This window comes from Carcharhinus amblyrhynchos, chromosome 10 (assembly GCF_965287045.1).
Source record: "Carcharhinus amblyrhynchos chromosome 10, sCarAmb.v2.hapA, whole genome shotgun sequence".
Lineage (NCBI taxonomy): Eukaryota > Metazoa > Chordata > Chondrichthyes > Carcharhiniformes > Carcharhinidae > Carcharhinus > Carcharhinus amblyrhynchos.
The window spans coordinates 106,607,773-106,678,445 of NC_137333.1; the positions used below are offsets into that span (position 1 = coordinate 106,607,773).

The 70,673-nt window shown below is 49.7% G+C and overlaps 2 protein-coding genes across 2 annotated transcripts in view; one reads left to right on the top strand and one right to left on the bottom strand.

The window, feature by feature from the left end:
* LOC145349322 (interferon-inducible GTPase 5-like) overlaps positions 1-11,720 on the top strand; it is a 59,000-nt gene extending 47,280 nt beyond the window's left edge. Inside the window, exon 3 of the mRNA XM_080197821.1 lies at positions 9,128-11,720. Within this exon, the coding sequence (XP_080053947.1) occupies positions 9,128-10,316 (1,189 nt within the window). The 3' untranslated portion in view covers positions 10,317-11,720. The remainder of the gene's footprint in view (positions 1-9,127) is intronic.
* Positions 11,721-19,456: 7,736 nt separating this feature from the next.
* On the bottom strand, positions 19,457-60,430 carry trpc2b (transient receptor potential cation channel subfamily C member 2b). The gene is made up of 13 exons (XM_080197823.1): positions 60,416-60,430; positions 54,507-55,208; positions 47,308-47,508; positions 41,342-41,506; positions 38,968-39,142; positions 37,868-38,068; positions 35,637-35,799; positions 33,228-33,320; positions 29,540-29,732; positions 27,218-27,345; positions 23,269-23,341; positions 21,084-21,216; positions 19,457-19,875 (listed from the first exon to the last, which is right to left on the bottom strand). Exons 1-13 carry the CDS (start codon positions 60,428-60,430, stop codon positions 19,457-19,459), a joined length of 2,661 nt encoding a protein of 886 aa, XP_080053949.1.
* Positions 60,431-70,673: the final 10,243 nt, after the last annotated feature.

Consider the following 70,673-nt stretch of genomic DNA (forward strand, 5'->3'; position numbering starts at 1 on the left):
AAATCCTGAGGGGATTGGACGGAGTTGAGGGGGAAAAACTGTTCCTGCTCATAAAAGAGTCGAGAACGAGAGGGCCCAGATTTAATATCATTTACACAAGAGGCAGATATGATGTGAGGGAAGATTCTTACACAATGAGTGGTTGGGGTCTGGAGTGCGCTGCCTGGAAGTGTGGTGGAGGCAGCTTCAATCAAGGCATTAGATGATTATTTGAACAGAAACGACGTGCAGAGGTATGGGGAAACGGCGGAGGAATGGCAATGGAGCCAGTGCAGACACGATGGGCCGACTGGCCTTCTTCTGCACCGTAATGATTCTGTATTGTTAACTTTCAGTGAATTATAAGCATGGACAATGCAGACTCCACAATTCTATAAACCACCTCCCCCTTGTATTTCCCCAATTGCCTTTGGAAAGTTATTATTGAATCTGCTTCCGCCGCCCTATCAGGCAGCGCCTGAGATCACAGCAACTCGCTGAGTGAAAAAAACATTCTCCTCTTCGCTCCCCCCGCTCCCCACTACTGATCCCTGAATCCCTCCACTCAGATCCCTGTCACAGTGCGGGAAGGGCTCTTATCAAACTCCCAGCTGACATCCTGTGTGAGGGTGACAGGGAGAACCTTTCCCTCCTCGTCCTTCTCCAGCCGTCTGCAACCCTTGACCTGGTGAACCCCCCCCATCCTCCTCGATCACCCTCCATCCGCCCCGCTCCTCCCCCCCCCCCCCCCACTTCTCCATCGCCCAGCTGGGTGGCTCGGCCCGCCCCTGCTTCCATTCTTCTCCATCCAATCAGAGCCAGGGACTCACTGCTCCTCTTCCTAACCCCGCCCTTTCCCTCTGGTGACCCCCCCCACCGCCCCCCCCTCCCCCAGGAGAGTAAGAAGTCTCACACCAGGTTAGAGTCCAACAGATTTATTTGGTAGCAAAAGCCACTAGCTTTTGGAGCGCTGCACCTTCATCAGGTGAGTGGGATTTCAGTTCACAAACAGGGTATATAAAGACACTAACTCAATTTACAAAATAATGGTTGGAATGCGAGTCTTTCCAGATAATCAAGTCTTAAAGGTACAGACAATGTGAGTGGAGAGAGAGTTGAGCACAGTTTAAAGAGATGAGTATTGTCTCCAGGCAGGACAGTTAGTGAGATTTTGCAAGCCCAGGCAAGTCATGGGGGGTTACAGATAGTGTGACATGAACCCAAGATCCCAGTTGAGGCTGTCCTAGTGTATGGAGCTTGGCTATCAGTTTCTGCTCAGCGACTCTGCGCTGTCATGTGTTGTGAAGGCCGCCTTGGAGAATGTTTACCTGAAGATCAGAGGCCAAATGCCCGTGAACGCTGAAGTGTTCGCCCACAGGAAGAGAACAGTCTTGCCTGGTGATTGTTGAGCAATGTTCATTCATCCTTTGTCGTAGTGTCTGTATGGTCTCCCCCAATGTACCGTGCCTCAGGACATCCTTTCCTGCAACGTATCAGGTAGACAACGTTGGCCGAGTTGCAAGTGTATGTACCGTGTACCTGGTGGATGGTATTCTCATGTGAGTCGTAGAGTCACAGAGGTTTACAGCATGGAAACAGGCCCTTTGGCCCAACTTGTCCACACCGCCCTTTTTTTTAAACCCCTAAGCTAATCCCAATTGCCCCCATTTGGCCCATATCCCTCTATACTCATCTATACTCATCATTGTTTGCTGGAGCAGACGAGTGAAGGAGCAGGGAGACAGATAAGAAACTACCTATTAAAAACCTGTTTAAATAAGTTTAAAGCACTTTGTAGTAAGAACTAACCTTGTAGAACTGTTTAAATCATTTAAAAGCATTTTTGTGGGCTTTTTGTATTTACCGCTTTAAGGATTCTGAGGGAGTGGATAGCAGGGAGTTGTGGGTCAGCAGGCTTTAAATCAGCGCCAGGTTTAAAAGGAGGCCTGGTGTAGACAGCAGGCAGCGTCGGAGCGGGCAGTGGAGTGAGAGGGAAGCAGAGTGAGCTATTAGGGCTTAAGATCCAAAGGGCTGGAGAGAAAAAGGGCCAGGTAAGTTCGTGTGGAAATTTTCAATAGTACTACAGTGAATAATGGAGGGGCATGTGATGTGTGGTTTCTGTATGATGTGGGAACTGGTGGACCCCAGGGTCCTCCCCGGTGACCATGTCTGCAGTAAGTGCAGGTTGCTGGAGGAGCTCCAGCTCAAGGTAGATGAGCTGGCCTCTGAGCTACAGACACTGAGGCTCATCAGGGGGAGAGAAGGTGCCATTGTCAATGGGGTGCAAGTGAGGAAGGGGGGGAGAGAGAAGGAAGGGGGGTGGGGAGCGGAGGCCTCAGCATCTCAATTTGCATAACAGGTTTGAGGTTCTTGCTTCCAGTCTGGACGAGAACGAGGGAGGTGAGGTTGGTGAGCAAACTGGACACGGTACAGTGATGCAGCAGGACATAGGCAAAGAGAAGGGGAAAAGGAACGTAGTAGTGATTGGGGATAGTGGGATTAAGGGTATTGACACTGTCCTTTGTCACAATGACAAAGTGCACAGAAGGGTGTGTTGTCTGCCTGGTGCTCGGGTACGGGATGTCGCAGCTGGGCTGCAGAGGAACCTGGAGTGGGAGGGTGAGAATCCGGTTGTTGTGGTACATGTGGGTGCCGGCGACGTAGGCAAAGTGCGGACTGAGGATCTGGGGAGGGAGTATGAAAAGCTGGGAATGGAATTAAAAAGTAGAACCGACAAGGTGGTTATCTCTGGGCTACTGCCTGAACCGAGTGCAGACAAGCGTAGGGTTGACTGGATTAAGGAAGTGAATGGGTGGCTCAGGGATTGGTGTGGGAGGAATGGGTTTGAATTTATGGGGCATTGGCACCAGTATTGGGGTAGGTGGGACCTGTTCGGGCGGGAAGGGGTTGGTCTGAACCGTGCTGGGACCAGAGTCCTGGCGAATCGAGTAAAGAGGACTGTAGACAGGGCTTTAAACTAATTGGGGGGGGGAGGGTGCGAGGGTAGGTGACATTACGAGGTCTAAAGTTAAGGATAGGGTACAGGTAAGGGTGGAGGCCGAGGATGTCCCAATAATAAAGGGAGTAGGGGGCGTGAGTATGAATAGGGTCCAGGGGAAGGCTGGGATGAAGGCACTTTATCTGAATGCACGAAGCATTCGGAATAAAGTGAATGAGCTGGTGGCGCAGATCGACACAAATGGATATGATCTGGTGGCCATTACAGAGACGTGGCTGCAAGGTGACAGGGACTGGGAGCTGAATGTACAGGGCTATCAAGTGTTTAGGAAGGATAGGCGGGAGGGAAAAGGGGGGGGCATAGCTCTGCTGATTAAGGATAGCATCAGGGTGGTAGCAAGGGATGATATTGGAGCCAAAGAACAGAACGTGGAATCGTTGTGGGTGGAGATTAGGAACAGCAAAGGGAGGAAGACACTGGTGGGTGTCGTCTATAGGCCCCCGAATAATGATCTGGAGGTGGGGCGGGCTGTTAACGCGCAAATAAGTGCGGCGTGCAGGAATGGGACGGCTGTAGTTATGGGGGATTTCAATCTGCATATTGATTGGTCGACCCATGTTGGACGCAGTGGGCTCAAGGAGGAGTTCTTGGAATGCTGCCGGGATAGTTTCCTTGAACAGTGTGTGCTGGAGCCGACGAGGGAGCGAGCTATCTTGGATCTGGTGCTATGTAATGAGGCGGGTAGAATCAGGGACCTTGTGGTGAAGGATCCTCTTGGGGAGAGTGATCATTGTATGGTGGAGTTTCTGGTGCAGATGGAGGAGGAGAAAGTGGGTTCCCGGACACGCGTCCTTTGTTTGAATAGAGGGGAGTATGGTAGGATGAGAGAAGAATTGGCGAATGTTGACTGGGGGAGCGCGTTGGAGGGAGGGTCTGCTGAGGAGCAGTGGAGGATTTTTAAGGAGATCTTTCTTGGTGCTCAGCAGAAATTTATTCCAATGGTCAAAAAGGACCATAGGAGGAGAGGTAATAAGCTGTGGATAACGAAGGAGGTGAAGGAAAGTGTTAAATTAAAAGTGGAGGCGTTTAGAGTAGCTAAGAGTAGTGGGCGAGAAGAGGATTGGGAGAGGTTTAAATGTCAACAAAGATTGACAAAGAAATTGATAAAGAAGGGTAGGAGAAACTATGAAGCTGGGCTAGCGCTTAATATAAAAAAGGATAGCAAGAGTTTTTATAAGTATATAAAAAGGAAGAGGCTGGCTAGGGTGAACGTTGGTCCTTTAGAGGATGAGAAAGGGGACCTAGTGGTAGGGGATGGGGATATGGCGAAGGTCTTGAATAACTTTTTTGTTTCGGTCTTCACGGAGGAGGACGTGAATAATTTGCCGGGTGTTAGCGATGGAAAGGTGGTAGGACTGGAGGGTCTCGATGACATTACTGTTACTAGAGAGGCGGTGCTCGACAGACTGGAGGGGCTGATTGTGGACAAGTCCCCAGGACCGGATGGAATGCATCCGAGGGTTCTGAAAGAAATGGCGGAGGTTATAGTGGATGCCTTGGTGGTTATTTTCCAGATGTCACTGGATTCCGGGGAAGTGCCGGAAGATTGGAAAGCGGCTAATGTTACGCCGTTGTTTAAGAAGGGTGCCAGGCAAAAGGCGGGGAATTATAGGCTGGTTAGTTTAACGTCTGTTGTAGGTAAAATGTTAGAATCCGTCATCAAGGAGGAAATAGCGAGGCATCCTGAGGGGAATTGCTTGATAGAGCAGACGCAGCATGGTTCCGTTAAAGGGAAGTCGTGTCTGACAAATTTACTGGAGTTCTATGAGGATGTGTCTAGGGTGGTGGATAGAGGAGAGCCGGTGGATGTGGTCTTTCTTGATTTTCAGAAGGCGTTTGACAAGGTACCTCCCAAGAGGTTGTTGCAGAAGGTCAGGGGACATGGAGTTGGGGGTAGGGTGTTAGCGTGGATAGAGGACTGGTTGTCAAATAGGAGGCAGAGAGTGGGGGTCAATGGGTGCTATTCGGATTGGTGGTTGGTGACTAGTGGAGTGCCCCAGGGGTCGGTGCTGGGGCCTCAGCTATTTACCATTTATATAGATGATCTGGAGGAGGGAACCGAGTGTAGGGTGTCGAAATTTGCCTTTGACACCAAAATTGGTGGAACGGCAAATTGCGCGGAGGGTGTGGAGAGTCTGCAGAAGGATCTAGATAGGCTGGGCGAATGGGCCAGGAACTGGCAAATGGAATTTAATGTTGGCAAGTGCGAGGTGGTCCACTTTGGCAGGAATAATGGTAGGAAGGATTATTACTTATGTGGCGAAAAACTGCAGCAGGCGACGGTGCAGAGGGACCTCGGGGTCCTTGTGCATGAGTCGCAAAAACCCAGCTTGCAGGTGCAGCAGGTGGTCAGGAAGGGAAATGGGATGCTGGCCTTCATAGCGAGGGGGATTGAATATAAAAGTAGGGAGGTCTTGCTGCAGCTGTATAGGGCATTGGTGAGGCCGCAGCTGGAGTACTGTGTGCAGTTTTGGGCGCCGTACTTACGCAAGGATATTTTGGCCTTGGAGGGAGTGCAGAGGAGGTTTACTAGGCTGATACCGGAGTTGAGGGGATTGAGCTATGAGGAGAGGCTGAATGAACTCGGCTTGTACTCGTTAGAGTTTAGAAGAATGAGGGGAGATCTCATTGAGACGTATAAGATGATGAATGGGATGGATAGGATAGAGGTGGAGAGACTCTTCCCACTCAGAAAGGACAATAGGACTAGGGGGCACAGCCTCAAGATAAAGTGGGGGTGGTTTAGAACGGAGTTGAGGAGGAACTTCTTCACTCAAAGGGTGGTGAATCTCTGGAATTCTCTGCCCGTTGAAGTGGTGGAGGCTACCTCGCTAAATATTTTTAAGAAGCGGGTTGATGGGTTTTTGATAAGAGAGGGGATTAAGGGTTATGGGGAGAAAGCGGGAATGTGGAACTGAGCCACGACAGATCAGCCATGATCTTATTGAATGGCGGGGCAGGCTCGAAGGGCTAGATGGCCTACTCCTGCTCCTATTTCTTATGTTCTTATGTTCTTATACCCATGTAACTGTCTAAATGCCTTTTCAAAGATAAAATTGTACCCGCTTCTACTACTACCTCTGGCAGCTTGTTCCAGACACTCACCACCCTCTGTGTGGAACAACTGACCCTCCAGACACTTTTGTATCTCTCCCGTCTCACCTTAAACCTCTGCCCTCTAGTTTTAGACTCTCTTACCTTTAGAACTATAGAACATTACAGCTCAGAAACAGCTTTTGGCCCTGCTTGTCTGTGCCGAACCATTTTTCTGCCTAGTCCCAGTGACCTGCACTTGGACTGTATCCCTCCACACCCCTCTCATCCATGCACCTGTCCAAGTTTTTCTTAAACGTTAAAATTGGGAAAAGATATTGACTATCTAGCTGATCTGTGCCCTTCATTATTTTATAGATCTCTATAAGATCACCCCTCAGCCTCCTACGCTCCAGAGGAAAAAAGTCCCAGTCTATCCAGCCTCTCCTTATAACTCAAACCATCAAGTCCCAGTAGCATCCTAGTAAATCTTTTCTGAGCTCTTTCTGGTTTAATAATATCCTTTCTATAATTGGGTGACTAGAACTGTACACAGTATTCCAAGTGTAGTGTTGTGAGATGATGTCATCCATGTTGATGATCAGGCATGTCTTGCAGAGGTTGCTGTGGCAGGGTTGTGTGGTGTTGTGGTCACTGTTCTCCTGAAGGCTGGGTAGTTTGCTGTGAACAATTGTCTGTTTGAGGTTATGTGGTTGTTTGAAGGCAAGAAGTGAGGGTGTGGGGAGGGCATTGACGAGATGTTCGTTTTCATTGGTGACATGAGAAGGTGTCGTAGCTTCTCCGCTCCGGGGAAGTACTGGATGACGAAGGGTACTCTGTCCACCGTGTCCCGTGTTTGTCTTCTGAGGAGGTCAGTGCGGTTTATCGCTGTGGCGCATCGGAACTGTCAATCTGTGAGTCGAGCGCCATATCCTGTTCTTATGAGGGCATCTTTCAGCGTCTGGAGGTGTCTGTCACGATCCTCCTCATCTGAGCAGATCCTGTGTGTATGGAGGGCTTGTCCGTAGGGGATGGCTTCTTTAACGTGTTTAGGGTGGAAGCTGGAGAAGTGGAGCATCGTGAGGTAATCCATGGGCTTGCAGTACAGTGAAGTGTTGAGGTGACCGTCCTTGATGGAGATGTGTCTGTCCAAGAATGCAGCTGATTCTGGAGAGTAATCCATGGTGAATCTGATGGTGGGATGGAACTTGTTGATGTCATCATGTAGTTGTTTCAGTGATTGCTCACCATGAGTCCAAAGAAAGAAAATATCATTGATGTATCTAGTGTATAGCATCGGTTGAAGGTCCTGTGCGGTGAAGAAGTCTTGTTCGAACCTGTACATAAAGGTGTTGGCATACTGAGGTGTGAATTTGGTCCCCATGGCTGTTCCATGTGTCTGGATGAAAAACTGGTTGTTGAAGGTGAAGACATTGTGGTCCAGGATGACATTTTCTTCCTCAACCGGGATCTTGGGTTCATGTCACACTATCTGTAACCCCCCATGACTTGCCTGGACTTGCAAAATCTCACTAACTGTCCTGTCTGGAGACAATACACATCTCTTTAACCTGTGCTTAACCCTCTCTCCATTCACATTGTCTGTACCTTTAAGACTTGATTACCTGTAAAGACTCGCATTCCAACCATTATTTTGTAAATTGAGTTTGTGTCTTTATATGCTCTGTTTGTGAACAGAACTCCCGGTCACCTGACAAAGGAGCAACGCTCCGAAAGCTCGTGGCTTTTACTACCAAATAAACCTGTTGGACTCTAACCTGGTGTTGTGAGACTTCCTGTGTTTACCCCAGTCCAACGCCGGCATCTCTACATCATGGCTCTCAAGGATCCATCCTTGGCCCCTCCTATTCCTCACCCACTCACTGCCCCTCCCCCCACCCCCGCCAACCCTCAGTGACAACATCTGGACACCGTGCCTCCAGCACCATTTTAGAAACATAGAAACTAGAATGACCTCCTTCTGCTCTGAAGGGATTCAATGATGAAAGAGAAAATGGGGAGAAACCGCGAGCCTGTCAGCATCAACAGGAGAATCATTGCAATCTCAAACATTAACTTTGTTTCTCTCCTTGGATGCTGCCAGACTGGCTGAGTTTATCCAGCATTTTCTGTTTTAATTTCTTTAAATGGAGATAGATTGGGAAATATTCACTGTCTGTGCAGAGCCTGCACATTTCCCCCGTGTCTGTGTGAGTTTCCTCCGGGTGCTCTGGTTTCCTCCCGCAGTCCAGAAATGTGTGGGTTAGGGTGCATTGGCCATGATAAATGTCTTCACTTAAGATTGCCGCACTGTCAGAGGGTCAGTGCTGAGGGAGTGCCGCACTGTCAGAGGGTCAGTGCTGAGGGAGTGTCGCACTGTCAGAGGGTCAGTGCTGAGGGAGTGCCGCACTGTCAGAGGGTCAGTGCTGAGGGAGTGCCGCACTGTCAGAGGGTCAGTGCTGAGGGAGTGCCGCACTGTCAGAGGGTCAGTGCTGAGGGAGTGCCGCACTGTCAGAGGGTCAGTGCTGAGGGAGTGCCGCACTGTCAGAGGGTCAGTGCTGAGGGAGTGCCGCACTGTCAGAGGGTCAGTGCTGAGGGAGTGCCGCACTGTCAGAGGGTCAGTGCTGAGGGAGTGCCGCACTGTCAGAGGGTCAGTGCTGAGGGAGTGCCGCACTGTCAGAGGGTCAGTGCTGAGGGAGTGCCGCACTGTCAGAGGGTCAGTGCTGAGGGAGTGCCGCACTGTCAGAGGGTCAGTGCTGAGGGAGTGCCGCACTGTCAGAGGGTCAGTGCTGAGGGAGTGCCGCACTGTCAGAGGGTCAGTGCTGAGGGAGCACCGCACTGTCAGAGGGTCAGTGCTGAGGGAGTGCCGCACTGTCAGAGGGTCAGTGCTGAGGGAGTGCCGCACTGTCAGAGGGTCAGTGCTGAGGGAGCACCGCACTGTCAGAGGGTCAGTGCTGAGGGAGTGCCGCACTGTCAGAGGGTTGATTAAGTGTATGATTTTGTTGTGACTTTTTACTGTTTTGTGTATTTGGATTTTATTTACAGATTGTTCGGTAACTTCTTGCTGATGGTCACTGTGTGTTGTTACGTTTTCAGATCTGAATTAATTCATCGAGTTAGCAAAGAGGAACAGGAAGAAATGAACGTCGCTTTTCAATCGGGTGGACTCCCTGAACTTGTCTCAAAAGTTGTGGGAAGTCTGCACTCGCTGGAGAATTTTCCTGTGAACATTGGTGTTACTGGCGAGTCCGGAGCAGGGAAATCCTCCCTGGTCAATGCCATTCGAGGTGTAGCTGATAACCAAGAGGGAGCTGCTGGTACTGGGGTCACAGAAACCACCATGAGACCAGCCAGTTACCCACACCCCTCCCTGGGTCAGCTGCTAATCTGGGACCTTCCCGGACTGGGAACGCCGGATTTCCAGTTGGAGAACTACAGGGAAAAGGTGGGCTTCAGCAGGTATGACATCTTCATCATTGTAGCTTCAGAACGCTTCAAAGAAAATCACGCTAAACTGGCAAAATGGATCAGCGAGCGTGACAAGACTTTCTACTTTGTCCGTACGAAGATTGACAGCGACGTCCAGGCCTCGCTGAGTCGGCGGGGGATTCCCCAAGAACAGACGCTGGACACGATCAGAGGGGATTCACTGAAGTATTTACAGGAACAGGGTGTGAAGTCACCACAGGTCTTCCTGGTGTCGGCCTTGGATTTCAACAGTTACGACTCAGAACAGCTCCTGGGAACTTTGAGCAGAGAGATTCCCAGGTACAGAAAGCGAGCGTTCCTGAGATCCATCCAGATTCCCACTTCCCAGATGATTGAGAGGAAGAGGAGTTCCCTCAGCTCAGAGGTTTGGAAGTTAGCTCTCTTATCTTCTGTTGCAGCGGCGATTCCCATCCCAGGGCTGGGGATTGCGTGTGACGTCGGGATATTACAGCAGAACGTGCTCTCCTACTACAAGAGCTTTGGTCTTGATGAGGAATCTCTCAACAGGATGTCAGCTGAGTTTGGGAAGCCAGTGGAGGAATTGAAAGCTCAATTCACTTCACCCCAGCCAACAGATATCAATAGATGGCTTATTTACAAACTCCTGACCAACAGTTCTGGCATGGGGTTAATGGTGACTGAATATCTGGTACGTGGCACCCCCATTGTTGGTTCAGTTGTGGCAGGAGGAGTTGCATTCCAAATAGTACAGCGGATGTTGAATGGATTTCTGCGGGGTCTGGAGTCAGATACAGGAAAGGTTCTGCACTGTCTCATCCACTCACAGCTAGAGTAGTGAACAGACTTGGCAGAGAGGATTGGTACCGGGGGGGTGGGGGCACGCTTGTTCGGGATGAACTTTCAATGCAGCAGCTGGACACCTGTCCTGTCAAACAGGTCACACTTACTCTGAGTAACAACCTTCTCCTGAGTCAGGATCTGCCCGTTTCTCAATTCATTTTCGGGACCTGGGTGTCGCTGGCTGAACCAGCATTTATTGCCCATCCCTAATTGCCCCTTGAGGAGGTGGTGGTGAGCTGCCTTTTTGAATCACTGCACCCCCATGTGGTGTAGGTAAACCCACAGTGCTGTTAGGGAGGGAGTTCCAGGATTTTGGCCCAGCGACAGTGAAAGAATGATGTCTGCTACGACTCTCCCCAACTTTACAGATGCACCATGGAAAGCATTCTTTCTGGGTGTATCACAGCTTGGTCTGGGCTCCTGCTCTGCCCAAGACCGCAAGCAGCTACAAAGGGTCGTGAATGTAGCCCAATCCATCACAAACCAGCCTCCCATCCATTGACTCTGTCTACACTTCCCACATAATTAAGGACCCCATTGCCCCCGGACATTCTCTCTTCTAACTTCTGCCAGGAGAAAGATACAAAAGTCTGAGGTCCCGTACCGACCGACTCAAGAACAGCTTCTTCCCTGCTGCTGTCAGACTTTTGAATGGACCTACCTCGCATTAAGTTGATCTTTCTCTACATCCTAGCTATGACCGTAACATTACATTCTGCACTCTTTGTTTCCTTCTCTATGAACGGTATGCTTTGTATAGCGCCCAAGAAACAATACCTTTCATTGTATGTTAATACATGTGACAATAATAAATCAAATCAAATATATTTGTAAGTCAGAATGGTGAATGAATTGGAGGGGAAGCTCCAGGTGTGGTATACCTGGGAATACCATCTCGATGGCAATGGTCGTGGGTTTGGAAGATGTTTGAAGGATTGGGGTGGAGTGATTATGGGATAACAAGCTCAGCTCAGGGTCAATTCTCTTGTGTTGTAATGACCCTGAGGCTGGAATTCTCCCACCCTGCCCACCACTAATCAGGTGAGTTGCGGATGATGTCAAGGCCCATTGACATTCCGGCAGGATTTTCCGGCTTTTAGACCAGCGCGGTCGGAGAATCCCACCCAATGATTCTGTAACTCTCAGAGTGGCTCAGGATCCCGAGTGGCGAACACAGGCTTCAGACTCACAGGGTCGCACTGAGGGATCCAGTGTCCAGACCAGAGTAACCGGGGTCCAGTCTGGGCCCACAGCTTAGGGATATCGATCGTGGAGGGGGATTGACTGGCCATCAAAGGGTTAAATTACGTGGGCAGGTTGTATAGGCCAGACTTCCTGGAGTCTTAAGGGATGATCCGATCAGTGTTTAAAGTGATGAAAGGATTTGACCGGGTCGAGTGAGAGAAACTGTTTCCTCTGACGGGGAGTCCAGAACGAAGGGTTGGGGGGGGTGGGGGGCCCATTCAGGGGTGGGGGGGATATCAGGAAGTCACACAGAGGGGAGTGGGAATCTGGAACATTCTCTCATAGAGAGGTGGATACAGATTGTCAATTGGGAATTTCCAGGCTGAGATTGATCGATATTTGTTCAGGAAGGGCTGACATGAGGATGTGAGCTGGAACTAAGGCAGTTAATTGGAGTAAGATAGAGATCAGATCTGATGGAATAGGGAATCTGGTTCTGTTGACTGGCTGATTAGAATCAAAGAATCCTTTCAGTGCAGAAGAGGCCATTTGGTCCATCGAGCCTGCACTAACTCTCTGACAGAGTATCTTTCCAAGGCCTTCTCCCCCTGCCCTATCTCTGTAAGCTTACACATTTACCGTGGCCAATTCACCTAACCTGCATGTCTTTCGGACTGTGGGGGGAAACCGGAGCACCCGGAGGAAAGCCACGGAGACACGGGGAGAACGTACAGACTCTACACAGGCAGTGACTCAAGCTGGGAATCGAACCCCGGTCCCTGGTGCTGTGAGGCAGTAGTGCTAACCACTGTGCCACTGTGCTGCCCCAAATTAGGGACCAAAAAGGAAATTTAAGAACATAAGAACATAAGAAATAGGAGCAGGAGTAGGCCATCTAGCCCTTCGAGCCTGCCCCGCTATTCAATAAGATCATGGCTGATCTGTCGTGGCTCAGTTCCACATTCCCGCCCTCTCCCCATAACCCTTAATCCCCTCGCTTATCAAAAACCCATCAACCCGTGTCTTAAATATATTTAGCGAGGCAGCCTCCACCACTTCAACGGGCAGAGAATTCCAGAGATTCACCACCCTTTGAGTGAAGAAGTTCCTCCTCAACTCCGTTCTAAACCGCCTCCCCTTTATCTTGAGGCTGTGCCCCCTAGTCCTACTGTCTTTTTTGAGCGGGAAGAGTCTCTCCACCTCTATCCTATCCATCCCATTCATCATCTTATATGTCTCAATGAGATCTCCCCTCATTCTTCTAAACTCTAACGAGTACAAGCCTAGTTTATTCAGCCTCTCCTCATAGCTCAACCCCCTCAACTCTGGTATCAGCCTAGTAAACCTCCTCTGCACTCCCTCCAAGGCCAAAATATCTTTGCGCAGGTGCGGTGCCCAAAACTGCACACAGTACTCCAGCTGCGGCCTCACCAATGCCCTATACAGCTGCAGCAAGACCTCCCTACTTTTATATTCAATCCCCTTTGCTATGTGGAGGCTGTGGGTGTTGCGGGGTTAATGAATACTTTGCCCCTCTCTTTACCAAAGAGTAAGATGCTACCCAGTGATAACAGAGGAGATACTTCAGACACTAGAAATGTTAGAATTGATATGCAGTGGTATTCATTGGCTCTCTGTTGAGGGAGCTCGGTCTCTTCTCCCTGGAGAGACGAAGGTTGAGAGGTGACCTGATAGAGGTTTATAAGATGTTGAGAGGAATAGATAGGGTGGATTCTCGGAGGCTATTTCCCAGGGCTGAAATGGTTGCTACGAGAGGACACAGGTTTAAGGTGCTGGAAAGCAAGTACAGAGGAGATGTTAGGGGTAAGTTTTTCATTCAGAGGGTGGTGAGTGAGTGGAATCGGCTGCCGTCGGTGGTGGAGGTGAACTCGCTGAGGTCTTTTAAAAGACTTCTGGATGAGTATATGGGATTTAATGGGATTGGGAGTTACAGATAGTTCTATGGCTTGGTGGGTATTGATGTGATCGGCGCAACTTGTGGGCCGAAGGGCCTGTTTGTGCTGTAGTGTTCTATGTTTTATCCCTAACTCTTTGCTTCTTGTCCATTGTACGGTTTGCTTTGTCTGTATAGCGCACAAGAAACAATACTTTTTACTGTACGTTAATACACGTGGCAATAATAAATCAGATCATTAACCAATCTTTATCCACACTAATATATTACCCTCTAATCCATTAACCCCTATCTAGCCTGTAAATCTTTTGTGTGGCACTTTATTGAATGCTGTTTGGAATTCCAGATGGATTACATCTACCTTTATCGACCCCACTGGCTCCATTCTCAAAAACCTGAGTAATTTTGTCAAAAAACATTTTCAAAGTTCATCGTTAATACTCCCTGAGTGACACATTCCTGGTGACTGACGTTAGGCTGACTGGCCTGTAGTTCCCTGTCTTCCTTCTCTCTCCGGAGTTTCAATTTTCTAACTTCCAATCCGCTGGGACCATTCCAGAATCTCGGGATTTTAGGAACATCAGAGCCAAGGCATCCATTGGCTGTGATTCTCTGGAATTAAAACTAAGTGCTGCCTCCAGCAGGAAATCCGGAATGTTTCCCGCTGTCACCGGCAATGCTCGCTGGGTGGGATCCATCCACTGATTGTTGAGAAACAAATTCCAAAAGGGAAATCCGCCAGCCTTCCCAGCATCACAGAGATCGGAGCACGGGTTTTAAAGGGCGGCCCAATCTCAGAGTGCAGTGCCAGGGTGACAGTGCCTGGGTGCAGTGCCAGGGTGACAGTGCCAAGGTGCAGTGCCTGGGTGCAGTGCCAGGGTGTCACTGTGATGCTGTCAGTGCCGGGGCATTGGTGCCAGCTTCTCCTATAGTTGGAAAGCTTCCTCGAGTGCAGGCATGCCATTCCAGTGTAAATGGTTGCAGAAGACCCACCCTGGGAAAACAAGTCAGCCACGGTCTTCAGAATCAAGAACAAGCCTGTTTAAAAAAAGCTACGGTTAGAAGTTGGAAGAAAGTTGGCTTCCGAGAACAAAGAGAAAGCCCCTTTTTCAAAAACAAACTGCAGTTAGAAAAGAAATTTTAAATTTAATCAACTGTGAAGGGAAACAAAAGCAATCAAAGCTACTGCCTTCTGTGAAATATCCTGGCCCTGTCAATCAGGGGGTTAGTTAAAGACACTGGCGTGTGAATTTTAATGTAAACAAAGCATTTCAAAGCATTTAGGCTTCTCAACAAGGTCAGAGACTCAAGAAGGAACTGGGTCCAGACTGAACAGCTGTGGTGAAAAGAGGAAGATTGAGGTTAACTGGAGTGTGACTTGGTTAAATCAACAATGAACTGTTTTATCGGCTCTGTAGCTGTCAATCAAACCATTTCAAAGTGGTCAGGTAGCAGCTGCAGCTCATTCAGGTTACAAAGGGCAACCTCCCTGCTGGAACTGGCATCTCCTGCCTACTTCAAAGGGATCTGGTCACATCTCAAATCATTGAAGAATCATCAAATTTCCACAGTGCAGAACAGGCCATTCAGCCCATCAAACCTGCACCAAGTCTCTGACAGTGTTTCTCAGCTAGATCCTCTTCCTGGCCCTATCTCTGTAATCCCACACATTCACCATGGCCAATCTGCCTATCTTTGGATTGTAGGAGGAAACCAGAGCACCCGAGGAAACCCATGCAGACACGGGGAGAATGTGCAAACTCCACATAGACGGAAGGCTGGAACTGAACCTGGGTCCTGGGAGCTGTGAGGCAGCAATGCTCACTACTGTAACACCTGGGGCTTCTGACCTCAACTAAGGGCAATCCTAACATCACAGGGACTGCAGCAGTTCAAGAAGGCAGTTCACCATCACCTTCTCAAGGACAATGAGGGATGGGTAATAAACGCTGGTCCATCCAGTGACACCCACAGCCTGTACAGTGAATTTTAACAAACAGTGCAGGACTGCTGATCAGTGTTGGGAACGTCAGCCTGTGTCTAATGTTTAATTCCCCGGAGCTGGCTTTGAACTCATGATGTCCTGACTCAAGGACAAGGATTTTACCCAGTGAGCTATAGTATTAGTGTGAGCTCCTATGGGGGAATGGAACTCACTCCACATATCACAGCCAAGGGGTGGCACAGTGGTTAGCACCGCTGACTCACAGTACCAGGGACCTGGGTTCAAGTCCTGGCTTGGGTCACTGTCTGTGTGGAGTCTGCATGTTCTCCCCACCTCTGGGTGCTCTGGTTTTCTCCCACAGTCTGAAAGACATGGTGGTTAGGTGGATTGACCCAAACAGGCACCAGAGTGTGACAACTAGGAGAATTTCACAGTAACTTCAGTGCTGTGTTAATGTAAGCCTTACTTGTAACTAATAAATAAATTTTAAAAGGTGAGAGAACAGATTTCACACAGGACACAGTCATTGGTCTCTTTCAGACAGATTCATTCTTTAATTCTAATGCTATTACAATTGGTCAAAATCCGGTTACGCTCCATTCATCATGGCCCAATCGCTGTTGTGTTCAGGGTTTAATACTGTAAGCTCCTCTTCTCCTGCTCTGTATCCCCCTCAAGATTCACATTGTTCAGAGTCCGGATCACTGCCAGCCACTGAGCTGAGCTCAGATTCACAACATCAGTGTGCAGAGAACAGCCACTCCTCCCTCACCTTCCCAAACACACCCAGGATGCGGGGGAAGAAAACACGAACAGGGTTTAAACAAAGGAGTGAAGCTGATTATAAGATCAAAGCTCTGTGTTAGGAGTCCCTTCAAGCACAATCTTTATATCAGCTCTGTGCTGAAGTTGAGGGATTGATACTGCAGAGAAATAGAACATAATTTCACACACTCAATCCCAGCATTAAACACCAATAAGATACAGAGTAAAGCTCCCTCTACACTGTCCCCCATCAAACATTCCCAGGACAGGTACAGCACGGGGTTAGATACAGAGTAAAGCTCCCTCTACACTGTCCCCCCATCAAACACTCCCAGGACAGGTACAGCACGGGGTTAGATACAGAGTAAAGCTCCCTCCACACTGTCCCCATCAAACACTCCCAGGACAGATACAGCACGGGGTTAGATACAGAGTAAAGCTCCCTCTACACTGTCCCCATCAAACACTCCCAGGACAGGTACAGCATGGGGTTAGATACAGAGTAAAGCTCCCTCTACACTGTCCCCCCATCAAACACTCCCAGGACAGGTACAGCACGGGGTTAGACACAGAGTAAAGCTCCCTCTACACTGTCCCCCATCAAACACTCCCAGGACAGGTACAGCACGGGGTTAGATACAGAGTAAAGCTCCCTCTACACTGTCCCCCCATCAAACACTCCCAGGACAGGTACAGCACGGGGTTAGATACAGAGTAAAGCTCCCTCTACACTGTCCCCATCAAACACTTCCAGGACAGGTACAGCACGGGGTTAGATACAGAGTAAAGCTCCCTCTACACTGTCCCCCCATGAAACACTCCCAGGACAGGTACAGCACAGGGTTAGATACAGAGTAAAGCTCCCTCTACCCTGTTTTTTCTGCAGTGTTTTGGACTTTAGTGCCAGATTAGAGAAGCTTTTGAAATTGAGTTCAGAATATCCCAAACTCATTTCATGAACCACAGTGGAGATTTTATCATCGCCTCCTCCTGGACAGCATTAGAATGTCAGCTCCCAGAGATCAAAGGCTGATGTCACTGCCCAATCCAATCTCCTTCACATCAAGTTTACAACACAGACACAGGCCATTCGGCCCAGCTGGTTCATGTTGATATTTCTGCCCCACACAGGCCTCCACTCAGCCCCTCTCCATCTCCGCCTATCACCATACTCCTTTTATCCAGATTCCCCCTTAAACACTATTTACCTCAACACTCCCTGTAGGATCCTGTTCCACTCTTAACCCCACAAGAAGCTGCTGATGAATTTCTGATTGGGTTGAATTTGATATTCAGTTAAGGTTTATTTATTAGCGTCACAAGCAGGCTTACATTAACACTGCAACAAAGATCCCCTCGTCACCACATTCCTGTTCGGGTACACTGAGGGAGAATTTAGCTTGGCCAATGCACCCTAACCAGCACGTCTTTCAGATTGTGGGTGGAAACCCATGCAGGCATGGGGAAAATGTGCAAACTTTGCACATACAGAGACCCAAGCCAGGAATTGAACCTGGATCCTTGGTGCTGTGAGGCAGCAGTGCTAACCACCGTGCCACCCTATGCTCTGGGTATTGGTCTCTCCTACAAATGGAAACATCTTCTTGATGCCACCCCCTTTGAGCTCCTTTGTTACCTTACAGACCTTGATCAGGTCTCGCTTCGAGAGGAACGAGCACCAGACTCTTCAATCTTTCCTGATGGTTACAATCTCTCAGTTCTGGTATCATCCATGGCAATCTTTATCAAACCTTTACTAGTGTCTCTCTCTGTGCTTTTAATCATGTGGAGACCAGATTAGTGCAGTTACTCCGAGTGTGGTTGGACACATTCCAATACAAGTTTCACATCACCTCTCCAAACCCCTCCAATTAAATCTTTCTCTACAGCCTCAGTGTCATTTCTTGTACAGGTTTGTGTGTCGGTACCCTTGCAGCTTGATGGCTCTTTACTCTACTTAGCCACAATGTACTCACCCACATCATTTAATCCGTGTGTTCTCGGAGTTTTGTTTTGTGAGCCAGTTTGCTATCTTGTTCCAACTTCAAGCGCTCTCAGCTTTGTCGTGGGGCAAAAAAATCCAAATATATGACATCCTGACACTCAATCCCTCCGAAAGATTCAACCCCCATAGAAAATGAGACAAAGAGAATAAGAGACAAAACCAGAGAAGCAGTGGGTGACATTGGGTGACAGTGGGTGACAGTGGGTGACAGTGGGTCACAGTGGGTGACGGTCGGTCACAGTGGGTGTCAGTGGGTCACACTGGGTCACAGTGGGTCACGGTGGGTGATGGTGGGTGTCAGTGGGTCACACTGGGTCACAGTGGGTGACGGTGGGTCACAGTGGGTGACGGTCGGTCACAGTGGGTGTCAGTGGGTGATGGTGGGTGTCAGTGGGTCACACTGGGTCACAGTGGGTGACGGTGGGTGATGGTGGGTCACACTGGGTCACAGTGGGTGATGGTGGGTGACGGTGGGTCACGGTGGGTGATGCTGGGTGACGGTGGGTCACAGTGGGTCACGGTGGGTCACAGTGGGTGACGGTGGGTGTCAGTGGGTCACACTGGGTCACAGTGGGTGACGGTGGGTGACGGTGGGTCACAGTGGGTGACGGTGGGTGTCGGTGGGTCACACTGGGTCACACTGGGTCACAGTGGGTGACGGTGGGTGTCGGTGGGTCACACTGGGTCACAGAGGGTGACGGTGGGTGACGGTGGGTGACGGTGGGTCACAGTGGGTCACAGTGGGTGACGGTGGGTCACACTGGGTCACAGTGGGTGACGGTGGGGAACCTCAGCCTGTGTGGGCACAGTCAGAGCTGGGCAGGGGGAGACAATGTGATTGGTTCACAATGAGGGGTGGGGTGGCTGGAGAAAGAGAAAGGAAGCTCTGTGATTGGCTGGAGAGATCAGAAGGTGGTGAGACCAACGCCTCCAGCCAATCACAGACTCTCCTTTGTCCTTGCCCAGTCCCCTCCCCCCCCTCACTCTGAACCAATCAGATCCTCTCCCGCCCCCGACGCTGGCTGGCCTGATGAACATTTCCAGCGCTCTCTGGTTTTATTTCAGATTTCCGGCATCTGCAGTATTTTGCTTCATGATAAAAAAAACGAGTTATTTTCAGATACAGAACGATGGTGCTTACTGAGAGAGAACTTGCTGCTTTCTTTATACAAGATAATAGCGATGAGTTTAGCGGATTAGTTTGGGGTGAAGCTGCTGTAGACGGCGTGCTAAATGTTTCGACTTTAATGTCCAACAGAGTCCATTGGGAACACCCGAATTCCCAATCTCAGTTCCCCGTTAACGGTGATGACTTCTCCTTCAGTCATTCTCCTCTTTGGCCTTGCCGGTGTCTCCGGTCTCCTCTGAGGCCTCCCCGTCCGCCTCAGGCTCAGTGGGTGCGTCGGCCTCTGCTCCCTTGCTGGGTAAGGGGGGACAATCTTCATCCTCCTCCTCCTCCTTGGCTGCTGCCGTGCTGGTGGGGGGAGGCTCGAAGGCCTCGTCAGAGTTCTGGTGGACCGTGGCCTTGAAGGAGGCCTTGGGGGAGCCGGACTCTGATTCCTGGTCGTTTTCCTGGAAGCGGTTCCGGGCCCCGAGGATGTATTTGCCCAGGACCGCGGTGGCATCGCCGGATTTGGTGGTGGTGCCGCCGGCAGCGCCCATGCTGTACCGTAACCGCTTAATCTCCGACTGCAGCCGGCCCACAAACTTACCCAGGTCGGTGATCCGGTTCCCGAGGTCTGGAACAGAGAGGCAGATATGAGAATTCAAATCCAGCCTTCCCCAGCCCCAGAATCCCCCCGCCACGGGCTCCGCACACAGTGAAATAAATCCAGAATACACCTACTTCTCTCAGGGAGGAAACAGGCTGGCAAATCTGTGCACAGTAAGATCCCAGAAACAGCAATGCACAATGATTGGGCAATCTATTTCCAGCGATGGGAATTGAGGAATAAAATGCCCAAGACAACTCCGTCTCCCTCCTCCAAATATAACCACGCTCTCAGTCCACCTCTGTTCAACATCACAAGCTCATTCCCTCAGTACTGACCCTCTGACAGTGCGGCACTCCCTCAGCACTGACCCTCTGACAGTGCGGCACTCCCTCAGCACCGACCCTCTGACAGTGCGGCACTCCCTCAGCACCGACCCTCTGACAGTGCGGCACTCCCTCAGCACTGACCCTCTGACAGTGCGGCACTCCCTCAGCACCGACCCTCTGACAGTGCGACACTCCCTCAATACTGACCCTCTGACAGTGCGGCACTCCCTCAGTACTGACCCTCTGACAGTGCGGCACTCCCTCAGCACTGACCCTCTGACAGTGCGGCACTCCCTCAGTACTGACCCTCTGACAGTGCGGCACTCCCTCAGTACATAGAACATTGGAACATTACAGCACAGAACAGGCCCTTCGGCCCACGATGTTGCGCCGACCAGCTTTTTTAAAAAAAAACACTAACCCACTAATCTAAACCAATCCCATTTCATCCATAAACCTATCCACGGATCTCTTAAACGCCCCCAAACTAGGCGCATTTACAGCTGCAGCAGGCAGGGCATTCCAGTCCCTCACCACCCTCTGGGTAAAGAACCTACCCCTGACATCCGTCCTATAACTACCCCCCCTTAATTTAAAGTCATGCCCCCTCGTGCTAGCTTTCTCCATCCTAGGAAAAAGGCTATCACTATCTACCCTGTCTAAACCTCTAATCATCTTATATGTTTCAATAAGGTAAGTACTGACCCTCTGACAGTGCGGCACTCCCTCAGTCCTACACTGGACTTTGTCAGCAGCTATTCTGAGCTTGTCCGTGGTCCTTTCCCACATTGCCCCATCCCGGAGTGAGAATGTGCGAGGAACAGATGCGTTCCGCGACCAATTGCTAACTTTTCCAGAACCGTCCTTTCCCACCTTGGCAATGCGCACTCCCACTCCCTCACTCACCTTTCCTCTGTTTCTCGGCGAACTCTTGCCGTGACGTTTCGATGTATCTTTGCACCAGCGTTTTAATCACCTGCAGGCGATAGGATTCTCTGGTGCCAGGCTGTCCCCCGTCACAGCCTGCTCCTATGTTAGCCTGGGAATAACAACATTTCACATTTATATAGCACCGTTAACATACCTCAGTGAGAGTCAGTGGGGCTGATCTTGCAAAAAAAATTTTCAGAGACGGATGAGCGTGAAAACAATGGAAATTCACACTTTTTTTGGGAAAATTGAAAATCGAATCTTACCGAACTTATTCAAAAGTATTTGGCAAAGGCTGAAGACCAGCAGTATGTGGATGGGTGGAGCCTAAATCATCATAAAGCCGCTGATAGCAGCAGAGTGTGCAATTGTGCATGTGCAGAAACCGCTCACTGCCTCAGCCAGTTGTAGCCGGCCTCAGTGGCCAAAACTATCCGCTCACCCCCCGTGAGAGTCAGTGTGTGTGGGACCCGTACCCCAGTGAGAGTCAGTGTGTGTGGGACCCGTACCCCAGTGAGAGTCAGTGTGTGTGGGACCCGTACCCCAGTGAGAGTCAGTGTGTGTGGGACCCGTACCCCAGTGAGAGTCAGTGTGTGTGGGAGCCGTACCCCAGTGAGAGTCAGTGTGTGTGGGACCCTCACCCCAGTGAGAGTCAGTGTGTGTGGGACCCTCACCCCAGTGAGGGTCAGTGTGTGTGGGACCCGTACCCCAGTGAGAGTCAGTGTGTGTGAGACCCGTACCCCAGTGAGAGTCAGTGTGTGTGGGACCCGTACCCCAGTGAGAGTCAGTGTGTGTGGGACCCTCACCCCAGTGAGAGTCAGTGTGTGTGGGACCCTCACCCCAGTGAGAGTCAGTGTGTGTGGGAGCCGTACCCCAGTGAGAGTCAGTGTGTGTGGGACCCTCACCCCAGTGAGAGTCAGTGTGTGTGGGACCCGTACCCCAGTGAGAGTCAGTGTGTGTGGGACCCGTACCCCAGTGAGAGTCAGTGTGTGTGTGGGACCCGTACCCCAGTGAGAGTCAGTGTGTGTGGGACCCGTACCCCAGTGAGAGTCAATGTGTGTGGGACCCGTACCCCAGTGAGAGTCAGTGTGTGTGGGACCCGTACCCCAGTGAGAGTCAGTGTGTGTGGGACCCGTACCCCAGTGAGAGTCAGTGTGTGTGGGAGCCGTACCCCAGTGAGAGTCAGTGTGTGTGTGGGACCCGTACCCCAGTGAGAGTCAATGTGTGTGGGACCCGTACCCCAGTGAGAGTCAGTGTGTGTGGGACCCGTACCCCAGTGAGAGTCAGTGTGTGTGGGACCCGTACCCCAGTGAGAGTCAGTGTGTGTGGGACCCGTACCCCAGTGAGAGTCAGTGTGTGTGGGACCCGTACCCCAGTGAGAGTCAGTGTGTGTGGGACCCTCACCCCAGTGAGAGTCAGTGTGTGTGGGACCCGTACCCCAGTGAGAGTCAGTGTGTGTGGGACCCGTACCCCAGTGAGAGTCAGTGTGTGTGGGACCCGTACCCCAGTGAGAGTCAGTGTGTGTGGGACCCGTACCCCAGTGAGAGTCAATGTGTGTGGGACCCGTACCCCAGTGAGAGTCAGTGTGTGTGGGACCCGTACCCCAGTGAGGGTCAGTGTGTGTGGGAGCCGTACCCCAGTGAGAGTCAGTGTGTGTGGGAGCCGTACCCCAGTGAGAGTCAGTGTGTGTGGGACCCGTACCCCAGTGAGAATCAGTGTGTGTGGGACCCGTATCCCAGTGAGAGTCAGTGTGTGTGGGACCCGTACCCCAGTGAGAGTCAGTGTGTGTGGGACCCGTACCCCAGTGAGAGTCAGTGTGTGTGGGACCCGTACCCCAGTGAGAGTCAGTGTGTGTGGGACCCGTACCCCAGTGAGAGTCAGTGTGTGTGGGACCCGTACCCCAGTGAGAGTCAGTGTGTGTGGGAGCCGTACCCCAGTGAGAGTCAGTGTGTGTGGGACCCGTACCCCAGTGAGAGTCAGTGTGTGTGGGACCCGTACCCCAGTGAGAGTCAGTGTGTGTGGGAGCCGTACCCCAGTGAGAGTCAGTGTGTGTGGGACCCGTACCCCAGTGAGAGTCAATGTGTGTGTGGGAGCCGTACCCCAGTGAGGGTCAGTGTCTTAAATAAAAAGTGCCAAAGATGAGAGTGATTCTTTCACTTACAATTGATGTCGGCAGTGGGGGATAATCATTATTCTTCTTTGAGTTTACACAACATAACTTGCGCAGAAACCATCTAGAATGAAAAAAGGAGAAATTTGGATGTTACACTGAGAGGAATCCCATGTGACACAAATCCAGGTGAGTTGTGTTTGGCTGACGAACCAAGCCAGTGTGTCGAGGTTCAGAGGAATTTGTGTTATTATTTGCTGAAATGTAACTGTGGGCAATTTGACCACAATCCCCACATCCTCCTTCCCTTCTCTGGTAGTGCCAGAGTCCTGGAGATTTACAAATGTTACTCCTTTGGTCCAAAATGATATAACTACAGGTCAGTTTATCTTCTATCGCTGGGGAGGGGAGCTTTCTAGAAACTATAATCTGGAAGAGAACAAAATCACTAGAATAGGTGAGAGTCACAGAAAGGCAGCATGGATTTGTGAAAGTTAAATATTGTTAAAGTAAAATGGTTCAGTACTTTGAGTCGGTAGCTGAGAGGGTTGTTGAGGGAAGTGCGGTAGACGTAGTGTATGAGGACTGCAAAAGATGTTTGTTACTGAACCACATGACTGGTTCGTGAGAAAGTTAAAACTCAGGAGTAAAAGGGGAAACAGCAACATGGATTGGCCGAGTGACAGGAAACGGCCAATAGTGTTGTGGCTGGGGTTGGGGCTAGGGGTGGAGTTTATGAGGGGGTGGGGTTTAATCTGGGGGGGTGGAGTTTAATCTGGGGGGTGGAGTTTATGATGGGGGGTGGAGTTTAATCTCAGGGGGTGGAGTTTATGATGAGGGCGGAGTTTATGATGGGGGTGGAGTTTAATCTCAGGGGGTGGAGTTTATGATGGGGGTGGAGTTTATGATGGGGCCTCTCAGCAATTTGTGTGACTGAAGCATAATGTCCAAGTTGTTTGGAAGATTTGAAGTATTATGAGGAAGGTAGTTACAGCAGGACACAGGCTGTTTGGTGGGCTGGATGGACAAGACAGAAAATTTAATTATTTTTGTTTAATTATTCAGTCACATGCAAATATAGAAAATCGGAGCAAGAGCAAGCCATTCAGCCCCTCGAGCCTGTTCCCTCAGTCAGCCCCCTCGAGCCTGCTCTCCCATTCAGCCTCTCAAACTCCACCATTCATCCCCCCAAGTTCTGCCATTCAGCCCCTCAATCCTGCTCTCCCATTCAGCCCCTCAAGCCCCCCATTCATCCCCCCCGAGTTCCCCCATTCAGCCCCCCGAGTTCCCCCATTCATCCCCCCCGAGTTCCCCCATTCATCCCCCCGAGTTCCCCCATTCATCCCCCCGAGTTCCCCCATTCAGCCCCCCGAGTTCCCCCATTCAGCCCCCCGAGTTCCCCCATTCATCCCCCCGAGTTCCCCCATTCATCCCCCCGAGTTCCCCCATTCAGCCCCCCGAGTTCCCCCATTCATCCCCCCGAGTTCCCCCATTCAGCCCCCCCGAGTTCCCCCATTCATCCCCCCGAGTTCCCCCATTCATCCCCCCGAGTTCCCCCATTCAGCCCCTCGAGTTCCCCCATTCAGCCCCTCGAGTTCCCCCATTCAGCCCCTCGAGTTCCCCCATTCTGCCCCTCGAGCCTGCTCCCCCATTCAGTATAATTGTGGCTGATCCTTTTTCTCAACACCACCTTTCTATTCTCTCCCACTTGACACTTTAGAATTAAAAATCCTTCTGTTTTCTTAAATACATTCAGGGATTTGCCTCCACAGCTTTGTGTGGCAGAGAATTCCACAGTTTCACCATCCTCTGAGTGAAGACAGTTCTCCTCAACTCAATCCTAACCCCCGTATCCTGGGACTCTGACCCCTTGTTCCAGAACCTCCCCCCACCGCCCCAGTCAGAGGAAATAACATCCCGGCATCCAGTCTGTCCAACCCTGTCAGAATTTTATACATTTCCATCTGTTCCCCTCTCATTATTCTAAATTCCAGTCAATACAGACCCAGTCAACCCAATCTTTCCTCATCCGACAATCCCACCATCCCAGGAATCAGTCTGGTGAACCTTGACTGCACTCCCTCTGTAACAAGTATATCCTTTCTTAGATAAGGAGACTAAAACTACACCCAATACTCCAGCTGTGGTCTCACCAAGGCCGTGTACAGCTGCTGTAAGACATTCTTGCTCCTGTACTCAAATCCTCTTGCAATGAAGGCCAACATACCATTTGCTTTCCTAACTGCTTGCTATACCTGCATGTTTACTTTCAGTGACTGGTGCAGACACCCAGATCCCTCTGTACATCAACATTTCCCAATCTCTTACCATTTAAATAATACTCTACCATTCTGTTTTTCTGTTTGAAGTGGATATGTTCATCAATATCCATGTTATACTGCATCTGCCACAATGTTATATAGCAGTCCATGTGGTGTAGGTACACCCACAGTGCTGTAAGGGAGAAAATTCCAGGATTTTGACCCAGGACTACAGGTGGTGTTTCCATGTATCTGCTGCCCTTGTCCTTCTAGGTGGAAGTGGTTGTGGTTTGGAAGGTGCTGTGTAAGGATCTTTGGTGAATTGTTGCAGTGCATCTTGTAGATAGTACACACTGCTGCTACTGAGTGTTGGTGGGGGAGGGAGTGGGTACTTGTAAATGTGATGTCAATCAAGCTGGCTGCTCTGTGCTGGATGATGTTGAGCTTCTTGAGTGTTGTTGGAGCTGCACCCATCTAGGCAAGTGGCGAGTATTCCATCACACTCCAGACTTGTGCCTTGTAGATGATGGATAGGCTTTAAGGAGTCAGGATGCAAGTTACTTGCTGCATATTCCTAGCCTCTGACCTGCTCTTGTAGCCACTGTGTTTATGGTGGTGAGTCCAGTTGAGTTTCTGGTCAATGGTGACCCCAAGGATATTGACCGTGAAGGATTCAGTGACGGTTACACCATTGAATGTCAAGGGGCAGTGATTAGAGTGTCTCTTATTGGTGATGGTCATTGCCTGGCATTTGTGTGGCACAAATGTTACTGCCACTTGTCAGCCCAAGCCTGGATATTGTCCAGATCTTGCTGCAATTGAACATGGACTGCTTCAGTATCTGAGGGGTCGCGAATGGTGCTGAACATTGTGCAATCATCAGCGAACATTTCCACTTCTGACTTTATGATGGAGGGAAGGTTATTGATGAAGCAGCTGAAGATGGTTGGGCCCAGGACACTATCCTGAGAGAGTCCTGCAGAGATGTCCTGGAGCTGAGAGCCTGACCCTCCACAACCACCTTCCTATGTACCAGGTATAACCAGCGGAGAGTTTGTCCCCTGAATCCCATTGATTCCAGTTTCACTCGGGCTCCTTGATGCCGCACTCTGTCAAATGAGGCCTTGATGTGAAGGGCTGTCACTCTCACCTCACCTCTGATATTCAGCTCCTTTGTCCATGTTTGAACCAAGGCTGTAATGAGGTCAGGAGCTGAGTGACCCCCTGGCGAAACCCAAACTGGGCGTCACTGAGCAGGTTATTGCTGAGCAGGTGCTGCTTGATAGCGCTGTCGATGACCCCTTCCATCACTTTATTGATGATCGAGAGTAGACGGCGGTAATTGGCCGGGTTGGATTTGTCCTGCTTTTTGTGTACAGGACATACCTGGGCAATTTTCCACATTGCCCGCTGTTTGTCAGTTTGAAGTTTATTTGTTAGTGTCACAAGTAGGCTCACAATAACACTGCAATGACGTTACTGTGAAAATCTCCTAATTGTCACACTCTCATTCGTGTACACTGAGGGAGAATTTAGCATGGACCAACCTGCATGTTTCTCAGACTCTGGGAGAAACCAGAGCACCGGGAGGAAACCCACGCAGACATGGGGAGAACGTGCAAACTCCACGCAGACAGTGACCTGAAGCCGGAATTGAACCCAGGTCCCTGGCGATATGAGGCAGCAGTGCTAACCGCTGTGCTGCCATATACTTTCTGTTGTAAATGGGAGGTACATACCTGATCATGTAGAAGAAGGATTTGGGTGTTGGCATAATGTTGAAGGGAACAGGCAGTGTGAGGCCTTCCCGGAAATAACAAAGATACAGCTTAGATCTGGCAAACTTCCATTCAACATCCGCATCATCCTGAAAGCAAGAGAATAGGCAAGGAATTTAAATTGCTTCCGGACACTGTAAATACATCATGTTCCAGAGGGAGAATCTCCAAACTGATTACCTTACAAACAGCAAAAGAACTGCTCCACAATATCGCACCCTTTCTACCCAGTTTCCCACCAAACTCAGCACGGGGTTAGATACAGAGTAAAGCTCCCTCTACACTGTCCCCCATCAAACACTCCCAGGACAGGTACAGCACGGGGTTAGATACAGAGTAAAGCTCCCTCTACACTGTCCCCCCATCAAACACTCCCAGGACAGGTACAGCACGGGATTAGATACAGAGTAAAGCTCCCTCTACACATTCCCCCCATCAAACACTCCCAGGACAGGTACAGCACGGGGTTAGATACAGAGTAAAGCTCCCTCTACACTGTCCCCCATCAAACACTCCCAGGACAGGTACAGCATGGGGTTAGATACAGAGTAAAGCTCCCTCTACACTGACCCCATCAAACACTCCCAGGACAGATACAGCATGGGGTTAGATACAGAGTAAAGCTCCCTCTACAATGTCCCCCATCAAACAGTCCCAGGACAGGTACAGCACAGGGTTAGATACAGAGTAAAGCTCCCTCTACACTGACCCCATCAAACACTCCCAGGACAGGTACAGCACGGGGTGAGATACAGAGTAAAGCTCCCTCGACACTGTCCCCCCATCAAACACTCCCAGGACAGGTACAGCACGGGGTTAGATACAGAGTAAAGCTCCCTCTACACTGTCCCCCCATCAAACATTCCCAGGACAGGTACAGCACGGGGTTAGATACAGAGTAAAGCTCCCTCTACGCTGTCCCCCCATCAAACACTCCCAGGACAGGTACAGCACGTTGTTAGATACAGAGTAAAGCTCCCTCTACACTGTCCCCCCCATCAAACATTCCCAGGACAGGTACAGCACGGGGTTAGATACAGAGTAAAGCTCCCTCTACACTGTCCCCCCATCAAACATTCCCAGGACAGGTACAGCACAGGGTTAGATACAGAGTAAAGCTCCCTCTACACTGTCCCCCCCATCAAACATTCCCAGGACAGGTACAGCACGGGGTTAGATACAGAGTAAAGCTCCCTCTACACTGTCCCCATCAAACACTCCCAGGACAGGGACAGCACGGGGTTAGATACAGAGTAAAGCTCCCTCTACACTGTCCCCCCATCAAACACTCCCAGGACAGGTACAGCACGTTGTTAGATACAGAGTAAAGCTCCCTCTACACTGTCCCCCCCATCAAACATTCCCAGGACAGGTACAGCACGGGGTTAGATACAGAGTAAAGCTCCCTCTACACTGTCCCCCCATCAAACATTCCCAGGACAGGTACAGCACGGGGTTAGATACAGAGTAAAGCTCCCTCTACGCTGTCCCCCCATCAAACACTCCCAGGACAGGTACAGCACGTTGTTAGATACAGAGTAAAGCTCCCTCTACACTGTCCCCCCCATCAAACATTCCCAGGACAGGTACAGCACGGGGTTAGATACAGAGTAAAGCTCCCTCTACACTGTCCCCCCATCAAACATTCCCAGGACAGGTACAGCACAGGGTTAGATACAGAGTAAAGCTCCCTCTACACTGTCCCCCCCATCAAACATTCCCAGGACAGGTACAGCACGGGGTTAGATACAGAGTAAAGCTCCCTCTACACTGTCCCCCCATCAAACACTCCCAGGACAGGTACAGCACGGGGTTAGATACAGAGTAAAGCTCCCTCTACACTGTCCCCCCATCAAACACTCCCAGGACAGGTACAGCACGGGGTTAGATACAGAGTAAAGCTCCCTCTACACTGTCCCCCCATCAAACACTCCCAGGACAGGTACAGCACGGGGTTAGATACAGAGTAAAGCTCCCTCTACACTGTCCCCCCATCAAACACTCCCAGGACAGGTACAGCACGGGGTTAGATACAGAGTAAAGCTCCCTCTACACTGTCCCCCATCAAACACTCCCAGGACAGGTACAGCACGGGGTTAGATACAGAGTAAAGCTCCCTCTACACTGTCCCCCATCAAACACTCCCAGGACAGATACAGCACGTTGTTAGATACAGAGTAAAGCTCCCTCTACACTGTCCCCATCAAACACTCCCAGGACAGGTACAGCACGGGGTGAGATACAGAGCAAAGTTCCCAGCTGAAAGCAGTCGTTCAAACCCACCTCAATTTTCTGAAAGGAGTTAGTGATCATAGCGACTAACATGTTAAGCAGCACTATGACCATAATGATGGTGAAAATCCCGTACAGAACCCGGCCCACAAACTCAGCCACCACAAAGTTCGACAGATCCACAGACGTGGGCTCCTCCATTCCAAACATGGTCCAGAAGAGGAATTGCAGGGTGCCGTTGAAACTGCAGCAGGAAAACAGAAGCTTCTATTAAAGTGGGAATGGGAGACAAACGGCAGCTCCTTCTGATCCCAGCTGGAATAGACTGGGATCATTACAGAAAAGCCCGGGGAGAATCCCAGTCCCCATTGTGTGGCATGTACCTCCTGATAGCCCCTCAATGAATGGTCTCACTGATTATAGATCTGTCCACCTGCCCCAATATCAACTCAATCAAACCCTGTCACCATTTTAAATATCTCAATGTGATCAGTCCTTAATCCTCCAAACCAAACCTCCAGCCTGCATCGCTTCACTTTTATCTTCCCAGGGTCACTATGGTTAACCTTAGCTGGTTCCTTTCCAAGACTAAATCCTCTATCCCAAGGCTTGGGATCTGACTAGAATTTATATCAATATAACATCATCTTCACTCCTTCCACAGCCCCCCATCCCCCCCCCAGGTTGATCAAAGGATTGGACAGGGTGGACAGTGAGAGCCTTTTACCTCAGATTGTGATGGCCAACACAAGGGGACATAGCTTTAAATTGAGGGGTGGTGATTATAGGACAGATGTCAGAGGTAGGTTCTTTACTCAGAGGGTAGTAAGGGTGTGGAATGTCCTGCCTGCAGCAGTTGTGGACTCGCCAACTTTAAGCGCGTTCAAATGGTCGGTGGATAGGCATATGGATAACATTGGAATAGTTTAGGTTAGAGGGTCATTAGATTGGTTCCACTGGTCGGCGCAACATCGAGGGCCGAAGGGCCTGTACTGCGCTGGAGTGTTCTATGTCCTATAGGTTCAGGCCAAGATTCCACTGGCCTTTTTGAATCATTCCTTTGCCAGTCTTCTTGTTTTAAATGATTTCTGAAATCTCACACGGTTCCCAGCTTCTCGCCATTGAGAATCATAGAATCCCGACAGTGCAGAAAGAGGCCATTCAGCCTGTCGAGTCTGCACTGCCACAATCCCACCCAGCCCCATGAATTTACCCTAGCGAGTCCTCCTAACACCAAGGGGCAATTTAGCATGGCCAATCCACATAACCCACACAACTTTGGACTGTGGGAGGAAACCCATGCAGACACGGGGAAAATGTGCAAACTCCACACAGACAGTGACCCAAGCTGGGAATCAAACCCGGGTTCCCTGGCGCTGTGAGGCAGAGGTGCTAACCACTCTGCCACCCAGAATACTTGGATTTCTCTTCCTTGGGGCCAGACTGGATTTTACACCTCTCCACATCGCACTCTGTCAGCCTCAGTTTCACTCATTTGTTTGATCTCAGCTTCCTGCATTAAGGTTCTGAGGGGTTTGAACAGGGCGGACACTGGGATTGTTTCCCCACTTGGGGAATCTAAAACATGAGCCGATAGTTGCAGGGTGAGGGGCCAATCGTTTAGGACGAAGGAGATGAGAAATTTCTTCACTCAGAGGATTGTGAATCTTTGGAAATTCTCTCACTGAGTGAGCTGTGGGTATTCCATCATTGAATATATTTCAGTCCAGGATTAGATAGATTTTTGTTCTCAGGGAATTATGGGATATGGGGAGTGGGAAGGAAAATGGAGTTCAAGCCCGTATTGAATGGTGGAGCGGGCTTGATGGGCCGAATGACCTACTCCCAATCCTATTTCTTATGATCTGTCTATTCTTACACTCTAATATACACTGCTTTTTGTATCATTTACTTTAGTGCCATATGTAAACTTGCAGATACAATTCTCTGTTCCTTTATCCAAGAGATTTATAAATTAAGGGAAAATCTGAGGGCCCAGTACAGATCTTTAGCCTCTTGTCACATTCTGCCAATTACAAATCCGTGACTATTTACCCTACTGTCTTTCTCCTACTCCCTAACCAACTTCTGACATGCTAATCCGCATCCTCCAAGTTAGGTACTCTCCTACCCGTCAACAGTCTCTCATGTGGAACTTTGTCAAATGTTTTCTGGAACTCCATATAAATAACTTCCACTAACACTCCCCCATTGACTATGTCAGTTACAACATCAGAAATCAAACTAGGTTTGTGAGGCAGGATTAAACTTTATAAATCCACGCAGACCGACATACACACTGATTGTATGATGTATACAGTTAAAAGCCTAGCACACAAGTAAGCCATTCAGCCCCACAGATCCAGCTTCATCTCTTTCTTCATCTCTCTCTCTATCAATAAATCCTTCTATTCCTTTCTCACCGATGTGTTTTATCGAGCTTCCCCTTAAACATATCTATAATATTCACCCCAACCACTCCCCGTGGGAGCGAGTCCCACATTCTCCCCACTCCCCGTGGGAGCGAGTCCCACATTCTCCCCACTCCCCGTGGGAGCGAGTCCCACATTCTCCCCACTCCCCGTGGGAGCGAGTCCCACATTCTCCCCACTCCCCGTGGGAGCGAGTCCCACATTCTCCCCACTCCCCGTGGGAGCGAGTCCCACATTCTCCCCACTCCCCGTGGGAGCGAGTCCCACATTCTCCCCACTCCCCGTGGGAGTGAGTCCCACATTCTCCCCCACTCCCCGTGGGAGCGAGTCCCACATTCTCCCCACTCCCCGTGGGAGCGAGTCCCACATTCTCCCCACTCCCCGTGGGAGTGAGTCCCACATTCTCCCCCACTCCCCGTGGGAGCGAGTCCCACATTCTCCCCACTCCCCGTGGGAGCGAGTCCCACATTCTCCCCACTCCCCGTGGGAGCGAGTCCCACATTCTCCCACAATGAGGTTTCTCCTGAATTCCTCATTGGATTTTTTAGTGATCATATATATTGATTGCTGGGAGTTTCGGGGCTCCCCACCTCCCTTTCTCCTGATCCCCTTCCTCCCCACCTTCCTCCCTACCTTCATCCCCCTCTCCCCTTCCTCTCCCACCCCCTTTTAACCTCACCCCTTCCTCCCTCTACCCTCACATCCTCCCCACCCCCTTCCTCCCCAACCCCCTTCTTCCCCACACCCCTTCCTCTCCCAATCCCCTTACCCCCCCACAAGTTAAAAATCTTTTCTCTATCTACCCAATTGAAACCCTAACATTGTTTCAGAATGCCCTCAGCATTCCCTTTTCTAGAGAATAGAATCTCAGTTTGTTCAGTCATTGGATATAATCTCTCATTTCTGGTGTCCTGTCCAAAGCTTCTTCCATCCTGCATTGACAATGGAGACCGGAACTGTGCCCAGTGTCCCAGGTGAGGGGCATCTAAGCAAGATTTGGTAATTTCCCTGCCTTTCCGCCCTGTTCCTACTGGAATGAACTTCAGTTCTTGGTTTGCCAGTTTGAAACTGGCCAATTAAACTGGGTTACAGTTTGTAATGATTGCTGTATGTGTGATGCCAGACTGTTCTGTTCCTCTAGCCCACGGGAAGGGGAAGGATATCTCCAGATCCTTCCTAACACTCACGACTGGGGAATGAAATATGTTCACACAATCTCAATCTGTATTAAGAAATTACAAAGCAGCTCTAAAAGGAACCAAATGAACAAGGGAGGGGGTTCTAGAAAGTTCTTAGAGTTCCCGTACTTTCCAAGGCGTTCCAGATCGACATAATGGACGTAGATGTTGTTGATTCCACAGAGGAAGGCCGTAAGGATGATCATCAGCAAAAACATGAACCTGGAGAGAAGCAAAGGAGAAATCTTTTCACATCCTTCACCAAGAGGAGAAACACATCCAGGAAACAGGGAAGCAGCATCCATCCCAACACTGACTGGGGGCTGGGATTGAGGGACACCAGGAGGAAGTGGGTGGGTGGGATTGAAGGATATGTGTAGAAGGTGGGTGGGTGGGATTGAGGGATACAGGAAGAAGGTGGGATTGAGGGATACGGGGAGAAGGTGGGATTGAGGGATATGGAGAGAAGGTGGGATTGAGGGATACGGGAAGAAGGTGAGATAGAGGAATATGGGGAGAAGGTGGGATTGAGGGATACGGGAAGAAGGTGGGATTGAGGGATACAGGGAGAAGGTGGGATTGAGGGATACGGAGAGAAGGTGGGATTGAGGGATATGGAGAGAAGGTGGGATTGAGGGATACGGGGAGAAGGTGGGATTGAGGGATATGGAGAGAAGGTGGGATTGAGGGATACGGGGAGAAGGTGGGATTGAGGGATACGGGGAGAAGGTGGGATTGAGGGATATGGAGAGAAGGTGGGATTGAGGGATATGGAGAGAAGGTGGGATTGAGGGATACGGGAAGAAGGTGGGACTGAGGGATATGGAGAGAAGGTGGGATTGAGGGATACGGGGAGAAGGTGGGATTGAGGGATACGGAGAGAAGGTGGGATTGAGGGATATGGAGAGAAGGTGGGATTGAGGGATACGGGGAGAAGGTGGGATTGAGGGATATGGAGAGAAGGTGGGATTGAGGGATACGGGGAGAAGGTGGGATTGAGGGATACGGGGAGAAGGTGGGATTGAGGGATATGGAGAGAAGGTGGGATTGAGGGATATGGAGAGAAGGTGGGATTGAGGGATACGGGAAGAAGGTGGGACTGAGGGATATGGAGAGAAGGTGGGATTGAGGGATACGGGAAGAAGGTGGGATTGAGGGATACGGGGAGAAGGTGGGATTGAGGGATATGGAGAGAAGGTGGGATTGAGGGATACAGGGAGAAGGTGGGATTGAGGGATACGGAGAGAAGGTGGGATTGAGGGATACGGAGAGAAGGTGGGATTGAGGGATACAGGGAGAAGGTGGGACTGAGAGATACGGGGAGAAGGTGGGATTGAGGGATACGGAGAGACGGTGGGATTGAGGGATATGGAGAGAAGGTGGGATTGAGGGATATGGAGAGAAGGTGGGATTGAGGGATACGGGAAGAAGGTGGGATTGAGGGATACGGGAAGAAGGTGGGATTGAGGGATACGGGGAGAAGGTGGGACTGAGGGATATGGAGAGAAGGTGGGATTGAGGGAGACGGGAAGAAGGTGGGACTGAGGGATATGGAGAGAAGGTGGGATTGAGGGATACGGGAAGAAGGTGGGATTGAGGGATACGGGGAGAAGGTGGGATTGAGGGATATGGAGAGAAGGTGGGATTGAGGGATATGGAGAGAAGGTGGGATTGAGGGATACGGGAAGAAGGTGGGACTGAGGGATATGGAGAGAAGGTGGGATTGAGGGATACGGGAAGAAGGTGGGATTGAGGGATACGGGGAGAAGGTGGGATTGAGGGATATGGAGAGAAGGTGGGATTGAGGGATACAGGGAGAAGGTGGGATTGAGGGATACGGGAAGAAGGTGGGATTGAGGGATACGGAGAGAAGGTGGGATTGAGGGATACGGGAAGAAGGTGGGATTGAGGGATACGGAGAGAAGGTGGGATTGAGGGATACGGAGAGAAGGTGGGATTGAGGGATACGGAGAGAAGGTGGGATTGAGGGATACGGGGAGAAGGTGAGATTGAGGAATTTGGGGAGAAGGTGGGTTTGAGGGATACGGGAAGAAGGTGGGGTTGAGGGATATGGGAAGAAGGTGGGTAAGTGGGATTGAGGGATACGGAGAAAAGGTGGGATTGAAGGATACGGGGAGAAGGTGGGTGGGGTTAGAACTGTGGGGATTGTTTCCCTCAATTCCAGCTTTCCACCTCCTCCTATGGGGTAAGGGATAAAACATTACCGAAACCTGGGAGGTGACAGAATTCAATCCTAACAGGAAGTACAGGGTAGTGAGCTGGGATTCTCCAGTCCCGCTGCAGTGAATGGAGATTTGAGTGGCCAGATTCTCCATTCTCGCTGGCAGTGGGGTACGAATGGTGGAGAAATCAGGCCAATTACACCACCTGAGAGGTCACAATAGATGAAAGGAGAAATTGTCCTATCAATGCAGAGGATCCATTTCTCCCCCTCCCCCCGCCAGGACGAATCGCTGCTGCCTCCATCCCAGGAACTATATTTCACCCAAGAATAATTCCGGCGATTGGGTTCCAAACCTCATCATATCATCGATCATCCTGCCAATGGAAATCTGCAGCGTTCCGAGCGTCTCGTGAGCTGGTAAGATGGACGTCAGTCGGGCTAGACTCAGCATACTGGTGATTGCAAATAACACCTCAGCGACCATCTGCGGGTCCTCTTGTCTCCAGTCATGTCGGTCTGTCAGAGCGACCACACTCAGTTCCGTTACCCACACAAATCAGAAAAACCATTCACTGAATTCTACCTGTCCGCCATCATAAAAATAATGAGGAGTCTTACAACACCAGGTTAAAATTCAACAGGTTTATCTGGCAGCACGAGCTTTCGGAGCATTGTCCCTTCATCAGGTGAGTCAAGAAGTGGTGCTCTGAAAGCTCGTGCTGCCAAATAAACCTGTTGGACTTTAACCTAGTGTTGTGACACTTCTAACTGTGCCCACCCCAGTCCAATGCCAGCATCTCCACATCATCATGAAGATACCCTGGGGCATTTGGAATGTGGGAGAGTTGGTCAGTATGTTCACAGGTATGTAAGTTGGCAGGGTGATAAACAGTGAGGATTGCCTCAGACTGCAGGAGGATAGAGACGGGCCTGGTCAGTGACAAATGGAATTCAATCTGGATAAATGTGAGGTGATGCACTTGGGCAGGACAAACAAGAAAAGGGAATATACCACGTACGGCAGGATCCTGGGAATTTCCAAAGATCAGAGGGACCTTGGTGTGCACATACACCTTAAGGTAACAGGACAGGTGGATAAAGTGGTTAAGAAGGCTTATGGCATACTTGCCTTTATTAGCCAAGCAATAGAGTTCAAGAGTTTGGGTTAGACCACAACTAGAGCATTATGTGCAGTTCTGGAATTCACACTATAAGAACATAAGAACTAGGAGCAGGAGTCGGCCATCTGGCCCCTTGAACCTGCTCTGCCGTTCAATAAGATCATGGCTGATCTTTTTATGGACTCAGCTCCACTTACCTGCTCGTTCACCATAACCCTTAATTCCTTTACTGGTCAAAAATGTACCTATCCTTGCCTTAAAAACATTCAATGAGGTAGCCTCAACTGCTTCACTGGGCAGGGAATTCCACAGATTCTCAACACTTTGTGTGAAAAAGTTCCTCCTCAACTCAGTCCTAAATCTGCTCCCCCTTATTTTGAGGCTATGCCTCCTAGTTCTAGTTTCACCCGCCAGTGGAAACAACTTCCTGCTTCTATCTTATCTATTCCCTTCATAATCTTATGTTTCTATAAGATCTCCCCTCATTCTTCTGAATTCCAATGAGTATAGCCCCAGTCTACTCAGTCTCTCCTCATAATCCAACCCTCTCAACTCCAGAATCAACCTAGTGAATCTCCTCTGCACCCCCTCCAGTGCCAATATATCCTTTCTCAAGTAAGGAGACCAAAACTGTACACAGTACTCCAGGTGTGGCCTCAGCTTCAACATACCCTTGCTGTTTTTAAACTCCCATGCCTCTAGCAATAAAGGACAAAATTCCATTTGCCTTCTTCATTACCTGCTGCCTATAGGAGGGATGTGATACACTGGAATATGGCAGGGGAGATTCGCTGAGAGAATGGTGGGAGTCTAGAACTCACTGCAGAGGTCTTCATAACATTTCAGAAGCTTTTAGTTGATAGGCCAAGGATACCGGGCTCTGGACCAAGTGCTGGAAAATAGGATTAGAATATTTGGGTGGTTCGTCTTTGACCAGGGCAGATTTGATGGGCTGAAGGGCCTTTTTTGTGCTGTATACCTCTATGAATATGAGTATCACTGGCTGGGCCAGCATTTGCTGCCCCTCCCTAATTGCCCTTGAACTGAGTGTCTCTCTTGGCCAGGTTGCTGTGGGTCTGGAGTCACATGTAGGCCAGGCCAGATAAGGATGGCAGATTTCCTTCCCTAAAGGACATTAGTGACCCAAATTTTACAACAATTGATGATCATTTCAATACTAGATTTAATAAACTTAAATTTCATAATGTGCTGAGGTGGGATTGGACCTCAGTACTCAGAGTACGAGCCTGTGGTTACTAATCCAGAATCATAGCTACTACACCACCGCCTCCCACTGGCTTGCTTCCTAACAGCAGTGTGGGTGTATGTACACGATATATTGCAGTGGTTCAGAGAGCAGGAAATGGAAGGGGAAATCTCCCTCTGTGTTACAGTGTTGTTAATATACAGGGAGGCTGTCGAGAGAAACTTCCCCAACAGAACTGATGATGTTTGACACTCACCAGCGTCTGTGAAGTAGAAGCAGTAATACGAGGCACTGTCTGCCATGCAGTAGAGTTTTCCACTCAGATAGACCACAATTCGGAGTGCAAAGGAGGCCAGGTACATACTCAGAATAACAATATCCAGGAAATTCCACCAGTCCAACAGGTAACTGCGCAAGCCTTCAATCCACACCTCCTTACACTCATACCAGAAGAAGCCTTCAGAGAGACAACAAGATGATTAGAACATTGTACCCGGGGCACAGAACCCCATCCTCAACCCTCCAAGTTCCGCCCTCCTCCCGTATCCCATCAGGAATTCCGTTCTGCCTCTTCCGAATATTGTCCCGGTGATAAGTCCTCATCCAGTCCTCTCGGGAAAGCAAGCGAGAGATTTCAGTGAATGTGGGGAGATGGGGAGAAGTTTGAATGGCCTCTGTAGAGAGGCAAAGGCTAATGAGGGAGTTAATAAATCACATTCACCAATCAGTTAATAAACAATGGAGGGTTTAGATAGAGTAAACGAGGAGAAAGTGTTTCCAATGACAGGAGGGCGGGTAATCAGAGAAACACAGATTTAAGAGAATCTGGAAAAGACCAGAGGTGACATGGGGACAAAGGTTAGCATTGCCAGTGAGCTGTGGTGATGACACGGTCATAGAACTCCTACAGTATAGAAGGAGGCCATTCAGCCCATTGACTCTGCACAGAGTGTCTTACCCAGACTCAACCCTCCTCCCCTCCCCTCTCTATCCCTATAAGCCTGTGTATTTAGCATGGCCAATCCATCTAACTTGTACACCTTTGGATTGTGGGAGGAAACCAGAGCACCTGGAGGAAACCCACGCAGACACAGGGACTATGTGCAGTGTCCACACAGACAGTGACCCAAGCCAGGAATTGAACCCATGTCCTTAGCGCTGTGAGGCAGCAGTGCTAACCACTGTGCTACCGTGCTGCCCACAAGACAGGGCTGTAAGCCTGGAGTACTGATGGTTCCTGTATTTTAATCAAAGGGTTCTTGGTGACAGAAGATTGGCCTTGCCTGAATTACTACAACCTCCACATCCATTGCCACACCATCACCTCTGAGAAAGGAGCCACAGATTGGAACTCACCCACCACCCAAATCATGTGGAAAGAGTTGAGGTAGATTGGCTCATGTCTGGATGAGGACAAGTCACGGAACTGCTGGGCGATTATCGATTCCACTAGGAGCAACACCAGGAACCAGATGTAGGAGGAGGAGTGAAGGAGGAACTTAATAACCGGAGTCCGAACAAACTGTCCAAGCTGAAATACAATCAGCAAACAGAAAGACATTGGAAACTGAGAGAGAAATGCAATCCAGCCTTCGCAGACAGATCTCTAAACCAGCAGCACTGCTGACTAAAGATTCTTACTCAATTCCTATACTTTGCCCATGCTTGTGTGTAACTGGGGGAAATGATGATGCCATGGTAACATCACTAGATTAGTAATCCAGAGGCTAGGGCTAGGGGTTCAAATCCCACCACGGCAACTGGTTCAATGAACGAATTCTGGAATATAAAGCTGGCCTCAGTAATGGTGGCCATGAAACTATCATCGATTGTTGTAAAAACCCATCTGGTTCATGAATCCCCTTTAGGGAAGGAAATCTGCCATTCTTACCCAGTCTGGTCTACATGTGACTCCAGACCTGCAGCAATGGGGTTTATTCCTGCCTGTCCTCTGCAATAGTTTAGCTAACCGGTGGGTTTAAGAGCTGTCCTCGCCAGTAATGGTCACATCCCAATATATCCCACATTTTAAGAAGCAGTGAAGAGGGATTTCTGAGGAGAGGTTACTAAAGTGGGGACTGTCCTCCTTGGGATGGAGAAGGTTAAGGGGTGACCTAGCAAAACGGTTCTGATTGGATGGAGGGAGGAAGAACTTACCCCATTGGTGAATAGCCAGAGGTCAAAGATCATTGAGTAAAGATCTCGAGGGGAGAGATGGAGAAAGGTTTTGACTCAAACACTGGCCTTGAGAAGGTGGAGGAAGCCAATTCCATCCATAATTGAAGAGTGAGTTGGAAAGGAAACCCAGGCCCTATCCGGCCTCCTAAATGTAATATATCCCGCTGGACAGGGTCAGAGGAAGAATAAGGGAGTGTCCCCCACCCCAACCCCCCCTCCCCACCGCACTGCTCCTCCAGCAATATCACAAACAGATTCTCTTGTCACGGTCACATTGCTGTTTGTGGGATCTTGCTGTGTACAAATTGGCTTCACCTTTCACACATTTCAACAGCAACTACCCTTCAGAGTAAATTGGCTGAAAAATATACTGGGAATCTGAGGATGGGAACGATGCTATAGCAATGCAGCTTTTGCCTTTCACCACAATGCCCCACCTCCTTTTGCCCAACACAAATCTCCCACCCCCCTCCCCTTCCCACCCCCCTGCCCCTCCCACCATCTTCTCCATCCTCTCATTCCCCACCCTCTCCCATCCCCATCCCACACTCTCTCACCCCCTTCCCCTCCCACCCCCACCCACTCCCAACCCTCCGTCCATCACTCACTCCCCCTCTCTACTCACTCCCCCTCCCCAATCACTCCTCCTCCACCCAATCACTCCCCCTCCCCACTCCCTTCCCCTTCCCCATTGTATACATCCCCCTTCCCCAATGTACACGTCTCCCTTCCCCAGTGTACACGTCCCCCTCCCCAGTGTACACGTCCCCCTCCCCAGTGTACACGTCCCCCTCCCCAGTGTACATGTCTCCCTTCCCCAGTGTACACGTTCCCCTTCCCCAGTGTACACATCCCCCTCCACCAGCGTACATGCCCCCTTTCCCCAGTGTACACATCCCTCTTCCCCAGTATACACATCCCCCTCCCCCAGTGTACACATCCCCTTCCCCAGTGTACACATCCCCCTCCCCAGTGTACACGTCCCCCTTCCCCAGTGTACACATCCCCCTTTTCCCAGTGTACACATCCCCCTCCTCAGTGTACACATCCCCATCCCCAGTGTACACATCCCCCTTCCCAGTGTACACATCCCCTTCCCCAGTGTACACATTCCCCTTTTACCAGTGTACACATCTCCCTTCCCCAGTGTACACATCTCCCTTCCCCAGTGTACACATCTCCCTTCCCCAGTGTACACATCCCCCTTCCCCAGTGTACACATCCCCCTTCCCCAGTGTACACATCCCCCTTCCCCAGTGTACACATCCCCTTCCCCAGTGTACACATCCCCTTCCCCAGTGTACACATCCCCCTCCCCAGTGTACACATCCCCCTTTTCCCAGTGTACACATCTCCCTTCCCCAGTGTACACATCCCTCTTTTCCCAGTGTACACATCCCCCTTTTCCCAGTGTACACATCCCCCTTCCCCAGTGTACACATCCCCCTTCCCCAGTGTACACATCCCCCTCCCCAGTATACACGTCCCCTTCCCCAGTGTACACATCCCCCTCCCCAGTGTACATGTTTCCCTCCTTCCTCTCCCCACATACCTTGGATTTGGGAGCAATCCAGTAGCAGATGCAGAGCAGGGGCATGGTGAGGAACATCCCCAGGGAGACTGCGAACAATGAGATGTTTCTGCTGCCTCGCCACCAGGTCAGCTTCCCACACCAGATGGAGGTGAGGACCTGCTGGCAAATCGGGTGGGCCACAAACTGGAGGAGCAAAGACAGCCGGTGAATCAGAGGGAAATGTTCGTGAAGTATCATCAATACTGTCCCAGGAAACCCCCTGTCCCTCCACAATCTGCCAGGGATTTAACCGCGTAGCTTGACTCAGGAAAGTGGTCATTCTAGAATGATGTTTAAGTTCTGGAGCTGAGAGGTGATTGGGGTAAAAATAATTTGATAACCATCAGAAGATATAGCAGGATATAGATCAGTTAGAGACTTGAGTGGAGAGATGGTAGATGGAGTTTAATCCAGACAAATGCGAGGTGATGCATTTTGGAAGGTCTAATACAGATAGGAAATATACAGTAAATGGCAGAACCCTTAAGAGTATTGATAGGCAGAGGGATCTGGGTGTACAGGTACACAGATCATTGAAAGTGGCAATGCAGGTGGAGAAGGTCGTCAAGAAGGCATACGGCATACTTGCCTTCATCGGCTGGGGTATTGAGTTTAAAAATTGGCAAGTCATGTTGCAGCTTTATAGAACCTTAGTTAGGCTGCAGTTGGAATATATTGTTCAATTTTGGAGAGGGATCAGAAAAGATTTACCAGGATGTTGCCTGGTATGGAGGGCATCAGGTATGAGGAGAGGTTGGAGAAACTTGGTTTGTTCTCACTGGAATGACAGAGGTTGAGGGGAGACCTGATAGAAGTCTACAAGATTATGAGAGGCATGGACAGAGTGGATAGTCAGAAGCTTTTTCCCAGGATGGAAGAGTCAAGTACTCGGGGGTACAGGGTTAAGGTGAGAGGGGCAAGGTTTAAAGGAGATGTATGAGGCAAGTATTTTACACAGAGGGTGGTGGGTACCTGGAATTCACTGCCGGGGGAGATAGTGCAACAGATACAATAGTAAGTTTTAAGAGGCGTCTGGACAAATCCATGAATAGGATGGGAATAGAGGGATATGGTCCCCGGAAGGGTAGGGGGTTTTAGTTCAGTTGGGCAGCATGGTTGGTGCAGAATTGGAGGGCCGAAGGGCCTGTTCCTGTGCTGGAATTTTCTTTGTTCTTTGAACAGGAGGAGAGAGTGAGAAAGAGAATGGGGCTGGTGTCACCAAGGTGACATCAGAGATAATTCGAAACAATAAGTACATGGATGAGAAAGGATTAGAGGGATATGGGCCAAATGCCAGCAACTGGGACTTGCTGGGAGGGCACCATGGTCAGCATGGACTGGTTGGGCCGAAGGGCCATGCTGTATTGCTCTATGACTCTGTGGGCTAGATTTTACTCTCTTACTCATCACAAAACTGTAAAATCTTGCCTGAGGTCAACAGGCCTTCTCATGTGCCCCCCCCCTTGCCCATTGTGATTTCCGTGGTGGGGGGGACGGTAAAACTCCAGCCTTTGACTCTAAGCTGAAATCATTGGGTGCAATTTTCAGGTTTTGTGACTGTGTATGGAGGCAGGCCGGGAAAGCAGGATTGATGTATCTCGCCAGTTGCTCTGCTGACTTTTTCCACCATATCTGTTGACATTTAGTAACATGAAAGCCAGGAGGTGCAGGTCCCACAACATCCCATTGACAGGACAGGCTCTGAAATGACAGCAGACAAACAACGACTGCACACAAATAATTAAATACGTCGTTTACATCAAATACCCTGTCCTTGTGAAGGCACAAAGTCCGCACAGACTAAAGCTCCAACTGTGGTCAGGAGGTAAAGACTGAATTTAATCAGAGGAAGAAACTTTGAATATTACCAACAAGAAAAATAGGAAACTGAGAATTGGGAGGGTTTTAGAATTCTGCAAAGGATGACAGAGAAAATCACAAAGAATGAGGAAAAGGCTGGTGAGGGTGGACTAACGGGACACGTGCAGCTGGATTTTTGTAGAGTTGTTGAGATATCTGGACTTTAAGAATGACAGGTGGGCCCCACACCTGGAAGTCCCTCCCCAACAGAGGGCAGTAGGAGCATGAGGAAAGCCTAAACTCAACAAAAAGACCCTAATCCACAAACTGATCCAAACTCCGAGTCCCATAGAGCAGCTTAATGGACATGCAAATACTCGTAAAGATTGGGTAAGATCTGTGCAGCTATCAATTGCCAAGTTATTTAAATGCCTTACTCCTGACTGCATTCCAGCTTGGACAAAGGAGCTGAACTCCAGAGGTGAGGCGAGAGTGACTGCCCCTGACATCAAGGCAGCTTTGACTGAGTGTGGCATCAAGGAGCCATAGCAAAGCAGAGTAAGTAGTCTCACAACACCAGGTTAAAATCCAACAGGCCTGAGAGCACTCACCCGATGAAGGAGCGGCACTCCGAAAGCGCATGCTACCAAATAAACCTGTTGGACTTTAACCTGGTGTTGTGAGACTTCTTACTGTGCCCACCCCAGTCCAACACTGGTATCTCCACATCATAGCAAAGCAGAGGGAGAGAAGACTCAGTGGGTTAGCCGTAGTGAATGTACGGGATCAGTGGAGATGGCCTGGGTAAGATGCTCTGTCAGATAGACAGTGCAGACTAGATGGGCTGAATGGCCTCTTGCTGCACTGTGGGAATTCTATAAAATATCTTGTATCTGTCTTCACGGTAGAAAGCACAGCAAACATTGCAGGAGTAATGGGGAAGCAGGATACAGAGTGAATGAGGAATTTAATGAAATTGGTGTAAGTAAAGAAACAGTCTTGGGGAAATTAATGGGAGAAAATGTGGAGACCTTCCCCGGCCCTGACCCCCTGGGTCCAGGTTTGGAAAGAGGCAGTTGCAGAGATAGTGGATGCATTGGTTTTGATCTTCCAGAATTTCTTAGACTCTGGAGCAATTCCCAAGGATTGGAAGGTAGCGAACATAATCCCACTATTTAAGAAAGAAGGAAGAGAGGAAACAGGGAATTACTGGACCAAACATCAGTATTAGGCACAATGTGGGAATGAATTAAGGGGGAAGTAGATGTCTGATAATAATATCATGATAAGCTGCCTCAGCAGAGGCCATTACACAAAATTAGGATTCTAAGATTGTGGTTGTTTATTGGTATGGATTGAGGAGAGAGCAGAGAGCAGGACTACACAGGATGTTTTGGAGTTGGTAGATTGTAACTAGCCGGGTGCTGTAAGGTTCAGCGTTTGGAGCTCAGTTATTTACAATTTATAATCACTGATTTAGACAGGAGGCTGTGTGTAATGTGATAAGTATAGCTGAGAATATGAGGTAAGCTGTGAGGAGGACACAAAGGGTGGGATTCTCTGATCTCATTCAGTGCCCCCCCAACCCCCGCCCACCGCCCCCCAACCTCTGCCAGCGGGAATGGAGAATTTGGCCCTCAGCCAAAACTCCATTCACTGCAGGGGAATGGAAAGTCCCAGCTGTGGGCGAGGTTGGGGGTTTTCAGTGGGGTGTGGGGGGAGGGATCAACATATTGAATTCTATACTATGCAGGACTAGGGGGCACAGCCTCAAGATAAGGTGGGGGGGCGGTTTAGATCAGAGTTGAGGAGGAACTTCTTCACTCAAAGGGTGGTGAATCTCTGGAATTCTCTGCCCATTGAAGTGGTGGAGGCTACCTCGCTGAATATATTTAAGTCACGGGTTGATGGGTTTTTGACAGACAAGGGGATTAAGGGTTATGGGGAGAAAGCGGGAAAGTGGAACTGATCCACTTCAGATCAGCCATGATCTTATTGAATGGCGGGGCAGGCTCGAAGGGCTAGATGGCCTACTCCTGCTCCTATTTCTTATGTTCTTGTGAATTCGATGAACAGCTATGAAAAAAATGAATGGAGAAGGGCCGAACGGCGTCCTCTTCTAGTCTCTGTGAGAGTGATCCTTCCATCACCACCCACAGATTGAGACTATTCTCCGGCCATTTGGTGTCTCCCGCAGCCGGAGAACAGTCGCAGTCGGCTCTGGAAACCGGTGAGAAGAGAGATAGGTGTTTTAAATCTGTTTTGATTGTGATTATCGGGCCTGGCACGGAACTTCCCGGTCCTGATAGCATTTCCCACCCCGCCAGGAATACTTCACCCCGGCAAGGATCAGACTAGCTCCCCACATTCGGGGAACCGGCAGGAGACCCTGCTGGAGTGAAGGGGGGGGGCAGTCAGGGCCCCCCCAGAGGGTCAGGCGATGGAGGAGTGGTGCCCCTGGGCATGGGCACCCTGGCAATGTGCAGGGGGCAAAGTGCCCATGCGGAGGGGGCATCTTGGCACTGACCATTGGGCGGTGCCAATTGTGGGTGGGGCCAAGGGGGCAATTGGTGGGGATGGGGGGGGGTGCTGCTGCCACTTTGTATGAATGGGGCTCGGTCTGGGATGGGGGGAGGCCAATGATCGGGATGGCATGGGGGGGGTGATCTACCAGGGACCTAACTCCCGGGAAGGGGTCTGACTTTGACTCTGGGAGAGCCGGGGGGGGGGGGGGGGGGGGGGTCTGGTCCCGGGGAGGTCAGCAGGGAGAGGGGGGAGGGGTCTGCCGGGGTGAGGGGGAGCAGGGTGATTGCCACTGATGGATGCGGTGGGCTGGGCACCGGTTAATCCATTCTCTGGATTAATAAAGGATTAACCCCTCGTTAATCCAGAATCTACCTCACTCTGCCTTAAAAACATTCAGACTCTGCTCCCACTGCCTTTTGAGGAAGAGAGTTCCTGAGACTCATCACCTCCCCCCTCTGCCACCGAGTGAAAAATATTCTCCTGATTTCAGCCTGAAATGGAGACCCCTTTTTTTTAAACAGTGACCCCCTCGTTCTAGATTTTCCCACAAGTGGAAACATCCTCTCCAGGCCCACCCTGTCAATACCCGTCAGGATCTTATATATTTCAATCTGAGGGTCCTGGGGGTACAGGATCACAGCACATACAGGCAGGGCATGCAGTTAGGAGGAACTTCTTCACTCAAAGGGTGGTGAATCTCTGGAATTCTCTGCCCATTGAAGTGGTGGAGGCTGCCTCGCTAAATATATTTAAGTCATGGGTAGATAGGTTTTGATAGACAAGGGGAATTAAGGGTTATGGGGAGAAAGCGGGAAAGTGGAACTGAGCCACTTCAGATCAGCCGTGATCTTATTGAATGGCAGGGCAGGCTCGAAGGGCTAGATGGCCGACTCCTGCTCCTATTCCTTATGTTCTTAGGAAGGCAAACAACATGTTGGCATTTGGTGCTAAGGGATAATAAATAAGGAAATGTTAACACAATTGCATTGGTGAGGTCCCGCCTGGAACAGTCTGTACAATTTAAGTCTCCTCACCTAAGGAAAGGTACAGCTGGAGTGAAGGAAATATCGACGAGATTGGCTCAGGGGAGGAAGGATTGATTTGTGAAGGGAAATTGAGTAGACTAGACCTGTATTCCCTCAGCTTTAGAAAAAGGAGTGGTGATGTCAGGTAGTGAGTTTACTACCAAATAAATCGGTTGGAATAAAACCTGGTGTTGTCAGACTTTTTACGATGTCAGGCTGGTCAGAATGAGAGGTCATTTTCCCCTGGGTGGAGTTGTCTAGACCAGAATCACAGACTCAGGATGGCGGACTGTCCAATTAGGCCAGTATTAGGGATATATTTCTTCACTCAGAGGGTGGTGACCATTTGGAATTCTCTACCCCAGATGCTTAATGATAGAGTACGTTCAGCCTGAGGTCGAAGCTTTGTGGAAACCCAGTGAATTTAGGGGGGAACGGGATTGAGGAGAAAGTGAATTTGAGGTACAGAATGGTGGAGCAAGCTCGAGGGGCTGAGTGGCCTACACCTGCCCCTGTTTCTTATGTCAGTGTGGCCCCCACAAATTGCCTGCCCCCTCCATCCCCCCCCAGAACAGGTAGCCCAGTGACACTCACCCGCTTCTGGTTGTAGTTGACAGCGAGGCGGAGCCTGCCCAGGTTGGGAATCCCTTCTTCGAAAGCTTGGTTGTCCACATCCTCCATGTTTTCATCCCCGCTATCATTCAGCACAGCGTTGACTTCACTCTGATTCCGGCACATTCCCAGCAGTTCCACAGCCAGGTCCTCGCACAGTTCCTCCAGGTTCAGATACTCAGGCTGGAAGAGAAGAACAGCAACTCGGTGCCAGACTCCAAAAATAATCTACGCTCATCACACTAACACCACCGAGAGAGTGCAACCTCGATTCACCAGGAGAGAGATTAAATAAATTCCGGCTGTGTTCCCCGGAATTCCGAGGGCTAAGGGGTGATTTGATCCAATTTTTCAAGATGTGGAGAAGAAGAGATAACAGAGAGGAAATCTTTCTGCTGGTTGGAGAGAGCAGAACTGGAGGAAATAGACTGAAGATCAGAGTCAGACCTTTCAACAGTGAACAGAATCCAATTCTGCAAATCACAATTGATGCTCAGTCTTTAATGTAAAGCTTAGACTTTAATAAGTTAGTTAGGATTTAATTAGTTAGTGTTTAGTTCGTTAAGATTTAATTAGTGTGTAGTTAGTGTTTAATTAGTTAGGATTTAATTAATGTTTAGTTAGTTAGTGTTTAGTTAGGATTTAAATAGTGTTTAGTTAGTTAGTGTTTAGTTAGTTAGGATTTAATTAGTGTTTTGTTAGTTAGGATTCAGTTAGTTAGTGTTTAGTTAGTTAGGATTTAGTCAGGTAGTGTTTAGTTAGTTAGGGTTTAATTAGTAAGTGTTTAGTTAGGATTTAGTGAGTTAGGATTCAGTTAGTTAATGTTTAGTTAGTTAGGATTTAGTTAGTGTTTAGTAGGTTAGGATTTAGTTAGGTAGTGTTTTGTTTGTTAGTTTAGTTTGTTAGGATTTGGTTAGTTAGGATTTAGTTAGTGTTTAGTTAGTTAGGGTTTGGTTAGTTAGGATTTAGTTAGAGTTTAGTTAGTTGGGATTTAGTTATTGTTTAGTTAGTTAGGATTTAGTTAGTTAGTGGTTAGTTAGTTAGGATTTGATTAGTTCGGATTTAGTTAGTTGGTGTTCAGTTAGTTAGGATTTAGTTAGTTAGGATTTAGTTATTGTTTGATTAGTTAGAATTTAGTTAGGATTTGGTTAGTTAGGATTTAGTTAGTTAGGATTTATTTATTGTTTAGTCAGTTAGGATTTAATTACTGTTTAGTTAATTAGGATTTAGTTAGTTAATGTTTAATTAGTTAGGATTTGGTTAGTTAATGTTTAGTTAGTTAGGATTTAATTATTGTTTAGTTAGTTAGGATTTAGTTAGTTAGTGTTTAGTTAGTTAGGATTTGGTTAGTTAGGATTTAATTTTTAGTTAGTTATGATTTAGTGTTTAGTTTGTTAGGATTTGGTTAGTAATAAGGCTTCTCGCGTTCCACCCTCCTGTAAGCTTGAGGTTATCCAAAACCTTCCACCTGTCTCTGAACTCACACCGAGCCCAATCCACCCATCACCCCCATGCTGCCTTGAGAGGTTCCTGATCAAGCAAGGTCCTAAAATTCTCATCTTTACTGACAAATCCCCATGTCCCTATCTCCGGAATCTTCTCCAGCTCCACAGGCCTCCAAGATGTCGACGTTCCTCTAATCCTTCTTGAACATATTTGAGTTTAATTGCTCCAACATTGGCGGCTGATCCCTTCACACCTCTGTGCCTGTCTCCTCCTTAAATCCCACCTTCCTGACCTGACCTAACATCCCGAGATGAGACTTGGTGTGAAATTTGGGTTTATGATGTTCCTGTGAGGTGTCTTGGAACATTTCAATATGGTAATGATGTTCTGCAGATGGGTCGCACATCAGCCATGATATCATTGCATTATAGAACAGGCCCGATGGGCTGAATGGCCTCCTCTTATTCCTGTGACCAGCACCTGGGGAAATGGAGCAGTTTCCAAACCAGCTCAGACAGGGTTTCAGGGCTGAAGGCGGTCAGAATGAAAGATTAAAGATTGCTGGGAAGAAACGCAGAGGAAATGTGTATTTGTCTTTACGTTCTGTGAAGAGTTTCAATAATACAGTCCAGAATGAGGCCATTCAACCCATCAGATCTCTGCTGGAACTTTGATAGAGCAATTAGATGGTTGTCTCACGCCACTCTCTGGTTTTTTTACTTTTATTTATTAGTTACAAAACTATTAGCAAAACGGGGGAAAGGGGTTATTAGGCTGGGGAGTGGGGCAATTGAAGGTCACATGATGAAATTCCAATTGATATCCAACCAGAACACTCAAACATAAACAGAAAATGCTGGAAAATCTCAGCAGGTCCGGCACTGCCTGTGGAGGGAGAATAGAGCCAGTGTTTCGAGTCAGAGCTGGAGGATGTCAAACCCTCCCACAGCCAAGCCCCCTCTGCTTCACCCCAGAGCATTCCTGAGCCCTAGAGCCCTGGTGAGTACCCTGAAGGGAGCTGGGAATGTGTTACCCCTCGACTCCACTGAGAATTCCCCTTCTGCCCGCGGGGACAGCACGGTGGCACAGTGGGTTAGCACTGCTGCCTCACAGCGCCAGCGATCCGGGTTCGATTCCAGCCTCGGGTCGCTGTCTGTGTGGAGTCTGCACATTCTCCCCGTGTCTGTGTCTGTTTCCTCCCACAGTCCAATGATGTGCGGGTTAGGGTGTAAATATCATTCAGGAGGGTGATGATACATCCCAGCCCCGAGGAGCACCTCCCCCCCACACCTTCAGTTCGGGCTCGTTCCCATGGGAATGACGGGGGGGGGTGGAAGGGGTGAGGTGGAGGGGGTGGGGGGGGGGAGGTGTGGGTGGTGGAATGGGGGTGGGGTGCTCAAGTTCCGGCAAATCCTGGCATTGTGAATCTGGTTGGTGAGATTGTGATTTGAGATTTTTGTATCAGGTTGGTGCGCCGGGTGTGGAGCTCATTTCAATACATTTCAATACATTAACATATTATTAACCAATCCCCTCGCTCTGTACTGAACCCACTGACATGACACACCAGGACCTGAACCCATCAGGAGGATCCCCCCCAGGGATATAAGGGAGAGTGTAAACCCCAGGGGAGAGGGACATAGCTCGGCAGTGCCCTGGGCACAGCCCCTGGCACTGCCCCCCAGCACTGCATCCCGGTACAGCCCCCTGGCATTACCCCTAGCATTGTACCCCCGGCACTGCCCCAGCACTGCCCCTCAGCACTTGCCCCCACCACTGTCCCACTGGCACTGTCCCCCGGCACTGTCACCCCTGGCACTGCCCCCCCGACACTGACCCCGACACTATCCTCTGGCACTGTCCCCCAGCACTGCCCCCTGATACTGCCCCCGGCATTGCCCCCCGGCACTGCCCCCCAGCACTGTCTCCCTGGCACTGTCCCCCCGGCACTGTCTCCCTGGCACTGTCCTCCCAGCACTGCCCCCCGGCACTGTCCTCGGCACTGTCTCCCTGGCACTGTCCCCCCAAAACTGTCCCTGGCACTGTTCCCTGGCACTGTCTCCCTGGCACTGTCCCCCCAGCACTGCCCCCTGGCATTGCCCCCCTGACACTGCCCCCCGGCACTGTCTCCCTGGCACTGTCCCCCCAGCACTGCCCCCTGGCATTGCCCCCCTGACACTGCCCCCCGGCACTGTCTCCCTGGCACTGTCCCCCCAGCACTGCCCCCCGGCACTGTCCTCGGCACTGTCTCCCTGGCACTGTCCCCCCAAAACTGTCCCTGGCACTGTTCCCTGGCACTGTCTCCCTGGCACTGTCTCCCTGGCACTGTCCCCCCAGCACTGCCCCCTGGCATTGCCCCCCTGACACTGCCCCCCGGCACTGTCTCCCTGACACTGCCCCCCTGACACTGCCCCCCTGACACTGCCCCCTGACACTGCGCCCCGGCACAGGTTGGCACCATGCCCAAGTCAACCTGTGCCAGAGGTTGGGCCGCAGTGTGAGCCTCATTGGGGAGGGGTGGAATCATTTATTTGTGGTGGTGGGAAGGGGGGAGCAGGTATGGGAGCTGGGGATACCAACGCTGGCTGCTTGGAAAGAACTCTCTAAGTTTGTGGTAAGATTTCACCCAATGTCTCTTATTTGTGTTCAGGTTATTTAACCAATCAATGCCCTTTCCCCCTGTATCTGTAACTTTAAAAATACAATTAGCATACCATAAATAACTGACCAAGAAGTGTTTGGATAGAATTAGACACATCCTTAAAATGAACATAGAACATTACAGTGCAGTACAGACCCCGTCGGGTACTCCTCATTATAAACTCAGTAATAATTCTCAGAATTCTGCCTGAATCAAGAGGTTTTACTGTGATTGTGACAATCTGCAGGAATTTGGGAAAACCTGTTGTGAAACACTGTGGTCCTGCAAATGACCCCTTTGAAAGATTTCTCCAATTGCCTTTGGAAAGTTATTATTGAATCTGCTTCCGCTGCCCTATCAGGCAGCTCACTGTGTAAAAAAACATTCTCCTCATCACCCCCTCTGGTTCTTTTCCCGATTCTCTCCAATCTGTGTCTCTCTGGTTACCCACCCTCCTGCTCCTGGAAACACTTTCTCCTCATTTATTCTGTTCAAAGCCCTCCATAGTGTACAACGCTTCTACAATACTCCCCAGAACCTTCTCTGCTCTAAGGGGAACAAGCCCAGGTTGCAGAGAATTATTTCTGCAATCAAGTTTATTAATTTGCAACGGAAACTGACTGCCCAATGAGGAATAAATCCCACTGCTTACTGTTGTAAATAAATAGATTTTTTTCCAGATAATTCAGTATGATTCCCAGGCGAAACACTGCCTTGAATGAGGAATGGGAGGATGGTATGGAACCAATCCAAGCTCCTCAATACATACCTGGAATATAAAGTTAGCCTCAGTAATGTTGACCATGAAACCATTGTCGATTGTCGGAAAAATGCATCTGGGTCACTAACGTCCTTTAGGGAAGGAAATCTGTCGTCCTTTACCTGGTCTGGCCTACATGTGACTGTAGCAATGCCCCCTGAAATGTCTGTGCGAGACACTTGGTTGAAGGGCAGTTAGGGATGGGCAATAAATGCTGGCCCGGTCAGTGATACCCGTATCCCAAAGAATCAAAACGTAGATCAAAGTGACAAGAAGGGTTCCTTAGCCTAAAAGCAAATCAATAACAGCAACAACTAGGGGCACTCCCTCAGCACTGACCCTCTGATAGTGCGGCACTCCCTCAGTATTGACCCTCTGACAGTGCGGCACTCCCTCAGCACTGACCCTCTGACAGTGCGGCACTCCCTCAGCACTGACCCTCTGACAGTGCGGCACTCCCTCAGCACTGACCCTCTGACAGTGCGGCACTCCCTCAGCACTGACCCTCTGACAGTGCGGCACTCCCTCAGCACTGACCCTCTGACAGTGCGGCACTCCCTCAGCACTGACCCTCTGACAGTGCGGCACTCCCTCAGCACTGACCCTCTGACAGTGCGGCACTCCCTCAGCACTGACCCTCTGACAGTGCGGCACTCCCTCAGTACTGCAGTGGGAATGTTAATGTGGATTATGTGCTTCAGGCTTTGGGCTGGGAATGGAAAATCCTCAACAACCAGTTTGGTAGCCACGAGATAAATATAGAATCCATAGAATCCCTACAGTGCAGAAGGAGACCATTCAGCCCATCGAGTCTGCACCGACCATAATCCTAACCGCTGCTCAGCCATTTGTGGGACCCTAGGAAACTAATCAATTGGCCCCCAGGGCCACCATCCCTTTGAGGGCAGAGATCTCGCAGGGGTATTGGATAGGGGGTGTTGGGGAGGTGGGAGGGTCGCGCACAGAGGTGCAGACAATTGGAACACCCACTGCTTAGTGGTTCAGCAGCGCCCCTGGGGGCAGTGGTCAGTACTGGGACTGCAGATGGACAGCAATGTGAGCTGTCCTCGGCTGGCCAGGACCAGTGGGCAGTCCCCAGTGAGGACAGGGCGGGGGTTGATGATTAGTGAACAGGATTACCAAGGGGGCTGGCATTGTCACGGTGACATACGGCATGCCAGGATTCCCCCAGCTCAGCTAGACTCCTCTGCACAGTAAGACCCCAGTGATTTTTAAGGGGCGTCTGGACAAATACATGAATAGGGTGGAAATAGAGGGATATGGTCCCTGGAAGGGTAGGTGGTTTTAGTTTAGTCGAGCAGCATGGTTGGTGCAGGCTTGGAGGGCCTGTTCCTGTGCTGGAATTTTCTTTGTTCTTTATACCCAGGCCCTATCCCCATAACCCCATGCATTTACCCAGCTAGTCATCCTGATACTAAGGGGCAATTTAGCACTGACAATCCACTTAACCCGTACATCTTTGGACTGTGGGAGGAAACTGGAGCATCCAGAGGAAACCCACGCAGACACGGGGAGAATGTGCAAACTCCACACAGACAGTGACCCAAGTCGGGAATTGAACCCGGGTCTCTGGCACTGTGAGGCAGCAGTGCTAACCACTGTGTTACCGTGCCGCCCAACTGGGAGATTTATTGGGCTGAATTTTAGCCACTCTCTGGGGGTGAACTGGGAGGCAGTGAGGAGCAGCACCTCTGACAGGGTGGGGTACATGGAACTCTGCCCCCCTGACCTCGTCCCATTGCTGCTGGGATCTTACTGTGCAGGGGGCTGCCTGGTCTAGCTGACCTGGGGGTATCCTGTGTGTCATCGTGGCAATGCCAGCCCCCTTAGCAATCCTGCCCAATAATCATCAACTCCTCACCCCCTCTCCTCATGGGGAGTGCCCACTGGTCCAGGCATCTTGACACCAGCTGATGCAGTCTCACTGCTGGTCACTGCCCCCGGTGGCGCTGTTGAGCTGTGGGTGTGACATTCCCGTTACACCACCGTCTCCCCAAGCTGTCACTGCTTTTGAGTTGCTTTTAGGCTAAGGAACCCTTCTTGTCACTTTGATCTTTGTTTTGACTCTTTGGGGCATGAGCATCGCTGATGAGGCCAGCATTTATTGCCCATCCCGAATATTATTCTGTGCCCCCACACCCCACCTCCAATACCTGCTGCGGGATCTCTGCCCTCAAAGTTTCCCAGGGTCCCACAAACAGTCGAGGCAGCAGTTACCTCAGCGTTGGGGTCCAGGGTTAGACCCCTGCTTCCTGGGGTAATTTAGAATTGTCAGGCACTGTGCAGAGATCGTCCTGTTATAAAATTACCAACCTTAAACTCAGGCTCCTTCTTGGAGAGCTGTTTGAGTTCCCGGCTCAGTTTGAAGGCACTCAACATGGCATCATCGTTGGCGATGGAGAGGTACGGCCTACTGGCCAGGCCTTTGTAAGTGTTCATGCGAGACAGCGAGAACTTAAGCATGTCGTACTGGCGGGCATTCAGACACTCTGGGCAGGCGCAGGAGATCTTGTGGGGGTTGGGGATGACGTGACCTTTCTTCATCAGGAGGTCTACAATCTCGAACAGGTTCTTCTGGCACGCGAGGGTCAACGGGGTCACTCCCGGGGCGAAGCGGGAGCTGTCAATGGAATGGTCAAACAGGGCCAGCGAGAAGGACATGATGTCCACCTTGTTGTGGCTCACTCCTTTCTGCTGGTCCAGCCGTTCCAGCAGGAGTTTGACCACGTTGATGAGGTTCATGTCGACCGCCACCAACAACGCCTCATGGATCTGCCGGAAGTCAAACTTGACCAATCGGAGCAGGTTGATGATAATTTCCTCATTGCCCATGCGGATGGCCAGATTGAGCGCCTCCCTCCATGACCGGTCCTCAGCATCATCCAGCTGCCTCAAGAGGCCATCGCTGGTCTGTAGAAGCTTGTACAGTTTGGCCAAATTCCCGTCATAGATTGCTCCAATCAGACTGGGTGGGAATTTCATCTTCTTCCCAGCAATCTCCCTCCAGTTATCCTCCTGAAAACAGAAGATGAAGAAGTTAGAGATCGGAGAGTCAAACACCCACCCACACCCCAGCCAGGGGTCAGCATTGATGGGTCAAAGGTTACCTCATTCGCCACTTGCAACATGGGGTTAACTTTGAATGAGTGAGTGAGTGAGTGAGTGAGTGTGCATGTGAGAGTGCATATGTAAGTGTGTGTGGGTGTGAGAATGCATATGAGTGTGCGTGAGAGTGTGTGAATATGCGTGACTGTGCGTGAGTGCGCATATGTATGTGAGTGTGTGAGAATGTGTGTAGTGTGAGTGCATGTGAGTGTGTGTGTATCTGTGAACATGTGTGTGTAAGTGTCTGTGTGAAAGAGTGTCAGTGTGAATGTGTGAGTGTGTTTGTGTGTGTGTATATGTGTGTGTGAGTGTGTGCGTGTGAGTGTGTGTGTGCGTATGTGTGAGTGTGAGTTTTGTGTGTGTGTATGTGTGTGAATGAATGTATGTGTGAGTACGTGTGTGTGTATGTGTGAGTGTGAGAGTGTGTGTGAGAGTATATGTGTGTGTGTCTGTGTGTATGTGTGAGTGTTAGTTTGTGTGTGTGTGTATGTGTGTGAATGAATGTATGTGTGTGAGTATGTGTGTGTGTATGTGAGAGTGTGTGTGTGAGTGTGTGTATGTGAGAGTGAGTGTGCATGTGAGTGTGAGTGTGTACGTGAGTGTGTGTGCGTGAGTGCATATGTGAGAGTGAGTGTGAATGTGAGTGTGTATGTGTGTGTGTGTATGTGTATATGTGTGTGTGTATGTGAGAGTGTGAGTGTGAGTGTGTGTCTGTGTGTGAGTGTGTGTATGTGTGAGTCTGAGTTTGCGTGTGTGTGAGTATGTGTGTGTATGTGTGAGTGTGAGCGCACGTGTGTGTGTGTATGTGTATGTGTGTGTGAGAGTGAGAGTGTGTGTGTATGTGAGTGTGAGAGCGTGTGTGTGTGTGTATGTGAGTGTGTGAGTTTGTGTGACAGTGTGTGTATGTGTGTGTGTGTGTGAGTGTGTGTGTATGTGAGTGTGAATTTGTGTGTGTGTGAGTGTGAGAGTGTGTGTATGTGTGAGTATGTGTGTGTGTGTGTGTGTATGTGAGTGTGAATTTGTGTGTGTGTGTGTGTGTGTGTGTATGTGTGAGTATGTGTGTGTGTGTGTGAGAGTGTGTGTGTGTATGTGAGTGTGTGAGTTTGTGTGTGTGTGTGTGTGTGTGAGAGTGTGTGTATGTGTGAGTATGTGTGAGTGTGTGAGAGTGTGTGTGTGTATGTGAGTGTGTGTATGTGTGAGTATGTGTGTGTGTGTGAGTGTGAGAGTGTGTGTGTGTATGTGAGTGTGAGTTTGTGTGTGAGTGTGAGTGTGTATGTGAGTGTGAATTTGTGTGAGTGTGAGTGTGTGTGTGTGTGTGTGTGAGAGTGTGTATGTGTATGTGAGTGTGAGTTTGTGTGTGAGTGTGAGAGTGTATGTGAGTGTGTGTGTGAGAGTGTGTGTATGTGAGAGTGTGTGTATGTGTGAGTGTGTTTTTGTGTGTGTGTGTGAGTGTGTGTGTGAGTGTGTGAGTTTGTGTGTGTGAGTTTGTGTGTGAGTGTGTATGTGAGTGTGTGAGTTTGTGTGTGAGTGTTGGTAGGACAGGGGGGAAAGTAATCTGTTGATGGAGATGGGGGAGGGAGTTTACAATGAAGCTTACACAGCCGGTTGTCGAGTGCTGAATTCTGGTGGTTTAAAGTAAGGGGTTGATCCCTGTGGGAATTGGGAGGTTGAAGGGTGTAGTCAGCCTGAGGAGGCAGGAGTCCCTTCACCAAAATCCTTTTATTTACACACCCTAGCAGTAGTACACAAAGTGCTCGCAGCCAGCAGTCTACCTCCGGGGGTGTCCCAGGAACTGACTCTCCCGGTAACATACAAAGCAAGGACTCTCTGATTGGCCCATCAATGGATCCTTAATCATACCCCAATAGACCAATCCCAACGGCCTGATTGAAGTCTGTGGGGGAATAAGTAGGTGAGTGATTAAGTCCTTGGGGTTTATGGAGAGTGAGGGGTAACTCCTCAGGTTTTAAACAGTTAATCCTGGAGTTATAAATGAAGGTAGTTAATTTTAAAATTTGTTAATGGGGTGTGGGTGTCACTGGCTAGGTCATCATTTATTACCCATCCCTAATTGCCCACGAGAGGGTGGTGGTGAGCTCCCTTTTTAAATCGCTGCAGTCCCTGAGGCGTAGGTACACCCACAGTGCTGTTAGGGAGGCAGTTCCAGGATTTTGACCCAGAGACAGTGAGGGAACAGCTGATATGTTTCCAAATCAAATATTTCCAAGTGGCTGGCAGATGCGGTGGCACAGTGGGTTAGCACTGCTGCCTCACAGTGCCACGGATATGGGTTCAATTCCCAGCTTGGGTCGCTGTCTGTTTGGAGTTTGCACATTCTCCCCATGTCTGTGTGGGTTTCCTCCAGGTGCTCCGGTTTCCTCCCACAGTCCGAAAGACGTGCTGGCTAGGTGGATTGGCCATGCTCCCTCTGTGTACCCGAACAGGCGCTGGAGTGTGGTGACTGGGGGATTGTCACAGTAACTTCATTGTAAGCCTACTTGTGACTAATAAATAAACACAATGTCAGGATGGTGAGTGGTTTGGAGGGGAATCTCCAGGTGGTGTTCCCAGGTATCTGCTACTCTCGTCCTTCTAGATAGTGGTGGTGGGTGTGGGAGGTGCTTGGTGAGTTGCTGCATCTTGTAGATGGTACACACAGCCAGCGCTGTACATTGGTGGTGGAGGGACTGATTATTTAAAGTGAATTTTTCAAATCCATAAGAACATAAGAAATAGGAGCAGGATCCGTCCATGACCTCGTCCCCTTCCTATCTCTACCCTCTAGAATTTCATCACTCTGTGATCTCTGCGCTCCTCCAGTGATCTGATTTTCACTGCTCCATTTTTGGATAACTGGTCCTTAAACTCTTCATTCCCAGCAGAACCCCTCTTCTCTTGCTTTCCCCTCTTCCCTGCTCTCTCTCACACGCCCCCCTCCTCTCACCCATTCTCCCACTCTCTTCATCCCCACATTCCCCTCCTCCCTTTCTCGCCCTTCCCCATCTTCTCCTCTTCTCTCTCACCCATTTCCCTTTCTCACCCTTCTCTCACTCCCCACCCCCCTCTCTTTCCTCTTTTTCTCAAGTTTCGCCCCCCTTCCCATTTCCCTCACTTCCCTTTCTCGCTCTTCCCTCTCTATCTCTTTCTCTCTTTGTCTTTCTCTCTATCTTTCTCTACCGTCCTCCTCCTTCTCTCTTCCTCCCCACTCTCTCTCTATCTCTTTATCTCTCTTTCTCTATTTCTCTCTGTCATTCTCTCTCTTTCCCCTCCCTTTCTCTTTGTATTTCTGTCTCTGTGTGTGTGTCTCTCTCTCCACTGTCCTCCTCTCTCTCTCCCTCTCTCTTTATCTCTTTCTCTCTGTATCTTTCTCTATCTCTCTCTGTTCCCCTCTCTCTCCCTCCCCCCATCTCTTTCTGTCTGATTCTTTCTCTCTCTCTCCATCCCCCTGTATCTCTTTCTCTCTGTACTTTTCTCTATCTCTCTCTCTCTCTCCCTCTTCTTCCTCCCCCTCCCTCTCTATCTCTTTCTCTCTCTCTCTCCACCATCCTCTTCTCGCTCTCTTCCATCCCCCTTTCTCTTGGATCAGGCTTCGATCCTCTGTTCTGATGTGGTTCAATGTGATATTTTGCTGGATAAAGCTGCAGTGGGACATTGTGGGGATGATTTACTGTGCTGAAGGTTAATGTTGTTTTACATGACGTTTATTCTATTTCACAAGGTGATTGAGAGAATGATATCTCAGGAGTTACAGCCAGTAACTGGAGCGAACACACGGCCCAGCCCCAGCACCCCCCATTGATAGGATTCACACTCCCTCTGAACACGTGTGTGTGGGGCAGGGAAAGTGGGATCGAGAGGGGACGGCTGGATTCTCAGCGAGTTTGTTACTGGCCGGGGATTTGCTGGAAGTCTCAGCTTGCTTAAAGGGAAGGTTGTGGACAGAGGCTGGGATGAGAGTCGTTTGGAGATGATTCAGGGAACAATCATTCCTGAATCCAGCCGGGAATTCCCATTGTCTCCAGGATGGTGGGAGGAGGAATGGGGAAGACCCAGGGAGGTTATAGGGAAAAGGCAGGAGAACAGGGATAAGAAAATGATTGAATGGCAGAGTGGACACGATGGGCCGAGTGGTCTAATCTTGCTCCTATGTCTTGTGGTCTTTTGGGATTAAGATTTCAACCAGGAAGGGACCACAGTTATACTGCCGGAAATCAGGGTCTCGGAATCCAGAGATCACTGCCACTTGGAGCTTGGGCAAAAATTCCAGCCGCTCCACACTGACTCCCAATTTATCCATTCACTGATTGTCCAGACTCGGAACTGACTCCCCTGGTGGTCAGCAGACCTGACCCCTGTCCTGTCCTGTGGAGGGAAAACGTTGACAAGGGGGTCCCAATCCTGTCAGTTATCACGTTAGACCAGCTCTCCCCCCCCCACACCTCTGCAATCACATAGTGAAGGAGGTGGCCATTCAGCCCATCACATCCCTGCCAGCTCTTTCAAAGTGTCCTGCCCCATATCCCTGTACCACTCTCTCTTAAACTAATACAATCCTACAGTGCAGAAGGAGGCCATTCGGCCCATTGTGTCTGCACTGACCACAATCCCACCCAGGCCCTATCCCCATAACCCCATGCATTTACCCTTGCTAGTCCCCCTGATATTAAGCAGCAAGTCTCCTAACCCGCACATCTTTGGAGTGTGGGAGGAAACCGGAGCACCCGGAGGAAACCCACGCAGACATGGGGAGAACATGCAGACTCCACACAGACAGTGACCCAAGCAGGGAATCAAACCCGGGTCTCTGGCGCTGTGAGGCAGCAGTGCTAACCACTGTGCCACCGTGGTGCTGGGAATTGAACCCGGGTCCCTGGCGCTGTGAGATAGCAGTGCCACTGTACCACGGTTCTGCCCCCAATTCTTCCTTTTGAGTATTTATCTATTTCTCTTAGAACATTGTCACAGAATCATGAACATTGTGATTTAAATCTCCCCTTAACCATCTCCGCTGGAAGGAAATCACCCCAGCTCCTGCAGACAGACATTAATGAGAGTTATTGTGTGAGACCCTCACTGGGATCCCAGTGTAACTCCATCCTCACATTGCTCTTACTCACCGTGAGATGCTCCATGGTTGACCTTTTGTGCTGGTCACCTCCCTGCTCACTGAATCCTGAGAGCTGGCAGCACTCCGGGACACTCCCTGGCCACACACACACAATCCGAGTGTCCTTTAGCTAATGTCCTGGTCAGCACCCTGGGAGCTGGGTCTCCATGGCGGGTGTGTTGGTTATGGAGCCCACTCTCCGTGTTCCCTGCTGGCTCAGACCCTGGACTCCGTCCCTCTCCGCTCTCTGTGTCACCGAGACAGCATCGTATGTGGGACTTGATCCGCCAGTTCCGGGGTTTGAGAGTCTGGGGAGGCTGTTACTGTGTTATCCACCCAGGGACTCTGCCGTCAGGTAATCACTGCTGCTTGTACCTGCCCAATTCCCCACAGAGCACATTAATCCAGCCCTGGAAAATTCCAGAAGGATTCAGTAACTAGAAATGAGCCACTCGTTAAAATCAGCAAGAGAGTGTTACACAATGAAAACACAAAACTGTTTTTCTGACTCTGCTTGAAGCAGTTTCACGCAAACATTAATCAACTCCCAGTCTTTCACTCTCTCTCATTTCTCACTCCCTCTCTCTCTCCATCTCTCTCTGGAGTAGACACTGACTGTCTCATTATTAAAAGCAGAGGGTGGTCTGTTCATCGGGCAATTTACACTTTTGTACACAAAACCTGCGAGAACACAAGCAGCAGTAGACCATCCAGCCCATCCAGGCTGTTCTGCCATTCAATAAGATTCCAAAGATGTGCGGGTTAGGTGGATTGGCCACGCTACGTTACCCCTTAGTGTCAGGGTAAATGCATGAGGTTATGGGGGTCTGGGTGGGATTGCGGCCAGTGAAAGCTTGATGGACTGAATGGCCTCCTTCTGCACTGTAGAGATTCTATGAAAATTGTGGCTGATCTGAATGTGGCCTCGACCCCATTTTCCTGGCCATTCCCCCCTCCCTCAAGACATTGAACATTGATCAAATATTGTACAGTAAAAAGTCAGGATTTCATCCTTTTCTCTCTCTCACTTTCCCTCTCTAATAAATAAACTTTATTTATTATTATCACATGTAGGCTTACATTAACACTGCAATGAAGTTAATGTGAAAATCCCCTAGTCGCCCACACTCTGGCAGCTGTGTGGGTCAATGCACCCTAACCACACATCTTTCAGACTGTGGGAGGAAACCGGAGTGCCCGGAGGAAACCCACACAGACATGGGGAGAAGGTGCAAACTCCACACAGACAGTGACCCAAGCCGGGAATCGGTGTTAACCACTGCGCCACTGTGTCGCTCTTATTCTCCTTTTTCCTGTCTCTCTATCACATTCTCTCTCATCTGTCCCTGTGATGAGTTTCTCTGCTCTCTCTTTCTTCTGTTTGACTGAGGATTCGAGTTGAGGTCTGGAGGCTCGTGGAGAAGGAGGGGCCATATTGACCAAGTGACGACAAATGTGGGAGAGGGAGACAGAGAAAGAGAGAGACGGGGAGCGGGGGAGGGATAGAGAGTATTCATTACCAAAAAGGGAGAGAAAGAGAAAAGTAGAGCTCTGAAGAATAAAGATTCTCTCCCTCTGCGTAGTGCTCGCCCTGTTCCCCATTTCTCTGATTTTCCTCCCCTCAGTGTCTTGCTGGAAACTGGGAGACATTTTTGGTTTACTGGTCCTGTTAGACTGAGCTGGCTGACGTGTCATCCTGATTCTGACAGGAGTAATGGACCTTTCCAGTCTCCGGGGGCCACAGAGTCCCTTCAGAGATCGAAACATATAAACATGTTTTTTTATCCAATATTATTCTCAACAGCTATGTTGTGACAGGGAGTTGAACAAACAGGACGTGAGGCATTCCATCACAGGTGATCTGGCACAATCTCACCGTTGTGTGTCCCGGGATTGTTCTGCATTAAAGGTGCTAAATAAATGCAATGTGCTGTTGTTGTTGCAGAGTCTCTCTCAGTGCCTCACTCTGCAGGTGGAATCTTGATCTCATTGGCAGTGGGCTTGTGAAGGTGTAATGTCGGAAAACATTGTCATTGGTCTCTCTCAGAATTCCAGGCAGGGAGGACCACGGTTACCCTCTCTCACACATCACCAATTAGCTACCAGCCTCCAGCTACTGTCACTGGTGTGAGCCGCCTGCAGGGTGGCTAAAACCATCTGGCCAGATTGCCATCTCCTGGGACACAGTGTCCCTCAATCGAGCAGGGTGGCCATTGAGATCACCCCCTTGCCCTTATTGCTGTGCCTGCTACACTCCTCTCACCATGACTCCCCCACCTCGCGAGCACCACCCCCCACATTACTTACCTGTGGCCTAGGACACACCTGGAAGTCCGATGGCAGCCATGACCTGTCTTACAACAAGTCTCACAGTGTGCCTCAGTGTGTGTCTCTGTGTGTGTCTCTCCGTGTGTCTCAGTGTGTGTCTCTCCATATGTCTCAGTGTGTGCCTCTCCATGTGTCTCTGTGTGTGTCTCCCTGTCTGTCTCTCTGTGTGTCTCTCCATGTGTATCTCCGTGTGTGTTTCTCCGTGTGTGTCTCCATGTGTGTCTCTCCATGCATCTCCATGTGTCCCTCCGTGTGTGTCTCAGTGTGTGTCTCCCCGTGTCTCAGTGTGTGTCTCTCCATGTGTCCCTTCGTGTGTGTCTCCGTGTGTGGGTGGGAGTACATTAATGTTGGATGAAGTGGAGATAGTGTTTAGTAATGTCATTGCAGCCCTAGTGCTGGGATCTGGGTAAAGAGGTTTCTCCAGAATTCCCCATTGGATTTATTTGGGACTTTCTTATATCTATAGTTCTGGTTTCACTCACAAGTAGAAAGGCCTCTACCCTATCAAACCATTCTCTCATCATAAAGATCTCTATTAGGACATCTCTCAGATTGTAGATCATGCTGCTACCATTAAGGCGACACAGTGGCATAATAGTTAGCACTGTTACCTCACCGCGCCAGGGACCCGGGTTCAATTCCTGGTTTAGGTCACGGTGCGGAGTCTGCACGTTCTCCCCATGTCTACATGGGTTTCCTCCCGGTGCTCCAGTTTCCTCCCACACTCTAAAGATGTGAAGGTTAGGTGAATTAGCCTTGGTAAATGGGTGTGCTTACGGAGTGCCACAGGACTCGGTCCTTGAGCCCCAGCTACTGACAATCTGTATTAATGTCTTGGATACAGGGATAGAAAGCTCTATAGCAAAATTTGCAGATGACACAGAAATAGATATAGACAATAAGTTGCAATGAGGAAATAAGAAATTTACAAATGGATACAGATAGGTTAGGAGAGTGGGCCAGATGGAGTTTAAGGTGGATAAGTTGTCATTTTGGTCAGAAAAATGGGAAGGCCACTTATTGTCTGAACAGTGAGAGACTTCAGAGTGCTTTGATGCAGAGGGATCTGGATGTCCTTGCACACGAGTCAGAGAAAACTGGTAATAAGCAGGTAATAAGGAAAGCAAATGGAATTGAGGCATTTATAGCTAAAGGAATAGAATATAAAAGTAAGGAAGTGTTGCTGCAACTACACAAGGCATTAGCGAGACCACACCTGGAGTACGGTGTACAGTTTCGGTTCAGACGAGATTCACTAGATTGAGACCAGAGATGAGGGGTTTGTCTTATGAAGAGAGATTGGGCAGTTTAGGCCGATACTCCCTGGAGTTTAAGAATGGGAGGAGATCTACTTGAGGTGTACAAGATGATAACGGAGACGGACAAAGCAGACGTGGAGAGGATGTTTCCTCATGTGGGGGCAATCTGGGACAAGAGGTCATAGTTTTAGGATAAGGGGTGACAGATTTAAAACAGAGATGAAGAGAAGTTACTTCTCTCAAAGGGTGGAATTCACTGCCCCAGAGCGCGGTGGATGCCGGGATTGGAGTAAATTGAAGGAAGAAGTGGATAGATTTTTAATTAGAAATGGGGTCGGAGGGCGATGGTGAACGGGCAGGAAAGTAGAGTTGAGGCTGAGATGAGATCAGCGATGATCGTATTGAATAGCAGAGCAGGCTGGAGGGGTTGAATGGCCTCCAACTGCTCTGAGTTCTTACGTAAAGTGCTATTGAACTACAAGGCGTGCAAAGGGAGATAAATTACAGCAGGAAATGGCTGCAATGCACAGAAATCACAGTGAGGGCAATACGGAACCTGAATAATGGAAGGCAGGTCATTGGCCACGGGGTTATGTTCGAGGTTTGTTATTGTTGCGGGGTGACCATCCCTAAGGCAATGTTATTGTAAAGAGTTCATTTGTTTCATAGTAAGAGCCACATACCAGCCAGACACAGAGTCAAACAGACTGTGCCTGGTTCCCAAATAAAATGAGGATTCCAGTGAATAAGCTTGTGGAAGATTCAGATCAGAAATAAGCTCAAGTGAGAGGTGTCTCTCACTCTCTCAGTGTGTCCCCTTACCCGGAGAGTGGTCCCTGTACTGACAGAGGGACAGCCGCCTCATTGATGTCTTCCAGTGGGAACCCCTGCTTTCCAGGCATTGCTGCACAACTCTCAATGATGTGATTGGCCCGAATAGCCAGACTTGTTTCCATCTATGTGTGAGAGGCAGTGCGGGGATCCGAGCCTGGGACTATAGAGGGGAAAGAGGCCAGCTTCTCTGACCGCTACGAGCCGGTGGCCGAGATCGGGGAAGGGGCGTACGGTAAGGTTTACAAGGCCAGAGACAAGGACAACCACGGTCGCTTCGTGGCTCTGAAGAAAGTGCGAGCTCAGACCAGCGAGGAAGGGATGCCTCTCTCCACCATTCGGGAGGTGGCAGTACTGAGGCAACTCGAATCCTTCAAGCATCCCAACGTGGTCAGGTGAGGGGGAGACAGAGAACGAGCTGCCATTGAACTTTAACAATGTTACACCCATGGCATTGGAATTGCATTCATTTACATGCAATGTGCTCAAACCAACTGGGGGGGGGAGAAAAGGGGGTCCAAAAATCAGATCTCATCCAGTGTGTTATCTGAGTTATTTGTAGGTATCCCAGCCTAAATGTTTTCTGCGGTCAACTTGGGATCTGGTTGAGAATGGAACCAAATGAGAACCATTTAGAATTGAGTGTGCACTCACACACACTCTGGTGGAGAGGACATGATTTAAGGGTGAGGGGGGAGAGGTATAATTTGGATATGAGAGGAAGGTTCTTTACGCAGAGAGTTGTAGGGGTATGGAACGCGCTACCGAGTAGGGTGGTGGAGGCAGGAACGTTGGACTCGTTTAAGGTTCAGTTAGATAGACACATGAGTGAAACGAGGATGGAGGGTTATGGTAGGGGTTATTAAATAAGGTCAGAACCTCGGGAGACACCGGAAAGGCAGGCTTGTGATTAACGTTTTTGTCTTTTTATTCTGCAGGTGGAGGTCCACCTCATTGTCAAATGAGGGGCATGCACACGGTGGGTCGTGCGTGGGCTGCTCTTGGAGGTTCCGGGAGTGGCCTAGTACTTCGTGTCGGTGTGTGTGCTTGATCCTGGACCGGTAGACGGGCGCCGCAACAGCTCGGTGACTAGCACTGCTAGCTGTGCAGATACATGGATTTGGGCCTGTGTCTGTGGGAGTTTGTGCATTCTCCCTGTGGTTGCGTGGGTTTCCTCCGGGCGCTCCGGTTTCCTCCCACACCCCAAAGATGTGCTCTTAGGCTGATTGGTTTTACCAAATTGACACTATTCTCCCCTGAATCTGGCTAAGTCAGGGGTTCTATTTGTAGACACGCAGGGTAGAATAGGTGTAGGGCGATGCGGCGGCGCGGGCTTGTTGGGCCGAAGGGCCTGTTTCCCGTGCTGGGTTGTTCTTTGTTCTTTTTTTGTATTATAAAGTTAAAGAAAACACCCCCCCATTGAAATCATCCTTATGGTTAACAGGCCTCCATTAACTATGAAGGTCGATACAGCTGTTTAAACCAGGATAATAGAACAAACGTACAAGTATATATAGGGAGGTTTGCAACCGTTGAGACACAGAGGTACAATGGGCAAGTTGGCAACCTATATGGACGAGGCACTGAAAATAATGGGCACAGCATCAACACCAGTGTCTTATCAGCATCAGTCTGCCCAGCTACCCAATGGTGTTGAAAGGACAGGGGTCCAGCCTTATGGGACCAGACTGGATGAAGCAAATCAAGTTAAATTGGCTGGAAATATTCTCAACATCAAGGACATGGTTTTCCAGAAACCCTCGTGCCAGTATGAAGATATCTTTCAGAGAGATTGCGTACGAGGAGTTAATACCAAAATTTATGTGAACCCAGGATCACTAACATTATTGAGAGACCAGCCTGTTCCTTATGCCCTACGTCAGAAAGGTGAGATGAAGTTGGAGGGGTTTGAAGGCCTGGGGATAATTAAACAGAGATAGTTCTCTGAATGGGCTGTGCCAATAGCACAGCGTTAAAAACAAATAGTGAGGATTTGTGGCTACTATAAATTGACCATTAACTTAGCCATGCAGATAGATAGATATCCTATCCCCAGGATAAAAAAAACCATTACACTAAACTGGCAAGAAGTCTCAAATACACAAAATTGGACTGAGGTCATGTATGCCAGCAGCTTGAGTTGGAGGAAGACTTGAGGAAATTTGCAACCATTAATACAAAGTGACCACACTCTGGCACCTGTTTGGGTCAGTGCACCTAACCAGCACATCTTTCACACTGTGGGAACCCGGGTCCCTGGCGCTGTGAAGCAGCAGTGCCAACCACTGTGCCACCATGCTTATTCCAATATAAGAGGTTACTCTTCGGTATTCCATCTGCATGCACTATCTTTCAGTGCATCATGGAAAGCCCCAGCAAGGGATCCCAAGACTTGCTGTGTGTCTGGACACTGTCTTAATAACAGCGGTGTTATTCGAGGTACATTGGGCTAATTTGTTCAGGCTAATGAGGCCACATGTTTAGGATTCAGAGTCAATGCAAAAGACTTTTACTCGCTGGAAGAAAAGGTAAAGGCAATAAAAGAGGAACCTGCGCAAGCAATGTAACCAACTGAAGACCTTCTTCAGGAAGGTCAACTATTGTGGCCATTTTTTGACAAACGTATCAACAATTCACTCACATTGTTTCATTCTGATATTCATTCTCCTCTCCTTATTGTAAATGTGTACAATCTTTACCAGGAGTCAAATGGGTGAGGGGAGGAAATAGTAATTACTTGTTAGTGCTTACACCAACCTTTGAAGAATAATCAGTGCTGCAATGGGAAGATTCTCAGGGAAAAGTCTTTGACCAAGTGGAAGAGGTCCTACAACCATCTCTTTACTCGTCCATTTCGACCCAGACAAGCAGATAACAGTGACGTGGGGTGCATTGCCTTGTGGCACAGGGGCTGTACTTTTCCCATAAGATGTATGGTGGCAAGGAATGGCCTTGTCATTTTTGCTTCCAGGACCTTGCCGGACGTTGAAGGGAGATAATTGCAGATTGATAAAGGGTTTGGCCGTCATATCTGCAGTTGTGCAGTCGCTTCAATGGGTGATCGTTTGCAAGTCATGTGACCCACCAGGGACCTATTGGAATGGAGTGTGTGAACCTCGACCTATGATAGAGCATGGGTTGGTGGTGGATAGACCCTCATTGAAAGCCAGGGAGTCAGAGGCACAGGAACTGTATCAGTGTGGAGTGGATGTGCATTGCTTTGTTGTTTAATAAATCAGCATTGTGATTTAAACCTTCCTCACCATATTACCTCACGCTACAATAGCCTCCTGCACACTTGGCCACTGCGATGCAGCAGGCATGGTGCACCTTCAATACATTTACCCAGAGAAAACACAGCAATGGCAATCAGCTGATTAACAAGAAATATTGCTAAAAAACACAAGCAATTCCAAACGCTCTGACTCAGAGCTGCCCTCATGGGACTCAGTCTTCCTTATATAAATGTATTTATTAAATCTGCAGCTGTTGTTCTCACTAGCTTGTCCTGTGAGGATGGTGACTCGGGTTCCCGGGGGAAAGTTTATGAACCGCTCCGAGTATCCTGGAGATCCTGATGGAAAAAGTCCCGTAAATATGAAACCAATGTTGGTGGATATTTGAGCTTTGATCACGAGAGGCCAAGACACGGGCTACAGGTGGCAATGTGTATTATTTACACCAACGTACACAAAGGACAGCATCAGCAGGAGGTTCTATAGCCCTATACATTCTATATATCTTTCCTGCCCAATTTGCAAATGCCTCAATTCTATTGTTAGAACTGGAAGAACAAACCCAGCCAAAATCACCTTCTCCTGATACAACCCAACTCCACCCAGCCATAAATCCCACAATCACCCTACCTCTCAATGTAGAATTATACAATCCAACAATGCAGAAGGAGGCCATTTGGCCCATCGAGTCTGCACCAACCACAATCCCACCCAGGCCCGATCCCCATAACCCCATGCATTTACCCTACCCTGATATTAAGGGGCAACATAGCATGGCAAATCAACCTAATCTGCACATCTTTGGACTGTGGGAGGAAACCAGATCACCCAGAGGAAACCCACACAGACATGGGGAGAATGTGCAAACTCCACACAGACAGTGACCCAAGCTGGGAATTGAACCCGGATCCCTGACGCTGTGAGGCAGCAGTGCTAACCACTGTGCCAGCGTGCTGCCCTTTAACCCTACTTTAACCCTACTTAATTCACTCTCTCCACCACTGATACATAGTGGCAGTGATATATACCATCTACAAGATGTACTGCAGCAACTCACCAAGGTTCCTGAGGCACCTTCCAAACCCATGACCACTATTTAGATGGACAATAGCAGCAGCCACATGGGAACACCATCACTGGGAGGTTCCCCTCCAAGCCACTCACCATTCTAACTTGGAAATATATCTCCATTCCTTCAGTCACTGGGTCAAAATCCTGGAACATCCTCCCTAACAGCACTGTGGGTGTACCTATACCACATGGATTGAAGCATTTCAAGAAGGCAACTCAACACTACCTTCTCAAAGGGCAGTTAGGGATGGGCAATAGATGCTGGATCTAGTCAGTGGACACCCATATGCCAGTATAATACAATCCTATTTAATGCTCACATCGTAACAAACTATGTCCTTGCACAGTAAGCAGGTTCCTGCCCCAAGCAATGACTTGATTTTCATCCCAAACACAGCTCAGCTTGTAGGGTGCTGAAGGATGCTGGGTGGGTGCTGGAGGGTGCTCGGTGGGTGCTGGGTGTGTGCTGTAGGGTGCTGGGTGGGTGCTGGAGGATGCTAGGTGGGTGCTGTAGGGTGCTGGGTGGGTGCTAGATGGGTGCTGTAGGGTGTGGGTGGGTGCTGTAGGGTGCTGGGAGGGTGCTGTAGAGTGCTGGAGGCTGCTGGGTGGGTGCTGGATGTGTTCTGTAGGGTGCTAGGTGGGTGCTGGGTGAGTGCTGTAGGGTGCTGGGTGGGTGCTGGAAGGTGCTGGGTGGATGTTGCAGGCTGCTGGGTGGTGAGGGGAATATCTTCCAGGGAGGAGGGGGCCTTGTTGACAGTTCTAGAGATCACTCACTATGGATTCTCGTCACACCATGACTGAGACTGCCTATTCCCTGCTTCATCATTTCTCTTCCAAACTCTGCACTGTTGCTTCTGGGGTCCCCCACGGATTGATCCTTGGTTCCTCTTGTTCCTCAGTAACATCCAAAAACCACACTCAGTTCTATCTCAAACCAGCTCTCTTGACTGCTCGTCTGTTGCTGAATTATTAGGCTGCATATCTGACACCCAGTACTGGACAAAGAGAAACTTCCTAAAATTAAATATTGGAAAGACTGAAAATCAAGTAACACCTGGATTTTAAAATTCTCATCCTTGTTTTCAAATCCCTCCAGCCCCCACACTCCTCCTCTGTAACGTCCTTCAGCCCCCTCACTCCTCCCTCGCTCTGTAACCTCCTCCAGCCCCCTCACTCCTCCCTCACTCTGTAACCTCCTCCAGCCCCCACACTCCTCCCTCACTCTGTAACCTCCTCCAGCCCCCACACTCCTCCCTCACTCTGTAACCTCCTCCAGCCCCCTCACTCCTCCCTCACTCTGTAACCTCCTCCAGCCCCCACACTCCTTCCTCCCTCTGTAATCTCCTCCAGCCCCCACACTCCTCCCTCGCTCTGTAACCTCCTCCAGCCCCCACACTCCTCCCTCGCTCTGTAGCCTCCTCCAGCCTCCTCACTCCTCCCTCACTCTGTAACCTCCTCCAGCCCCCACACTCCTCCCTCACTCTGTAACCTCCTCCAGCCCCCACACTCCTCCCTCACTCTGTAACCTCCTCCAGCCCCCACA

Coding starts and splice junctions, on each gene's coding strand:
- trpc2b (XM_080197823.1), bottom strand. Junction 27,346..29,539: donor ACTCCTTTCAGAAAATTGAG/GTGGGTTTGAAC, acceptor TCTTGCTTTCAG/GATGATGCGGATGTTGAATG. Junction 21,217..23,268: donor CCCCACTGCCGACATCAATT/GTAAGTGAAAGA, acceptor TGTTATTCCCAG/GCTAACATAGGAGCAGGCTG.